We start from the raw sequence: 72089 nt of genomic DNA on the forward strand, positions 1-72089 counted from the left end.
AGGTTCCTGTGGCCAGGATTCTCACTTGGCCCTGGTCAGCTAGCTCACTACACAGTGTAAGGAATATGTTGTTATTGACTCTATATAAAAAGCTCCACCCAGTGCTCTGGGCAACACAGTGGCACAGCTGCAAGGCTGCAGGAGAGCAGAGAGGAGACCAGAGTGGTGGCAGGGCCGAGGACAGAGACTGAGATGGCTGTGCAGGCAGAGGCCCAGGGGCAGAGGCTGCCTTGCTGCACACAGACTCCCTTTGAGTGGACGGGATTCTAGTGATTGACCTGCCACCATGGAAAAAACGTTGGGTATAACCCTTTCACCCCAAGAACATTCTACTGTCATTTCTTTGGTCTTACTGAACTCATAGTGAATTTGTCTGGGGCTGAAACCCATTGGCAAGACAGTAGTGAACCAAACAGAAACAATCTCTGCTTTTATGAACCTGCATTCTTGTCCATTTCCAAGGCTGTCTCCCTCTATCTGAAACACTCCTTGCTATTCATTGGTCATTCATTCAATGTTAGATGAATGTTAATTGAATGATAGATGAAAACACTTAAGTTCTCAACACTAAGTCGCTCCCTTTTCCTAGCAAAAGCTTTGTGCTACCCATTAAAGAATTAATAATTAATAAGCCCAGACAATTTTGAGAAACCTTCAAACTTGCTATTTATAAGATTTTTTTCTTACAAAGACATTGGAATTCCTTCAATAGTCATGTATCATCCCCAGGTTTTTGCCATTTCTAGTAGTGTGATTAGAAGTAAGGTTTCTCCCTTAGAAACCAAACAAAAGACCAAGCCACACTGGACTTGCAAGGCTTTGCCAAAGATGGCAGACCCCAGGGCACTTGGCTCAATTAACCACTGCCACGTCTAAAGGTCAGCCTCTGGGACTGTTTAATTGTGGCCATTAAAGTGTTTGAGCAGCTGCTTCATAGCAGTAATTTGGAGCCCAGGAGAACCAGAGGCAGCATCAACCCACCAGGTCATTTGAAAAAAGGCCGACTGGCCTCCACCTACAGCCTGATAACAGCTGGATTTCCAGAAGTACTTAGTCTGGCTTAGAGGTCGTGGCCTAACTGAAAGTAGGGCCCTCCTCTTCCAAAGTGAAATCGTAAAGCGATGTTTCAACACTGCCCTCCCCTGTCCATCACTTCATGACCTCCTCATTTTCCATCCTGGACCCAGGATTCCAGAAACATTATTACTTAATTCATCAATTAATGAATGAGCACATATTAACTTAACTGTTATAAGCAAAACCGTGACAAAGGTGTTACCTCATTCCCTCCTGCCCCACCCCACACCCGGCCCCCTGAGGGCTGTATCTTGAAGAGGTGGACAGCTCATCATGGGTGTGCTCATGTCCAAGATACAGGCTCAAAATTGTTCTCAGCCCAGCTCTGCAGACATTCCCTACCCACTGCTTGGGCCTAGAACTGAGACAAAAGTCCTTTTGCTCTCCCTGAATTATTGTGCAATCTCCTCCTTGGCTGATTAGTTCTGGTGACTTCTAAAGCCTATAAGCTGATCTGTAGTACTCCTGGAACCCAGGTACCCTGTCTTCTTGTCCAGGGCTTTTTATGGTGCTCAGTGTAAACAAATGTCAAGTCAAAGCTAATTAGATGTGTTAACCCAAACAAAAATATAATCTACATTAGCAAGAAGTGCAAAATAAAGTAATATATAGCATTATATTGTAAAATTAAGAATATAATAGCATACCTTACTTGGGTAATGTACATATATAATCATAGTTACATTTACTTTATAGACCATCTTATTTAATCCTTATAGTATTTCTACATGATAAGTCATATCCTCTCTATTTCACAGATGAGTGAACTGAAATTCAGAAAATTTAAGCAACTTCAGAAACTTGCTATATAGTAATGGTGGTGCTGGATTTGGACCCAGGTAAATTCACCTATTCTCGGTATGCCTTGTTTCCAGTACACACTGCCACCATGTTGGAAGAGAATTCCCCATGGATTTCTCACATTTTTTTCATGTCTGGTGAGTGAGACATTGACTACCTTTTGTTCTAGACTATTTCCAAGCATGTCTGTAAAGTGAACAGCCTCGAAGGGTAGAGCTAGTGTCTTCCTCCAGAAAAGAGAGCATGTGTGTTCACTTTCTAGGACAATAAAGATAATATCTCCCTTTGGGGCCAAGTTTGACAAGTCTGCTTCCAATCTATTCCAGATTAAAATTTCCTAATCTCAGTATTCCTCAGATATGACCCAAACCTGCTGCATGCACATTGTCACCTGGAACCTGGGTGACAAGAGGACCTAGTGCATACAAACCCCACGCTCCCTGCTGCTGCATGAGTGATAAAGCCCTGTGCCTCTCACTCAGGAATCATGTGTCTCTTGATAACTTACAAATAGGACAAAATCTCAGACCATTCACAATTCTTAACAACCATGAGTTCAGTGATATGAAAGATCACGGGAGGTTGGGTTGCTCCTGGCTGCCGACTCCACTGGGACCCTGAATCATCAGTTCATCCTATTTTCATCTAAGGTTAATCACCTAGTGTCCCAAGTCCTCAATGGCTGAATAAATATGCCTGAAGACTAGTCTGAAGTAATAACAATGATTATTATATTTACCTCTCATAGATTAAAAATGGCATTTCCTCAGCGTTATAATCTTATGTATTAGAAATGTAGCTGTTTCAGGTACCAAGGGAAGTCAGAAGTAAAGTTGTTATTAACAAGAGGGGCTTGTCCCTGTGTGAATCCCCAGAGCATGTCTGGGCGGCACTTTCCTTCCCAGGTGGCCAACCCTGCCCATCCCTTCAGGAAGGCCAGGGCTCAGTGTTCTCCACCCAAGCCTCCCAGGCCAGCTGCATTCATCCTTCCTTCCCTTGGAATGAATTCTGGGCTTTGCTTTGACTGTGGAGCACTGTTCATGACTGCTTATTGTCAGAATGAAGATTTGAATATTCCTGTTCTAATTTTTCCTGTCTTGGGTCATGTAAGTGATTAGATCGAATCACATAACAAGGGAGAGAATTTTATTCACTGAACGTGCTCCATGAGAATTACAAGAAAAGCTATTGGTGGAAATTAGAACCATACCTCCTAGGGATTGTATACCTTCCTCCATAAAGCAGGAAACAAAACCTAAGGCGTGTGGCAAGGTATGGCTTAGTTTGGCCAATGGGTAAAGCCACAAATTCCACTGCTTTCCTCTAGTATAGAGACAGTGGTGAGGGGGATGAGCGGGTGAAGGCAGTAATGATTTTGATGGTCAGAAAACCAAACAGCTAAGACGTGGGGGAGATTTTTAGTGGTTATCATGGGTATGAAATTGGAGATGAGAGTCTGATGTCTAGAAAGTATTTCTGAGAAGCTCTGTGCAATCTGTTTGTGTAAAATCCCTGTGTCATCCCCTCTGAGAAAATTAGTAATGATCTATATTAAACTTCAAGTCTCCTAGAGTCCTCTTTGTTTTTTCATTTACTGTGACTCTGCTCAGACCCTGGCCCCATAGGCCTCAGTTTATATCTTACACTGAATTTAGGACTTACAGCAATTTGTCATTCCTACAATTTTTCTCCAACTAGTAAGCAGAACAAGCATCAGAGAATGAGAACTAGATTTTTTTTTTTACTTTAATAAGGAAAAATATGAATACAAGAAAGAGAGGAAATTAACTGGAAGACAAGAAGAGAAATCACCCCACAGTCTGCATAACAACCTTAATAAGGTAGGTATGTTAGCTTTTTTTCAGATGACACGAAAACAGAGTTTTGGAATCTTATTCAAACATGTAAGAAAGGACCTGCTGCTATAACAACCTCAAAATTTCTTCTGTCTAACCCATGAAAATCTCATTTTTTTAATCTCATGTGACTTTCTAATGCAGTTTGACTGTGGATCAGGGTGGAGGTGGTCAATGACCAGAATTCAATCATGTGAACACATCTAGTGCAAGGGAGGCTGGGAAATGCAATCTGGCCATGTGTTCAGAATAAGAGCAGCCTAGCAGGCTCTGCCACCGAGGGAAAATAATTAGTAGCAGGGGCAGCCTTTGGATCAAGATCTAGTTGACTATTAGACCAACACACTCAGCTGAAGGGCTGTATCATTTCTTTTTCTGAAGCTTTACTTACTTTTCAGTTAGGGCAGACTTGGATAAACAACTAATCTGCTTCTCTCCTTAACACTTACTTCCCTGGTGCTTTTTCCACAGACCTCAGTCACCACCCCACCCACACCCACCCCTACCACCTCCCATTTAAAAACTCAACTACAGACCTTTTTATTCATGGAATGACTCTTATCAGAATTTTGCTTCCCATTCACCTTTCTTATAGTAAGATTTGACATTGATTAAAGGGTTAACAGGGTGAAAATAAATATCACACCTTATCTTTCACTGAATTAAGGACTTAGAGCAGTTTTTTACTCCTTCCTAGGAATGGTTTATTCCTATAATAAAGGAATAGAGAGATATTAGATATTCACTGCAATAGACAAATGGTGGCTGAAGGCCTCAGCTAGAATAAACTCTTTCCCTGAAACAGGACCATGGCCAGAGAAGAAAGGAGAAAACCAGGAGGATGGTCTTCAGAAGCTTTTCCAAAAATGTGTGCCCAAAGATCTGCCCAGGAATACTGTATGACTGCTTAAGCATTATACTAAAAAAAATCCAATTTTTACATGCAAATGCTTTTCCTTTTCTACATCTGAAAGCCACATGTGCTTTTCAATCAGCCAGCATGAACAGACTGACAGACAACATCCCTCAGGAAATGCTTGATATACCATCAGGTTTCAACACTCTTCTTCTTGCCCCCTCTGGAGCAAGCATGTAATTTTGCATTTGTGTAAATACATATGTGTGGCATATTTATTCACATGCTGCTAAGTAGAGCAAACGACTCTGCATTCTTTGCTGGTTATGTACTCATGAAGCAACTGCATGTCCCCCGCATGCTGTTCTTGACCAGAATGAGGAATCCACAGGTGCTCACAAAACACAGTCCAAAGCAGTCCGAGGTTAAAGCCTGCCTTGCAAGGACCTTGGACCTTTCCTGGCCACTCAAACCCATCCCAGTGGAGAGTTGGAGTAGGTACTCCTTTCCTCACTCTCCCTTCTCTGTGCTCTCATGGTTCTGGATGCATGGCTTGTCATGTTCATTGCACTGTAAATGCTTGTTTACATCTGTTCTCAGGTCCATGGGCAATCCATCCATTTTAGAACCAAGCACAGAATTACATATAATAATTCTGTAAAATATTGTTGATAAATGAATGTATTAATGAAGAAAAATATCAGAACTCTGAACAGCAGCTTTCCTTAACAATTTAACAATTCAGGGGCCTAAAAATTCAGCATATAATGATCACAAAGTGCCCTGGTTCCACCCAAAATCTTAAACATTTGTTAAATTTATGTAGTTACTGAAATATGTTTTGTCTTTGATCATGGTTAGAGATTTAAATGTAATTCTTTAAACTGTGAGCTGACTTTTCTGCATACATATAATATTCCACATAAGCATTGCTCCTCTCTATTGCATGTATTAGTTTATCTAATCTTGACAACAACCCTATAGAGTAGTTGCTATTAGTATCCCCATTTTACAGATGAGGAAACTGAGCCACAAAGAGGAAAAGTAATTGCCCAGGCACATAAATGTTAAATATCAGAGACAAGACTCTCTCAGGAAGACCGACTCCAAAGCTTGAGTTCTTAACCACTATGCTAAACTCATTCTTTTAGCAACATTATATTAATATCTAACAATATGCTCAATTAAAATAAATTAATTTCAAATAATGTTAGGTGCTCTGAAGAAAATGGTCTGATATGGTGAGAGAGAGGAATATTGGCTAGCAGGGACCAGGGAAGTTCTCTCTGAGAGGTGACTTTTGAATTGAGACTAATTTGATAACAAGTGACTGGCCAGGCAAAGCCAAAAGGGCAGTGCATTCCCAGAAGGAGGTACTAGAAGTGCAAAGACCAGAAACAGAGAGGGCTGGGGGTGTTTAGGAACAGGCTCAAGTGTCTGGGGTATAGTGGATAAGGGTAGGGTAGTACAAGCTGAAGTCAGAGGGACTGGCAGAAGCTAGATCATTAGAGTTGTTATTAGATTCATTATCTGTGCAATGGGAAGCCATTAATGGGTTTTAAATTATTCTGATTCCTTTTTGTAGAATTAACTGAGGTGGGGAGATTACAATGGAAAGACAACAGTAGGGAGGCTGCCTTAGTAGTTCAGCTAAGCTCAGGTAGGAGCTGACGGTGGCTCAGACTAAGGTAGTAGTGGTTGGGTAGGTACAGTGTGTACCCAGATGTGGTAGAGATCATGAGAAGCATTTAGAAGGGTCTTCTGTAACAGTGTGCTAATAGGACTTCTTAGATGGAAGCAACTATCAAGAAAGGGCTATGCCATGGAATCAGATCTGATCTTAGCCTACCTGGAGCAGACATTGGGCACCCAAAATATGGGGATAACCCTTTCTTGATCATCAGGCATCTTCAGTGCTCTGATTTCTGACTTGGAGTTATGCCGTATGGAGTCTCTTCAGTGGGAGATCATCATTCAAAATCTATTAGAATGATGTCCAGGAGCTGTCAGGGCTGTTTACCTCCCCTGCCATCAGGGGATCTGTGTATTCACATAACACTGAAGGGCATTCACTCACGCAGACTGGATGGAAATTTAATAGGTAGAGATATGTTGCTAAGCAGAGGGAACAGGTGGGGCAGAATGTAAGGTCAGGAAAATACAGGGACATTCAGGGCAAGCATATATAGAGAGAAAGTTAGAAAGAGAGTGAACTGGGGTGCATTCATGGAGGGTGTTGAATCTTTGTGTACTTTATTCTTAAGGTAGTAGAGAATCAGCAATGGATTTTGGGAAAGGGAGAGAAAGCCAGGAAAGTGTTAGATCTGAAAGGAACCCAGCAGTGGTGGACTCCACCTGCCTAATATTGCATATCCTCCTATCTCACCTTTAAAGAAATAGTGTCAGCATAGGTATGCAGTGTATCCATGGATAAACCTACAAATTTCATGTATTTCCATACTGCACAGGAGTCTTTTGCTGAGGATAAATCAACAGATAGTTTTGAGTGCTGAAGCTAAGTTCTCTGGAGAAAGCAAAGATCACTGAGACAGTCACCTGGCCTTCATTCATGCCAGTATCTCAAGCTTACCCAGCCTAAAAATAAAAGACCAAATGTAAATGCCTGCCTCACAAGCTGGAGTCCCTATGCCATCTCCTCCACAAGTTTTTATGTTGAAATGTTCCTCTGACCAAATCTTCAGACTTTTCTTTATTGCACAGAATAGCAGAGAGAGACACCATGCCTTAAACTATGTGAAGTGAATGTGTTCAGAAAAGAAACAACCTTAGGAACTAAGAAACTAAAAAGCTATTTGCCCAAGTTTTCTAATTATTGGATGCCTTTTAGCAGGCATATTGGTTTAACTATTTAGCAGAGAACAAAATAACAATGATTTAAACAAAATAAGTTTGTTTCTCTAATTTAAGAATCTAAACTGATAAGCAATCCATGAGATTATTCAGTACCTGGGCTCCTTCTATCCTCTGTGTACCATTCACTAACGTTGCCCTTATCTACATGGTCACACATAGCTCACAACTACCCTGTCCATAGTCCAGCTACTAAGAAAGAGGAAGAGAGAAATGGGAAAAGAAAACCTATCTGTAACTCCAGGGAGAAAAATACCTCTAAAACCGAAATCATTCAAAGGGAGAAATAAAGTTTAAAACCCTTTTATTGCTTACAAACTGTGATCTGGGGCCATTTCTCTCTCCTGCTCTGGCAGAAGCAAGCAAGAATCTCCCACCAACCTCTCAGGTTCAGATAAGCTCTGGGTTGCCCAGGTAACTACCCATTGATATGGAGATGAGCTACGATTCTCCACCCCTGAGGAATGCCTGTTGATATGCAGATGCACTAAAGCCAGGTGAGATATTCTGGAAATATTACAATTTTACCCACAGGCCACCCCTCCAAAATCCACTTACAATCTACTTGTTTCTCCTCTTCCAAAATGGTCCCTGGGTGAGAAAACTGGAGCATTGTGACCAGATTAATGACATATAATAGCAACAGCAATAAATCATGATAATCCTCAAGCTGGAGGATTCCATTAGGTTCAAAGTCCTATGCAGATTAAGTCCAAAGCTCATCCATTCTAGCAGGCAGTAACTAAAGAGGTAGAGAGTTCAGAGCAAACATCACATGGCAGCTGCAGCCACGGGACACATTCAGGCCAAAAGGAATGTAGAAGAAAATAACCTTAAGGGCAATAAGATACATGTTTTAATGACACAAGCATAGGCAAATCTTGTCCATCAGGTAGGATGCATGCAAGAGAGTGGTCCTGTGACAGAATAGTGGCAGGAATGGGATCTCGTTCTGGTCTAGTACACCAGACTTTCACCCCCCTCCCTGTGGGAGTTACAGATGGGTCAATATGTAGGGCTACAGGAGGTACATGTCCTGGCCATAAAGATAAAACAAAACTTCCCATAAGAGGCTCTTACTTCTTGGACGTTTTAGGTACACTACCATAATCTTTAGGGGCCACTCTGCTGTTACTCCAGGAATACACATGAGACCAGCTTCCAGGCTTTTTCCCAAGGTGCCATAAGGGCCAATCATCACTGGTCCAGGTGTCAAAATGTCCAGGGCCACGTCTATTCAACAGTGTCTCCAGGGTTTAGCAGTAGGGGCTGGCAGCAGGATGTTTTTCTGCTGGCCATATTCTGACTTCAATAGTTCTTCTTTGGTTTGCACAAACAGTTGCATAGGAGAGGCACCAAGGTGTGTTAGCATATCCACAGGGTTCAAAGCTCCCTTATGGGGCTTCTCATTCAAATGCTGTAACACTGTCCATAAGTGAACTGACCAACCCCATAGACTATTGGTATCTGACTTCAGGCCAGATTTCAACAAACTGTTGTACTTCTCTATCATGCCTGTCCCAGTCAGGTTATATGGTACATGAAACTTCCCCTTTATTCCTAATTGCTGCACTCATCCTTGTAACACATGTCCAGTAAAGTGGGTGCCTTGATCATTCTCAGTCACCTGCAGCCAGCCATAGGCTGCAAAGAGATGCTCTGGCCCCTCTTGGTGGTTTGCTGATTTGCACAACATGCAGGAAAAGCAACCAATAGTTCAGCAGCCGTGTCCACACAAGTCATGGTGTACCGATATCCTTCTGATATGGGCAGAGGCCCAATATAGTCTATCTGTCACCTGAGAGGGGGTATCACCCCTTTCACTATTGCCCCATGTTGCTGTGGGAGTCATTGTAAGTCCCTCTTAGAGCACACAAGGCACTCCTTCTGGGCTCAGCTGACTTCTTCAAAGGTCAATGGCAAGCCCCATCAACAGGCTGCAACCCACATTGTGTTTTGCCCCACATGCAACATATGCTGATATAGCCATTGGACCACATCAGAGGCAGGCTTTCCTCCTAGCTAATGCACCTGGGCCAATGTGTCTGCTTAATCATTCCCTCGGGATGCCAATGGCAAATGGCCAGTCACATGATATATAGTGACAGTCTTAGTCTGACCAGAGGCTCATAGGTCTTGCCACAACTCTTGCCCTCAGAGGGGCCAGTGACCGGCCATCCAGTTGGCATGGTACCATGTTGGTAGCCACAGGGTCAAGCCCCAATAGACAGCCCAGCTGTCAGTGCAGACAACTATGGGCAAATGCTCCTGGCTGATCACGAGCCATACAGCCTGCAACTCAGCCCACTGGCTGCTCTTCCCCTCTCCATCCTCCATCCATATTGTCTCAGTCTTAGGATGGAAAGCCACAGCCCTCCACTTTGGACGCTGCCCATGACTGGAGCCATCTGTATACCAAGCATCTCCAGATACAGGCTCTTTTCCCTCCTGGTAAGGACTCTCAGCTACCAATGGCTCAAAAGCAAGTTCTTCCTATTTTCCATTGGTATAGGTCACTGGCACCCAATAAATGTTGGAGTTCTCCACTTAAGGAGCTAGTAGAGAGGGTGCTGCACTGCTGTAAACATGCACCCCATTTGTCCAGTGTAGGCATCTGTGCCATCCCACTCTGTGGCTTTTGAGTCCAGTCTCACACCCACCCCACAGTGGGACAGTTGGGTATTACCTTGTTGGAACTGTTCCGGTGATGGGTTCTGTAGCCAGTAAGGCATGGTACACAGCAGCCAGTTGCTTCTCTATCAAGGTGACCCAGACCTCTGCTCCTTTCCATAGTTGTGACCAGAATCCAATAGGTTGTCATGTCCATTCAAGCCACTGCCAAAGACCCTATCCACAACCATCTTCAGTTACATGAACATCTAATCTAGCTCACAGGGCCTTGATGAGTCCATTGCACTCAAGGCTTGTATTACCTTGACTGACCAACTGGCAGCAGTAAAAACAGCTGCACACGTCTCACCCTAGTCTCACCTGATGCCCTTTCATACCAACCAGTATAAGAGCTTCAGAATTTGTGCCAAATGTGGGATAAACACTCTCCAGTAGCCCAAAAGACATAAAAACTCTTTTTTAAAATTAAGGTATCATTAATATGCACTCTTATGAAGGTTTCACATGAAAATCATTGTGGTTACTACATTCACCCATATTATCAAGTTCCCCCCATACCCCATTGAAGTCACTGTCCATTAGTGTAGTAAGATGCCACAGAGTCACTACTTGTCTTCTCTGTGCTGCACTGTCTTCCCCATGACCCCCCCAACACAATGTGTACTAATCATAATACCTCTGAATCTCCTTCTCCCTCCCTCCCCACCTGCTCTCCCACACCCCTCCTCTTTGGTAACTGATGGTCTCTTCTTGGAGTTTGTGAGTCTGCTGCTGTTTTGTTCCTTCAGTTTTGCTTTTGCTTCAGGAATAACTTTAGTTTTACCCAACCAGACAAGCCCCAAGAATTTTACAGACAAACCAGGTCCCTGAACCTTGGTGCTGTTCACAGCCCATCCTTTTTTCTGTAGATGTTGTAGCAGTCTAGGAACTGCCCCTTCTAAATCTGAAAGAGAATCAGATGTGAGCATAATATCATCAATGTAGTGATACAGTTGCACCATTTGCGGTTTCTTCCATGTGGCCAAGTCCTGGGCTACAAGTCCGTGACAGATGGTGGAACTGTGTAGGTATCCCTGAGGAAGGACAGTGAATGTCCACTGCCGGCCTTCACACATGAAGGTAAATGGTTCCTGACTTTCCTGTGCTGTGTCAATAGAGAATAAAGCATTAACAAGGTCTACTACATGATGATACATTTTCACCTCATGGCTGAAGATGTCCAGAATGGCTACTATAGAGGGGACAGCAGCATGCAAAGAGGGTGTGACTTTATTCAGTTCCCTGTAGTCCACAGTCACACACCAGGAGCTGTCCGGCTTTTTCACTGGCCACACTGGGGAATTAAAAGGACTAGGAGTGGGTTTTATGATGCCCACCTTCTCCAACTCCTGTAGAGTTTCTCCAATTTCCTTGTGACCCCAGGCAATTTATACTGCTTAGTATTTGTTACCGGCTGAGATACAGGCAGAGCTGCAGGTGGGTGCTTAGTCCCCTCGGTACTGCCTTTACCACACATACCCTCAGTCTGAAGTCACCTGCAGTGGTCTGTAACCACAGGCCCTGCAGGATTTCTACCCCCAAAATATATTCAGGGATGAGAGAAATGTACACAGTATATTCCTTTGGGGGTAAATGTCCTATCCCTAATGGGATTTGGGCCTTCTTCACTCTAATTGCCTTACCCCCATAGCCATCTGTCACAACAGGGGTCCTGGGAAAACACTCAGGGTTGCCATAAATTGGAGAACCTTCAGCTCCTGTGTCCACCAGTGCCAGGACACACTGTACATTCACAGGGGACCAATGAATTGCTAATTCTACATGTGGCCTCTGGTCCTCAACATGTGCCCCAAGGTGGGGACCTTGAGCCCCACCTCAGTCAAACTGCGATGCCCAATCATCCTACTGTGGGGGTGAGGGCCCAGGTTAATCCTGAGTACTGTCCCCCAGGAAGTTTTGCAGGGACACAGGCCAGGTATGAGGCCTTGACTCGCTTCTGTGTCCTGGACCTCAGCAGCTGGAACTGCTGCTCTGGCTTTAATTGGTGCCACAGTTCTAACAAGATTCTGTTGGGCTGCCCACCAAGCTTTTCTTTCACTACCCTGGCCTTTCTCAAATCAACCCACATCTGGGTCCTCAAGACCTTTATGGGGCCTCTTTTGCACCTCTCCTTTCAGTCGTAGCCTGTAGTTCCTTCTGTGCCCTTATTGTTTCAACCTCCCCCAGATCTGCTAAAGTATGAGTAGCCTCACTTTTGGCTTGCCCTAGGTGGGGAGCAAGAATAGTCACTAGGGACCCAAAGAGAGTTGGGGGAGCTGTATGCAGCACCAGATTTCTCATTCCTACAGTGGACACCTCCTCATCAGGGCCCTGGGGGCCCATATTATAGATTTTGTTTTCATACCCAATTCCCACATTACCTGTTAGAGCTCTACCTACATTTTCCAGCTAGTGTGTAAATATGGTAAATCACCCTGATTAGGCCAAACTACCCTGATGGCAGCTGTCGGCCATTCCAGGAGTGTCTGATTCCCTGAGGTGAGATGGGCATTTTGCAACTGCTGCTGGAGGGAAGATGAGTCATCAGGGAAGCCAGTCTACTCATCTCAATACTGACATAACAATGTTTTCCACCCTCATATCCCAGAGACATAAAAGCCATGTAGGCAGAGATTCTGATGGCTTCTGCCTATACCAGATGCTCATGTCCACCAGCTCATCCTGGGTATAGGAGCATGGAGCGCTCCCCAACCTGGGGAGGTGGTGGCTCCTTCCCCCTGAGGAGCTCACGGTTGTTTCATTTTTATTTTCTTAATTACAGCCAGGTAGACCTTTAAAACAAGAGAGGCTGGTACCTCAGGATATGGCCTCTGCAGCAGATCAGACCATGGCCCCACCACCTCCTCTTCTCCCCCCAGATTCTCCTCCATCTCTGGGGCTGATGACACCATTCTTTCCTCCCCTCACCCACAGCCTCCTGCAACGTGGCTTTTCCTGATTCCTCCCCACTCACTGCTGCTAAGGAATCTTCCAGGAGTGTGACCTGTCTTTTCAATAACTGTCTCTCTTCCTTAATGACATCCCATAGGTTATTGCCCAGCTTCTTCAAGCGATGCTGAAGTGTGTCTCTCTCCTACCTAAGTCCTTCTCTCTCCTTGCTTTTGATAATCCTCTCTTTCTCCTGTATAACCCTCTCTCTCTCTCCTGGATAACATTTTCCACTATCTTGATGAAAAAAGACCCTACAATGTCAGCTGCTACACAGCCACTAAGGGCTTCTAAGCAGTGTTCTAACTCACGGAGGGCTAATTCTGGAGCTTCTGGTGTCTCCACCCTTCCCCAGTTCTGGGGAAGGCCCCACCCCTCTGGGAGGTACTTAACCCTAGACCAATTCCTCACTAGGGGCTCCCAATTTGGAAGCCCCACAGATGGGGCAACAATAACAGGTGAAGCTGCACCCTCTGCAGCTGCATCCACTGGGGACTCCCCACCATTCACAGCAGGGGTTCTGGGCATCTCCCCACCGTCTCGAGGGGGAGCCTTCCTAAAGTCGCTTCCGTTTAGACAGATTTCAGGTTCAGAAGTCCTCCCGACTACATCCAGATGTAACTCCAGGAAAAGGAAATCCAGGGGCAAAATACCTCTAAAACTGAAATCAGTCAAAGGAAGAAATAAAGTTTAAAGCCCTTTTTTTGCTTACAAACTGTGGTCTGGGGCTGTTTCTTTCTCCTGCTCCAGAAGAAGCAAACAAGAACCTCCCCCCAACCTCTCAGGTTTAGATAAGCACTCAGTTGCCCAGGTAATTACCTACTGATATGGAGATGAACTACTGCTCTCCACCCACTAGGAACACCTGTTGATATACAGATGTACTAAAGCCAGGTGAGATATTCTGGAAATATTACAATTTTACCCACACCATCCTTTCAAGGACATGACCCAGAAATTATGTACATCACACTTGTACACATCTCATTGACCAGAAATTAGTCAATGACCACACCTAGCAGCAAGGAGGGCTGGGGAATCATATAGTCAGTTAAAATTTGGGGGCGAAAATACTTACAGGAAGAAGGGAAAATGGATATAGGAGGCCAAAAGCAATGTCTGCACAAGGAGAATTTGTGACATGATTCTACAGTGCTCTAATATCATTACATAGACCATGCTCTGGTAACATATTTAACAACTGTTTTCACTCAAGTTTCGTTCTTAAATTTTAAAATATAAATGGATCATCTTCAGAATTTTTAAAAATGAAGATTATTAAGTTCTGATTCTAGTAAATCCATGAATCTGAATTTTTAAAGGTCACTGGAGGTGATTCTTACATACTTTCCACAATTTGACCACTGTTATGGGCTGCCTTGAATAAAATTTGGGAATAGTTTACAAATTTTGCATAATTAAAGCCTACGATTTGTGGCATATACATTTGAACTTGAGTTGAGGTCACCTTTATAACCAGAAAATGGTCACCTGAACAAAAGGATCTTTAATTTCCTCATCATGGTTGACATTATTAATCAGCCTTTCTCACCCCACACCCAGAATCCCTTGAATGTAAGAGCGATTATTTGCCCCTGGCAAACTTGAGTCATTTGCCTCATGATGCTGTAAAAATTCAATAATAATAAACGATTATTTCATATAGTTTCACAAACACTGTTATGGGCTTCATCTCATTTATTTTCAGTTAGCAACATTTTACAGGTAAGGTGGTTTAGAGATCAGATTGCCTTGGTCACATGCCCCAAACCCAGATCTTCTTCCTCTGAATTGCAGTATTCTTTTCCTTATGCTGCAGTAATCTCTTTGCTTCCCATCCTAAATTGAAATTAAAATAGAAACAGCTCAAAATAGAGCAGAAGCAATGAACAGAGTTGACAAATGCATTATTAAAAGGATGAGGTAACAGCATATGAACCTCAAAAACATTACACTAAGTGAAAGAAGCCAGACACAAAAGACCTCATATTGTATGATTCCATTTGTATGAAATATCCAGAAAAGGCAAACCTATAGAGACAGAAATAAATTACTAGTTGCCTAGGGCTGAGGATAGGAACAGAAATGAACTGTAAACAGGCATGAGGGAAGTGAATATATTCTAAAACTGAATTTATTGATGGTTGCACAATTCAGTCAATTTACTAATAATCACTGAATCGGACACTTAAAATGCACAAATTTTATGGCATGTAAATTATAACACAATAAAGTTGTCTTTTAAAAGCATGAAGTGTTATTAGAAGTAGAGATTTCATTTTTGGCTCTGCCACTTACAGCCTGGATTAAGTTGAGAAAGTACCCAACAGTCCTAAGACCCTGGGTTTTCATCTCCAAAAACGGGGATAAAACTAATGTCTGTCTCATAGAGCATCTAAATTTTTAGCACACTGGGAGAGCCAAAAAATGTTGCATTTCATCAACATTAGGGTTAGAAGCTTAAAAATCACATACACAACAAGTTCTAATTATTCACAATTAATAATTTTGGCTACAAATGAAACTGTCAGTAAAAGAACATTAAATGGCATTTAAAAACACTTATCAAGGACCATATATGAGGGTCCATGATGTGAGGGTAAGACTTACAGTTTAGTCCACCACCTTTCTACCTACATTATATGTACATACATCTACCTGAGTTTGTACACGCCTTATATACACATACAGCTTCAATATTACTTTCCATATTTGTTTCACATACACACACACACACCCACATGCGCACATCCATTTATATTCAATATATATTCCCTCTGTGTGTGCATGTGTATCCCAGAGACCACGATGGTTTGAGTATAACGTGGAAGCATGGCATGTATGGTATCTCATGAGACCTTCTGGATCTTAAATTTTATGAAACAAGAGGAAGTGTGGAGTGCCTTGTCCACCTTGGCTGCCCTCAGATTTGTGAGTACCACCTTGGCTGCCATCAGATTTCAGGTGTGTCCCTTTTTGTTCATACCTGAAATCTGGAGACTGCTGCCCTGTGAAAATACACGTTTGAAGAATGTTTTGCCTTGTTCTGAACAAGGTTTCTGTGCAAAGTAATGGCACACGGTGGATGGTGTGTCTGAAGCACACCTTTGCAGTTCATGTCAGAACATTATAGCAGCAGCAAGAACCAAGATAACAGCTCTGATTACTGCACACTATTTCCATTAGACCAGTCCAAGTATGCCAGGCTTCCTCTTTCCCTGGAATTACTTTCTGACAAAAGATGATTTAAATTATTTTAAGATGTTTACTTTATCATTTTCTTCCTTCCTCGTCTGATTCTTGAGCATTTAGCTTTAACACATTATGTTCCTCTGATATAAGCCTTTTAATGTCAACTTGTCAAAAACTAATTACATTTCATTTTAGGTAGAAAACACTCAATAGCTGATTTTTTTGAAAATTATCATGTAAGTCAACATCACCTTTCTACCTAGCATTCTAGGAAACCTGCCATGTATACACTCAACCTTCTTCAGGCCCAGGATGCACTTTGCAAAAACTGCAGGGCTCTAATGGGGCTGGGCTAAAATCCCCTCCTTTGTTGCAGAGGTTTGCTGTGTGGTTTAATGCGACCTTAGCAGACTGGCACACCAGTTTCCTGGTGTAATTTAATGTTAAATAACAATTTTTAAACTGTGTCAGGAAATAAGTACATGTAAAATGTCATCTTTGGAAAAAAAGGAGAACAATTACAGTTATGACATGCAATTTGCATCAGTCTCTTTCGAGATAATCAAAGAAAGATAACAGAATACACTAGCCAAAATGCGCTAAGCAAGGAAGAGAAAAGGAGAGCTTTTGTATTTCCATGGCTCCATATTTCCTTGACACATCCAAGCCAGTCTTTTTCTGAGTCCAATGAATAAGCATTTGTCATAAGCTTTACTGTACCATGAAGTTATGATTAATATTACAGCTCAAGTACAGCCGGTTGAAAGACCACATTCATTTTCAAAGTCACGTCGCATTGATTAGAATTCACTGCAGGTTATTCAAATAACGATCCTCTCTTTCCCCAGGAGAATCTCTGTCTGATTTTCCTTTATCCTCATTAAAGATCCCAGGTGCAGACAAAGCTTTACGTACTTCTAATTTGCATTATCCTTGGAAAGGAGGTAATTCACATACCTTTAGTATATAGCACTTGTTTTTGTAGTTTGCTCTTTACTATCATCTATTTAAATAAATCAAGAAATTTAGCCTTTATAAATCCTCAGACAATAGAAAATACCAAATTTCATTATCTTTAGTAATGACTCCATGGATCTAAACCCTCCATGATAATTCACATAAAGTGAAGCATTTTTGTTCAGCTCTTGGATGCACTTGGCTTAAAAAACATGGTTTTTTAAAATTATTAATTAGGAAAAAAAATTTATTTTAAGAGTGAAGAGCAGTACACAGCACTTTTTGGCCTTTCTAGAATTGAAAAGTAAAGGTTCATCAAACAATAAATGTAGTGCTCAGATACTCCCCAACAGAACTTGATATGTTATTTAGCTAATTAGATAAATTTCTATGCAATGACTGATCAATTATTGCCTCTGTTGAGATAATTTATTAGCTATTTTTCCCAATTTAGCATTTTCATGGAATCACATATGGATTTCATGGGCATAAGGTGTGGGCCTCAAAATTATGACAAAGAATTCTGCCGTGGACTATTTTTACCTTTAGTTTTTGTGTAATGAGTTTAGCCTGAAGCAGACTGACAGCATTGTTGACATTTCATTGAGTTTCCATTTCTCAAGAGAGGAGAAATTTTAACTAATTAAATAATGTTAGAGTATCTTAGAAGCTACAAAGGCAACATGAAACCATCCGGCAGTCACACCATATTTGTTAAGACCACTTGCATATTTCTGAGATCTTTAGAAAGTGGAACTCTTCTTAACAAAACTCTCAGAGGCACCAAATGATATGGCTGACATAATTGGAAAGCCAAGGGCAGAATAACTGGAAGAGAATTTTCACAAAAATAATTATTTTTCAGTGTGTGGATCAGTAATAAAGATGATTGCTTTTTGGGTGGTACAGCAGCTTAATGGCTCTGTAACATGTGTGTGTGTGTGTGTGTGTGTGTGTGTGTGTGTGTGTGTGTGTTGGTGTGTTTTCAAATTGAAAGTCACCTGTGCTATTTACAGGGTGGCACTGGAATTTCCAAGCCAGTGAATCAGCATTAACCATATATTTAGGTATTAATGAAAACTGATGTCTTGCCTCCTCATTCATTTCTCAGGGACAACATGAGTTTCTGTGATCTTGGAACCTGTTCTTGGTAAGTCTTTGCCTACATAAACAGTATAAAAGAAAATTAAACATTTTATTGGCATTTGCATTCATTTGTTTCTGCTAGAAGGATTTGTAATCAGGCCCAGAATCTCATTGACGCTGAGTAAAATGGAACAGAGTGTGCACTTGGAAAAAACAAACAAACAGAAAAACAAAAAAGGCTCTCTTAGTTCAATGAGGGACTATTTAACATGGGGTAAAATTTTAATGAAAAATAGTTGGAGATTTTACTCAGGTATGTCATTTCAGTTGAGCTTGTCAGAGGAGCCCTATAGATTCAACATAAATATGAGTTAATGATGGAAACTAAAAGTAAGACAGAAATGTTTCCATGTCCACTAGAGAAATATGCTAAATCATGCTGATACAGAAGATTACAATATAGCTGCTGACATTCTGGAGCTATTTTGAAAATGATGGTAAAATGATGTGTGAGCTTCCTCTGGAATAAATAAAATTGGAAAAAGAGCATTTCATAATGAAATAGACACCTACAGTGTGTGTGCATGTGTGTATGGTGTGATGGCAAAGCATAGGCACACATGTGCACACCTATGTGTCTATGTGTGTGTATGTGTCTCCAGGCTTAGTATCTCAGAGATGAAGGCCTGGAACTCACTGAAATTTATTTCCCCTTTAAGCCTCAGGGAACCTTTGAGATTTCATTGACATTAATTAAGCCCACCCCAGGATCATGGACTTAGTCGGTTTGGTGAACTTTTGCTTTAAAAAGCAAGCTTGCTTGCCAGAGGAGTTTTGTTCCCTAGCTCTTGTTTTATTGTGGTTTCCAGCAGGGGATCTTGTTTCAAGGGATATGATCAAAGTAAAGGACATTTCTTCTGGGACATATTTTACACAGATTAAATCTCATTATGCAACTTAGTCTTTAGTCTATATTCTTTTTTATAAGCTTATTATATAAACGAATGTAACAGAAAAGTGTGAATTTATTACATCAGATATACTAAGCTCCAAAATGAAGCTAAGGTCCAGTGGAGTCAAACACTTTTCCTTTTCAACAGTGAATTTCAGCTCACAGAATTTTAGTGTAATCTTAAATGAGGTTGCCATATACATGTGTGTGTGTGTGTGTGTGTGTGTGTGTGTGTATATACATATATACATGACTGTGGACTTAAGATTTCCATAGACTTTGCATAATTTGATTTTCAGATATTAAGTGAATTACTGTAAGAAACACATTGCTATCTTTTGACTTTGCTTCCCTGAGTTTAAACTATTTCCTTGCCTTTTTTATTGTAAAGGTAGGCAAGGTACTTTGGCAATATGAAGAGGTATGCCATAGTACCGGTCATAGGAAGTTATGTTTTCTCACTGAATATTAGTAATTTGAAAAGTTGAAATGCATCCAGCAAATCATACAGGAGAGTAGACATTGAGCATAGGTGTTGGTTAAATCCGTAGAGCTAATTCAAGTTTGCACTAAAATTTACAGTTTCAAAGAGTGATTACCCAATAGCAATCTCTTTCATAACTACACACTGCTCTTAGATTATTATCTCAAACATCTAAGAAACATTGATACTTAGTACAAATCTGCTTTCCCACAGCCTCAAGGTGGAAAAAAAGTCTCAAAACACAAAGTGATTAAGTAGCCTCTGCCTATAACCCTGATATTTAGACCAAATGAAAGTTTAGTCTTCCAGTTACTTTCTGTAAAAACTGTGTTATGTGTGTCTACAGCGAACACATATCTCAGAATATGTTAAAACCACATACTCAGTAAAAGAGTGTAAAAAGATGCTGTATTTTCAATAGTTTTGCTGTTATTTGATTTCCAAAGTAAATTATACATTTCAGATCTAATCTCATGTTTGCTCTTCTGTGATTTCAAAGGCCTTGCAATTAAAATTGCAAGTAAGTGGAGGAATTGATTTTTCTAGCTGAACGAAAGGATATGATGCACAGTCAGTCAAGTTTCAGGTTAAACTCTGCTGCTTGGTCTAGTAATTTTCTTCACCATTTGGTCGCTAAAGGTGTATTTCCTTCAGTGGAGGGAAAGTCCTCTCCCATTTTAGCTCTCAGGCTCTCTACTGTGCATTTAATGAAAAACTAACTTATAACACTGTTTGCAGTTGTTCTATAGCTTCTGAGGAGGTCTTCTTGCCTCCTGACCTTTTGCTGGGTCTTCACTCTGAGGCCTGAGAGAAAACCATTTTAAGAAGCTAAGGTGGTGGTCAGTGAAATGGTTAATCAGAACACAGACTTTTTTTTCTCTCCTGATCAATGAAAGTCAAATTCCCTGTGTAAGTGGTTAACTCATCTTTAGAAGTAGAAACATAATTAAACCAGAAGGAGTCTGTTATGATTAGGGGTGAGAGACTGGGGTTAGTTAAGCCATAACAAAGAAAATGAATTCATACCAATCTTTGCACAAAGTGCAGTTTTCCTTTTCTGATCATATTATGTAAAATGTATTTCCTGTTGCTTTTAAACAATGAAGCTATTTATGTAACTATTCAAAAGGAATTTTTGATGCAATGTGTCTTCACAAATACATATTCTGTTTATTACAGATTTCTGACACTAAGCATTCACTGAGTCTCTTTTCAGAATCTTGCTTCTTGGTGGTTTAATGTCTTTAAAGTGACCTTAATAATCTGTATCCTCATTTAGTTCACTTCTGAATAAATATTTCTCCAGATGACTTCCATATAGCTTAATAATGTATGCATTATCTACTTTAGACAATAAATTTCTAAAATCCTTACTATTTATTGTGTTCTAATTCTTTATGGCTATAATAATTTCTATTGAATTTCCACTATCTAATTAGATTTATAGCTTTTACAATATATTAGTACAGAGCATTAGTGTTTTTTTCTCTTGGTTTAAGTTAATTTTAGCTAACTTTAAATAAAATGAATTTAATTATCAAATTTGTGAAAACGTTTAGAAGAAAATGCATGCTTATATTAAATGCTCCTTGTCTACTTCATTATAAAATGCTTTTTTTATTCCATTTTATTTTCATTTAGGTATTTTTCCATAGTTACGTTGCAGTTATTTCCATATTTACATATTATTATCTGCTTGTGCATTAATTGAGGTAATGGTGCAAGTAAAATAATCAAAGCAAAAATAAAAATAAAATTAATGCCACATGAAAATTTTGGCCAAATGTGAAGAGTGCCACATTCCCTGCTCACTTGTCAGAATCACAGCTGGTGACTCTGTCCTGAACTGTCAATGTAGACTAACAACCTATCTACATACATCAGTGCTCCCTTCTTCAACACTGAGGGTTTCACACCTCAGCACTTGTACATTCAACTCTATATGTTATTTTCAAAATGAATGGGAGTGACATGTTCTGATCAATTGTTCCCTTTATATTGCAGCAGACAATGAGATATTCCATCAGCACTTTCTAGAACTTGGGGACAATACTAGCTGCCAGGGAGCCAGCCCATGCCCTAAGAGCATAGCAGGTTCCATTATCATCCCAGTCATTCCTTTACAAAACACTACTGAAAAGCAGTTACATGTGAGAATCTTGAATTTTTCTATAAAAATGTATTTGTAATCCCCCGATCTAGCAGTATATTGGTTAATAATTAGGAGGAGAAGGGTATACATATATATATGTGTGTGTGTCATATGTGTAAAAATACATAAAGGTAATTTGTAAAATATGGTGCCGCAAGAAATGTGTCTCTTTCAATGCCTCAAGACTAAGGAGTTCAACAGCTTTCTTGGTTTTTTGAGGGATTTTTTGTTTGAATCTAAAGATAGTCTATTCTAAGCCATTAAGTAAACATAAACACAGTAGAGAGTCCAGGCCATGCAGCATGAGAACTAGATTGGACCTGATATCCAGCTGGGCAACACCCAGCAACCCGTTCTACCTCTGATGGAAGAATAAGCGAAGGTGACCATCCCAGATAGCCTGTAAGGTTTCTTTCAGCTGTGAAACAATGCCTTCTTAATATAGACAGCCATGTTTGTGTCTACCAAGTAAAGAATAAAGGGACTTGGAATTTTAGTCAAATATCTTATGGCTTTAATAATCTGAACCATTTTCTTACTTTACCATTTAGTTTGTAGGAACTCCCATTTGCCCTGTCTCACCTCAGACGGGAGCTCTCAAATGTTTTTCCCATCTCCAGTAGGGGTAACAGAGTGAGTAGCAATGTTAGTCAGATCTAGCAATTCAGAGCTTGCTCTCTGCCTTCAATGCTTAAAGTGCCCCCTGCATATGAACTCATTTCGCCTGTGATTACCGAGTGTGATTTGTCCCATTTTGAAGCTGAGCAAACAAGTAGTGAGACCCTAAGTTTCTCTCTCTTGTAAATATGTCAGACTGAGAACCAGCATGAACCTAAGCCAGCTTTTAAAAGCATATTCAACCTTACAGCCAACCTTCCCTGACGGTGACTACACAGTCGTGTGGATACTGAAAGTTCTATTGTAAAAATCCTGTTGCTCACCTCCTTACCCAGTTGCCTAAGAAAGAGTGCTCCGTGTGCGGCCCCCAAGGCCTGTGCTTGGCCCTCCTCACCAGCCAGCGACACAACCACAAGCAGAGGCACTGCCTGAGGGGCTCTGCCCCGCCAGTGCCAAGCCATGTAACCTTAAGCGGGGGCTGAGGGGTGAAGGGAGTTTGGGATCTTTGGCAAAGGATGTAGCTAGTTTTCTGGTTACTGAATGTGATGACCCCAGCTTCTAAGAGCGGCTAGTATCACATTCCTTTTAAAATTTAGCTGCTAAATAATTAGCAAAATATTACATAATCATTTTTTGGTTATTTGTTTTGATTTTGCTGCAATTGAGGTGAATAAGTATTCAGTAAAAATGCAATACTCATATTTTGAACTTCTCATTGGGGTGTGTTGCATGTACTCATTTGCAATAGGAACCTACCTTCGTGCAGGCACAGGGCATGCAGTGGAGAGCAACATGGGCCCTGCACACTCGGAGCTCATGCAAAGGCCACAACAATAAGGATGACGTTTTCCTAATTACTGGGTGCAAAAGTGTTATGAACATTGCTATATTACTTATTGCTCTGGTCTCTTCTGAAAAGGTATATTTCATTTTAACGACAAAAAATCCTTTGGAGCAAAATGTCACACAGTAAAAGTCATATTGGTTTTTAAGTGGGCACAGCTCTGGAAAGTGAATGAAGCAGTGAACTGGAACAGGAGGAAGGGATCAGTGATATTTAAGCCCATTTGCCGCCCTCTCAGATGTCACTAGAACTCAATATTCAGATGCAACTAGGCAGGCATTTTCTTTTCTCATTTGACCATTGCTATTTTGGGTACAGTTAGGGAAACTGATGCTCAGAGAACTTAAGTGAGTTGCCAGGGTCCCCAACCACTAAAGCAGAGAGCTGGGATTCTAATCCAGATTTTTGACAGGCAAATCAGTATTATTTCCTCCAGCATGGTTTATCTTCATTCCATCTTGCCTCCCATAAAAATTACAGGGGTTTTGTTCCACTTGGTTTCTGTGTAGGATAACTAAAAGAAAGTTCTTGATAATATTTCTTAAGTACTAAAAATGGTATCCATGTTATTTGTAGAAAGACTTGAAAATTATAAATTTTAAAAATACAAGATAAAAACAACTTACAGCATAGCTAAAAATAACCTCTACTAACATTTTGGCATGTATCTTCCAAAGCTACATGTAGATGGATATACAGATGTATAGTGGGGTTTTTTGTTTTGTTTAAAGGCATTTTAAATTCCTTCACAATGAACATGAGTTACCTTTTTTATTAAAAAATTACTATAAACAATAATTCTAACTTCTTTGGAATAACTTCAAAATTATTAAAGAAGTTACATAACATAACTTTATAAACACCGAATACATTATACACCATTTGGTCACTTGTAAGTGTGTGTATGTATGTGTGACATATTTTGTTCAATCAACAGTATATTGTAAATATATTTCCACACCATTAACTGTTGTTCTATACTATTTTAAATCACTGGATAATATTCAGTCATACCAATGTAGAACTGAATTAGCTAATTTTTCATAGTAGACATTTAGGATGCATCCAATTCTTTATTCTCATAAATGACTCTGAGTCTCAATGAACAGCTTACATAGTTAAATCTTGGCACATGTTCATAATTATTTCCTGAGGTAAAAATATTTTTTAGACTTTTAAAACTTTTAGTAAAGTTTCAGAGTGAAAGATATGTAAACTCTCTAAATCTAAAAAACACATATGCTCAAACTACCTTTAGAAAAATGATATCATAGTATGACCCATCAGTGGTATAGATAAATGTGCGCTTCATTTTTACTCACCAATATTAAATATGATTCTTCCTTCTCATCTTGGACAATGGTAAGCCAAGAAAAAAAAAAGCTAGTTGTTTGAAATCAGCATCCATAGATTAGTAGGGAGGTTGACATTTTGTTATGTTTATTGATCATTTGTATTCTTTTTTTTGTTAATTTTCTTATGTGTATAGAATGATCTTTTCTTAAACCTCTTTGTAGAATGATTTTCAATATAAAATTTTCCTTGTTACATTTTATGTCAAATCAATAGTCAAACTCAAATTAATCAGCAAACTCAGCTCAATATGAAAACTAATGAGTTGAAAATAGGATTTGTAAGGAAGCTGTTGACAATGGAAGACAAATCCTTCAGGTCCGGCATATCACTTTTGTTGAGATCTGGTTCTCTATTGGTTCTAATGCAGAGAGCAGACAAATTTAAACATGCAAAGTGAAGAGGTCTAGTGACCATCCTCATGGAGACAGTTTGGCACAATAAACTCCAATGAGATAATCCTAGTTAGAAGATATTATTACAGTGGACTGGTGAACCTACTTTTCTCAGGAAAAGTTAAGTTTACATCTCCTGGACTGGGAGTCCAAATCACATGAGGATAACTCATCTAAGATTCCCTTAGACACCAAGATGTATGAAACTGAGATTTGCAACATTCTGGAGTAAAGAAAAGCATTAAAGCATATTTCAACTTACTACTTTAGACTTAAACAGAGTCCAGGTAATCACTAAAAGACACATGTAGACTCAACTGCAAAATGTGTTTAAAAAGTTTCAAATAAAATGTGCACTTCATAAATATATTGAATTGTATTTCTATTACATAAATTGGATAATTGGGTTGAACTATGTGGGTATTTTTAGCTTTCCAAAGAGGAGTGTCATTTATTCCTTGAAATTAAAACACACACACAGTACCTCCCCACACTGACTTTGATGAAGAATCTGGCCTTCTAGTTCATTTAACTTGAAATAACAGATTTGTGTTGATGGTGCTTTTGTTCTTGATAGTGAGAGAACTTGTTATTGCAAAATTAGCTACTCACCCTCAAGCAATTGCTAATATTCCTGTTCCTGAATAGAAAAGGGGAGAAAAGAGCATATGGAAGCAAACAAAAATTGTATTAATAATACATAAAGTACTGCTACAAATGATATTTCAATAGGGGAAAACAATAGGAAAACTGCCGTTTTCATTGGATCTTAATGTATTTATCAGTCTCTAATGCTTCCATCTCCAAGCAGTTCTCTTTTATTGACACGGCAACACAAATTGCAGAAGTAAATTGAATCACAGACTCAGAATGTAAAAATCAATGAGAAATAATTTTGTAGCACTAAAGTGAATAGTGTAATGCTAGGTATTCATTTAATTAACCATGAGCCTTTCCACATAATGCACAATCATTGCCAGCTTTTCAGCTCATAGTTGTTCCAGGAATAATGGGTTTGGGATTCATCTTTAGAAAACCTGCATTAATATTTGAAAGCGTTTAAATCCATTAGTGGGTCATCTGAACACTGCAGGTCACTTTTACATTGCTAATTGAAACAATAGTAATGGGTTATAATCTACTGTCTAATAATGCCTGGAGTGTTTTACCGCTTTTATATCTGCAGATTCCAGGAAATATGTAAATTTGTTGCTGAACTGTTATAAAAATATGGAAATTTAAGCTGCAGACATCAGAGTATTTTTTTTTCTAAAAAAAACACAGCGTTAATAAACTGAGGAGTTACACTCCATTCTGGTGTTAGGATAAATTCCTTACTCTAGACCTTCCGCTGTTCTCTCTCCGCTCTGGGCACAGCATCTGCCACTCACGTTTTCCACGTTGCCATTAGGAGAAAGTGAATATCATTAAACCAGCGAGTAAACAATCGTGTCATTGTTTCCATATGCAAGCTATACATTGACTCAGCCTGCTGGGTCCCGGCTGCTTTTTTATTTGCCCTACATGAATTTATGCAAGCATTTTATTTTTCATGGGGATTTTCAATATATATCCACATTTTCTTTGATGGGGGCAGTCATGTGGCAGCAACTCTAGCATATGAAGTGAGAATATGGTTTCAGTGTGAAAACATACATGTGTGTAAGTACATACATACATATAAAAGGAAATAAGTGAGAAAAAGAGAGTAAGCTTTCTGAATCCTCTTTGTAAAATTAAATGTCATACAAATTGATACTTAACCAGCATTTTCTCCTTTAATTGAACATGGATCTCATGCACTTACCTGTGTCTTCCTATGCTTAATTACTGTTTGATTGTGCAGAAAATCCAGAAAGATGCCTCTTATTATAATAAAAAAATGCTTTGGCATAGGTAGAGATTAGATATGTATGCATACTCATTTTATACAAATGGAATATGTTTTTGGAAGTGCTTTATACCAAGGCTCAAAGGACAATAATGACTTAAATCCATTTACTCTCTACCATCATCAATATCATCTCATTAGTGTATTCAGGAAAGAAGAGACAACTAAAATAAGCATCATGGATGGCACTGAATTTGATGCTATAGCAAGAAAAGCAGTATTGTAGTTTCCGGTTTTCATCATCTTAGCAAGTGTATTTACATCTGAGGAGGGTACGATAAATCAGTATCAAAATCTGATGTCATCCACAGAGCACTGTTAGAGAGCTTCCAAGCAAGGTAATAGAGATTGCATACATAGACTAGGAGAGCCCATGTATTAATTGCATTGTATGTAGAATTCAAATGAAACATTTTAATGACTTTTAATGAGGGTTGTGGATAAGAAAGGGGCCAAACATCCCTTGGTTCCTGAAACAGAAAGACAAAAGGGTTTGAGATGTGCAGAAGGAAGTTGCAGAAAGGAAACTTGACCTTGTAAAGTCCCCTCTTAAATATTCCCACCATGTTTCCTGTCTCTCCATGCACTATTAAGCTCCCTTTCAAGTCAGTTAATATCACTATACTTGAGTCAGCAGTACAGGACATGGAAAAAGATGAAACAATGACCCCAGAAAGCAAGTTGTTTCTTTATCATAGAAGGACAAATACCATTAGCCGACAGTGCAATAAATACCCTTAAAGATATTTTTCACTTTCTATCAGCTAAGGAAATTGACAAAGGGATCATGACTTGATGATCAACAATGAGAACCCTGTTGTGATTAAATGGGATGACAAATTGGGCTTTGTGTACCCAGTTATAGCTCTCATGAGTTTTATTGTGCCTACAACAGAGACAGGTACTTAAGGGTTAAGAGAAAATCCCACAATAATATAACATACCTAGTCAACCAAGAAATCCTATGTGAAGGTCAGAAATCTCTTTCTAACCCCTGGGAGTTTCTACAGCTTTACTCTTCTTGTTTAGCCATGTTGTGATAATACAAAGTATATGGAAGCCCAAGAAACCAAATTCTTGCCTTTATCCTTTAGACAAATCTTGGTAAATTTTTAGCCACAGACATAAGGACTTACATAACTGAACTTACACAAATGAATCCCTTCATTTCTCACTTGCCATTCCCTGTCTTACTGTAACACAGTTTTGTTTAAATTTTTTGGACTTTGGAATTCTGTTTGTTTCTAGAGTTGGTAACCTGGCCACCAGTCATGAGTGAAGATTTGCCCCAAACTTGTCACCAAGAATGTGCTACCTTCTTTTCCTGTAGTGGTTTAGTCATCTTTTATTTCCTTTTTAACTAAACCATTAGTGCCCATTTCAAGAAGTAAAGGGAGCTCTTTAATGTAAGAGCTCTTCCAGTTCTAGGTTGCTGATCACTTCCTTTTAGTGCATTGAAAGAACATTCATTTGGGAAACCCGATTCCTTCCCATAACTTAAGACATCCATTAATGGTGTGCCATTCATTGGTTGACTGGCTATTAGCAAAGGAAAAACCTGACCTTGTTGCCATAAACCAGGAAAACAAATCTCCTCATTTTAGTGTATGCTCTTTGCTTGTCTCCCAGTGACTTAGGTGTGCCCCTTTTTCCTGAGTGAATCTGTTAGACAATATACTTTCCTGCCCAAAAGTTGTTGTGACCCTTGTTCTGGGTGAGATGACAAGGCCAGCACTTTGGCTGAAATGTGACATCCCTCTTTGGTCCATCTCATTGGAGCTCTCTGGCTCATTTATTTGTTTGCAACTCATTTGCTTAATTTGCTGGTTTATTTCTTCATTCATTCAATAATATTTATTGCTTCCTAGTTAAGAAAAAGACTTAAAGCCTATTGTATTCAGGTGCTTATTTATTCTTTATTAAAGTTTTCCAAATTTGAGTCTCAGATTGTATGGGTATGGGTGAAGACATACATATATATACACACATACACATATAGCCCATGAAATTCCAATTTCATTAAAAAAAAAGTGAGCCAATAGCTCACTTTGTATTAGCTATCATTCATTTCTTTACACATGAGCCCTGAGAGTGCTTTGGAGTTTCTAACAAGAAGTGCAGGGCCTCATCTAACTTTGACTCAGGGGCTGCTCCTTCACCCACAAGAGAAGCCGTGTCCTCATTAGATATTTGTGGCTTTGGGAGGTGTGCCTCTTTGCTACCAGCACTTGCCTTGACTCACCCTCAGATAACAGGGAAATGCCAGCTGATATTACCAGATAAAATATTTCTCTTTCCTATGACCCTGTTTGTGGAAGAACACAAATATCTCTCTCCCAGAAGCAGAAAAACGGGAACAACATAAATAACATCTTAGTGATTATTCATAGTGTTAATATTACTTGAATGTTACAAATAATATCAGCTAACATTCAATACACATATGCAAATTGCCAGTGTTTCAGGTGCTCACATGGACCGTATTTTTATTAATTCTAACACAGCATTTTTTTTTTTACAGTTGACATCTTCAAACTGGGATATGCTTGACAACTTCTAGAAAGTCACAGTTTATTTGTTATACTTTATTTGGTTAATGTAATGAGTCATATTCTATGAAACAAAATATTAACTCATTCCAATGTCACAACAATTCTGTGAATTAAGCACTATATTATATCCACTTTATAAATGCAACTGAGACACAAATGCAGTTAAGTAACTTGCTCAAGGTTAACTGTCATTAGGTTGTAGAGATAGGATTCAAAGCCACGTAAAGTGTTCCCAGGGCCTGTGCCCTTAACCTCAACATTTAACTACCTCTCAAAGGATGAAGTTTTCTTGGCTGGGTCTTTTATTTTCCTGCTTGCATGGTGTTATGTGCATTTTGTCACCCAGATTTTTAAAATATGCCCCTATATCTCTCTTGTTCTATTCCAGGTTAGCTGAAAGTTAATGGAAGCTGCAAAATTTCTGATTTCTGTATCTACAGTGGAGAAGAACTATATGCTGTGTTCTTTGTGTGTTGATTTCTTGTCTTTAAGATCTGGTCTTAAACCCTGAAGAAATTTCAACATTACTGTCAATTTGGTATTGTGACACAATCTATTGTTATTATATACTGATTTCACAAATTGGACCCGTGAGTTTGAGTCACAGAATTGAGAGACAATTGAGATGAAGAGAGACACAATTGTGGAAGTACAGAAGTCATAGGATTTATCTCTCTGGAACATTTAGTAACTTATTTAACCTCAAAATAATTTTGTTTTATATTAGGTTTTTTCTTGGATTTAAATCAGAGAAGATACTAGATGTGAGCACTTTATGGGTGGGTAAAGAAAAATGAAAACAAAACGTGCTTCTAAAGGGAATAATAAAAATAATATAAGCATGCTTATTTCAATATTAAGTCACTCTCACCTTTACTGTCAAAAATCAAAATACTCATGTAAAAAAAATTAACAGATGTAATGTTACTAAATCAGCCTCATGAACAATGACATTACCTTATTACACCAAACAACATGACAAGTTTATCATAATTATTTAGAACACTAACATGACAGTCTCCAGCATATAGTCTGGCTTTGTCCAACAATGAATCTAAAGTTAATGAATTGGGGTGAATGTTCTCACTAATTTGACTATTTATGTATTTGAGATGTATACAGTAAGAAGTAATCTCTGTGCACAGAGAGACACAGGCAAAACACTTGTACTCTGTCATATTTGTTAAATATGAAATAAAAGTTGTATCATGTTTACATGTGTCTGTATATAGACTTCAAATGGTATGGATGTAAGTATAAAACTTCAAGACAAAAAATTACCATCTTATTTGAACACCATTGGGAGAAGTAGTGAACAGTTTAGACCCTCCTTTGAACTATTAGATTTCCTATAGAATCGCTAGTATTAATCTTAGAACATGTTCCTTTATTAATAACAATTGCAAATGGAAGAAAGCATGCATAACTTGGAAAACATCATTAATGTCAAATAACTCATTTCTTCAAATTATTTCAAATTCCTACTTTTATTCATGGTACAGAAATACAACTCCAATACAACTCCACTGAGCATCTATATAGCCCTGCACTTACCTCCTTGCCCAGCGTAATCGTTCATAAGTGTTTGCAGAAAGATGGAGAGAGGAGGGAACAAGAAGGATGCAAATCATTCTATATCCTTTAGGTAAATAATTTACTTATTTGGTTTAAATAAACCGCATCAAGGAATATCAATTATTTAAGATTACTTGTGTACAAGTCAGTATGTTAGAACCTTGTGCAGCAAATTCTTGGCCCTGGTGCTTTAGTGGTTTCCTAAAGTTTTATACCCTCTTTAAAGGGGAAAGAAGTTTTTTTCACTTTAGGAGCTAGAATCATAGGTCACTTGGTCTCAACCACAACTTGGCCATTAGTTTAAACCTGGGTTAAGCATTTTGTTATCAGCTGGCAAGAGTTTAATCATTTGCATTTCTTTCATGCATTTTTTTGCAATGCCTTTCCTATTATGTAGTACATTTTCATGATAGATTCAAAATCAAGTTATTTCATTTATTTCTTATGTGCCTAACATTGTGCTGGGGGCTGTGGATGTTAGCAACAAACAGATGGTTCTTACCTTTAAGAATTTAAGATTTCTTACCTTAAATGTTGTTGAGAGGTAAATTGAAAATTCATACAGTTAAAACAGAGTATGACTGATCCAGGCTCTGCACCTGAGGTCTTGACCCCACAAAAAAAACAAAGTTAAAGCCTCCATTAAGGCATGATTTGATTAAGTGTCAGTGAATTATAATAAACAAAATAGAAAGTTTGTAAGCAGGTATAGTTGCAAGAGACTCAAAGAAAGCTCCATGGTGAAGAAGAGCTTTTCTGGGTTTATGGTTAGAACCCACAGATGTGTTTCCAGGCACACCTGGAAGGGGGAAGAGATAAGGATTCTTCACTTAGGGATAGAACAAGCAAAGACATTAGAGGTGAGAATGAGCAAGATGTGACAGGGGAAGAGGAAGGGGCTAGTGTAGCCACAGCTTGTATTAAAGAATGAGACTGGATGAAAACAGATCCTGAAGGGCTTGGAATTTACTCATTCAATAAATATTTACTTGAGGACTACTGTATATGAGACACTATAGGAAATATGGACATAAATGCTTTCAAAAAAGAAAATAGAAGAGATTAAGACACCATCCCCCACTTGACAAAATTTACCTTCTTCTCAGGATGAGATTAACAAAAGAGAAAATTATAATGTTTGGCTTACATGAGGGACTAAAGCTACCTAACTCTTGACTGGTGGGTTAGGGAAGACTTCTTGTTGGAAGTCTAAGATCACAAGAAAGTGAGGGAGTTTGTCAGGCAGAGGTGGTGGGATAGGGGAGGACAAGACTCCAGCTTAAGACCAAGGGTCAAAAACAGTGGGATGAGCTCTGCCCTAGTCACACACTCTGCATTGTTTTCTATATAGTAGAGTAATTGGAGGTGGAGCAATAAGCAGTAGTAAGATCTTAACAGGCCTTGAGGAGCTTGCTAAGGAATTTGAGTTTACTTCCTAAGGGCAGAACACAGTCACTCACATTTTAGGTTAAGTAGTTACGTGATCAGAAACATTTCTCTCCTAATGGAGAATGGATTGAGGGAGGCAAAAGTGGACACAGGAAATGATGGGTACCTGAACCACAGTCAAGTCAGCAAAACATGATGAGCAGTTGGATGTGGGAACTACTGAAGACAAGCGACTGAATGCTGTGCAAAGAAAATGGAACTTTTTCAATAGGTATTGGGGAAGGCACAAAGGCAAATATGGGCTTTTGATGAAGTAAGTAACATAATGGAACCAGTATTATAAGGGAATTACTCTTTGTGTAATTGAAATACGGTTTTGGGTTTAGATGTAAGAAAATCAGGTAGAAGGGACAAATAATAGGTCTGCTTTGGAAGAAGGGCAGAGATAAGAATAAAGATTTTGGAAAAGCCCACATTTAGAAGGCTTACAGATGAAGATAATCTGCTAAATTAAACTGAAGTGCATTTGATGAAAGGTTTATCAGGAGAGTATAGAATCAAGGAGACTGGTGAATAATGGCACATGTCTCAGAGAAGTCAGCATTTCATATTAGTGTTTACTGCATGGCAGCTGATAGGGCTCCTATTGCAAGGGAGAAACAGACAGGTTAAACAATCTCCAACCACAAAAAAGTACACAATCCACGCTATAAATGAAACTATGCACAAGGTAATGCAACTGAAATTTTTTGAGCACTTATTTTATGTCAGGTACTGGAGTGCTAAGGAATTTGTTATCTCATCTCAATTAGTCCTCACAACTCTTCTCAACACCTAGATAAAAAGCAGAAGCTTAGAGAGTGGCAAACCAATATCTGCAACAACTTTGCTAGATTGTTCAAATGTAGGTGTAGCAACAATGAGCATGATCAATTTGGTTTGTTAAAAAATGAACATTTGGTTGACAAAAGGGCAGTGAGTGTCCAGAAATAATACCTGAGAAGACCTGAGAGAAAAGAATGATTACAGGTGAACATACTAAGAAATTTTTAGGAATGCTCATACCCTAGTGTAGGACATGGCTAAAATTGAGATTAGAGTGGTGAGCAAGAATTTATATGCTTTACTGCCTAGGAATTTGAGCTTCAAATTATAGATGGTAGGGCATAAGGGTTAACAGATTTTGGATGTGTGCTTTCAAAAAATTAATTTAGCAGCTCTATAGATGACAGATAGGAAAAAGCAAGCATGAAAGAATGTGGGTAAAATTGCAATATTTCTAGAATCTCTTACCTGATTTTAATGCATCGCCATATCAATAAATGTTTCCAAGGGGTGGAGAGAAGTAGTCCATCTCCATATCAATACGTGATTACAAGGCAGGTGGATAGGAGAGCTAGTGTGCACCTGGACCAGACAGGTTTGGTGGGGTTTTGGCAGCGGGTTGCAAGAGACATGGGTGAGCAGGAGTAGACAACTGCTTGCAAGCAATAAATGGGTTTCTCCCACTTTATTTCTCCCTTTGACTGATTTCAGCTTCAAAAGTTTGTTTGCCCTGGGAGGGGAACATATTTTTCTGCTGGAGTTACAACAAGGAGACCAGTCAGAAGGCTAATGTGATATTCTAAATGAGAGATGGTACAGGCCTGAAGTGAGGCCGGGGCAATGGGGATGGAAAGAAAGGAGCAGGTTCAAGTCAAGCAATGGAGCAGAGTATTCTGAACCTGGATGCCAATGTAATATCAGAGCTGAGGGAGAAGATGAGTTCCACTTTCCTGATTAAGGCCAGGGAGTGCCTGGTCGTACTAATCTCTGAGAGAAGTCTTTATATAATCCTTCCTGTCATAGCCCCACCCTCACCCAAAACCACCTGCTGATCAGAACCACAAGAGAATTAAATCCACTAAGTGCCATAATAGATAAAGAAAATAGATAAGTGCCATAATAGATAAATCTTGGAATGATTCCAGATGAGGAGATTCTATAAAACTGTGGAAAAGAAATTCAAATTTCAGAAGGTTGGTAGGAAAAGTAGGGAATTATAACCACAGAGAACCATGAAAGAACATTTAAAGATTAAGAACCTCAATTCACCTAGACATCAAGAATTTTCCAAACAGGATTATACTTTAATTTCACCAATCAAGGTCTCACTTTAGGAGCCTTATGAGGGTGGGACATAAAGGGGTCATCCTTTGTCATATGACATTTTGGCACCCTCTCCCCGCTGGCCTGTCTGTGACAGGAAGTATCAGATGCTCTTCCAGTCCTTAACGTCATGATGATGCTCTGAGGAGAAGGCCATGACCCTAGGAAAGCACAGTCCATGTACTCAAGAAGTTTCACAATTATCCTCTAAAGTGTATAGCAGTATATCTTCTTCCTTCTTTCTGGAAAGTAAAGGCCTGTCCATTCCCAAGCCCTCATACATCATTGTCTCACATCAGTAGATTCAGAGTGACCAAATGCATGGCATGTGCATCTATATGTGAAGTGATTGACTCTCCATTGCTGGGACAATAACCTTGACAAACTGTGTCTGTCAGACTGTCTGACAAACCGCAGGGACAAGGGTAGAGCCCATATAAGGTTCAGACTTGAGCTGAACCACCCCCCTTTGAGATGCAAAGAAAAGGGGAGCTGAAGCGGTCAGGACCACACTAACTGCCCAGCCCTGTGATCTCTTGGGAAATGCATCCCTTAGGCCATTCGCCATGTCTTTTCGCATCCCCTTTGGTAACAGTTCTGAACAAGGATCAACTTCAGCTGTGCAACATGCAGGCCAAAATTTCAGAAACCCTGGAACCAATTTATTCCATCTGGAAATTAGTTTCAGCTTTTAGTGCTGCAGAACTTAGTCCAAACCAGACCTGATTTCCAAAAGGAGGTCCCTGCTCATTTACTGTCAGAATTTTTTATATTCTAAAACTCACTCACTTAAAAGATTTAAAATGATCATCAACATCAAAGATCTTTGCCTTTTGTACACCAACTACATAGGGTTTCTCCCACATAGTGTTTCTCCCAGGTTACTTCTTTTCAAGGACATGAAGAAATTCTACCATCAGTTACAATAAAAAGAAGAATTTGGAGAATTTAAACTGTTTCCATATAAATGTTTATTTTAACCAGCTCTTCTCTCTTGCCAGGTAGTGACTCAGTTGCTTTTCTAAATCAGCAGCTAGATGGACTATATCAGCCCTTGGGAAAAAAAAAAAAAGATGTATATATTTATTCCACATATATGTGTGGAATAAATATATATATATGGAACAAAATTCTAACAGTAAAGTTTAAATAAAAACACAGTCCCCCAAATCCACTTTTATAAACATATTAAAATTATGCAACAATGAGCATTTCAAATAGTCTTATACACAAGATTTCTTTGTTTCAGTCCATCTGCTACTGATTAAACATTTTATATTTCCATTGTGATTAATTATGCTATTTATATACTTGAAAATGATTTGTTTGGAAAGGTATGGTCTAGGGTAAGTCTTTCATTTCTGAGAATGACAGCCCTTCAAAAAGTAAGGCTACACTGTGCACTCAGGAAATCCACCATCTGCTTTCTTAAGCTCTTATTTTAAATTACAAACCTATAGCAAAACAGAACTGAGACAAAACAGAGTATAAATAATGCTAATGCATTCGTTTGAGATGTTGAAAAATGTATCCATTTTTAATTAAGGCCAAGGTACTCTCTTCGTCACTCAAGAAAAAATACCACTACTTTTTTGCTCTCCACACTCAGCTTTGTAGAGCTAGTTTTGCCAAAGAGCCAGGTATTTTCAACGAGGTCTAGGAGGCACCTTTAATTTATTCTAATCTAGGCTGAGTTTCTCAGGTGTCAAAACAGACCACAATGTTATACATGAGGCCTAAGCATAGGCTTAATCCCATAAAAAGAATCGGATTAGGGTTATAGTCCATATAATCGAGAAAAAAAAATTCTCTGGAAAGAGTGCAACAGAACATTTTCCAGCACAAGTGTCTGCTGGTGCCAACAAACAGTAAGGGCCTAGGGCCAGCAATTTCCCACCATTTGAAACTTAGCTATTGTTTCATTTTTGCATGACCAAACAGGCATCCCAAACCACAGAATAAAACCTTTTTTATCCTGCCTAGCCAAACCGCATTTAGTGAAATTTAGTAAAGCCAAACAAAATTGCTCTCAGACTAAAATAAACTTAAGCCAAATATCAGACTGTGATTTCTTTTTCAAATGACCATTATTCATCCCCAGAAAGGACTGTGTCTCAAACACCCCTTCTAAAGACAGTTAGAAGAGGTAGCCAGGAGCCAGGACTCCCATTCTGAGGCTTGCTTCCCCTTCTTCTAGACGCCCTCCATTAGCACACCCAGGGCCTCTGTGTCTCTGCACGGCGCACGGCTTGCTTGCTCTGTGTGTCTCTGATTCTTTCCTCTCCCTTTTTCTCCATTCCAACTGAAAGCTATTCTGTGACTTCTGGCATCTCTATTAAGTAGTGAGCTGAATGGAAATGATTAACTTTTGAACTGCAAAACTGAAAACACTCTTGTGCGCTCTGTGGAAATGAAACATGTCATGTAGCAAACGGGTTCCCCTGATGGAGTTTGCAGCAAGAAAGCGGAATCACTGGCTGAGATTTTGGTTTTGTTATTGTCATTGTAGATCAAAAGGATGTGATCGTCCTTTCTGATAGCTCCTTCCCCCCCCCCCTGGTAAACAGCCTCTGAGTGATTTCATTAAATATTTAAACAGCCCTGGTATCTATTAATGTTATCAGACACATGAAATATGTCTGATGGATTTATTCTGCTGTTAAGGAGCCATCCCCCAGTGTCCCTCCTGGGACAGTGCTCCAGCTGTTTAAACTATAATTCCATCACTAGGAGGAATGGTGAAAGCACTGACCTCTTTGAGACGGACTCATTGCTACTCAGCCTGTAAATTGCAAATGAAACCTTTCTATAATAATGTTAAAATATGCATGCATAGGAATTAAAGCACTTGGGGTCACCAGCAAAGCCTGGTGTGTTTTCTGTAACCTCTAAACAGCTGGTGGAAAGAACCCAATAAATCAATGCTGGGAGAAGATTACTGACTAGTGGGTGTATGAGTCTTTTTAGGTTCAATAGCCCAACACCAGGTATGGGCGAATCTTAATCAATTCTCTGAAGCTTTTAAGTTTTTTAAATTCCATTACTGTTTATTTGATCCTGTTCCTCAAAGGATATAAATTATGTTGATACTGGAGTCCATTCTTATCCTCAATAAAATCAATCTAATATGAAATTATGCATGAGGTCCTTCAAACTGTGAGCTAATTTGTTATTCTGTTTTTACCTACTTCAAGCTTCTGAGAAATAACAATCCATGACAAATAAGTTAAAGGATGTCTTGCCAAGTCTTCCACATGGAAGAAAGAGGTGTTTTAGTTCACTGCTAGATCATTCATGTCATCACAAGTGCATTTGTTTGTCTTACATTAATTTAACTTATATAAAAAGTGGTTTATAAGAAATAGTGATAAAGTCAGTGTTGACATCTCCTGGAGATTGTAGTTTCAAAAAGCTGGACTAATTATCTTATGAAACTTGTTCTTTCTGAAGTCTTTAAACAGGTGGCAGACCCAGAATGTGGACTATGAGCCAATTCTTTCATATTGCTAAATATTGGTTTGTACAACCTTCATTGCTAATAATAAGCAGATCAAATTAGTAAAAGAAAAACATTCTCTGAAGTACAGTGAATACCTAAAATGACAAAATATACATCCCTGAAGATCTGATGAAAAGACTAGTGCTCTAAATTTAACAAGATGACAGTGGCAATAAGTGCCTAATCCTACACTGGGTTCTTTGGGGAAAGTTATACAGAAATATAGGGTTGGGAAAAGGCAAACCAGGTAAAAGGCAGAAGATGTTTCACAATGAAGTTTTCTTGAATTCATCCCAGCCCTTGCACATCCCTGTGTGTGTAGTGAGGTTAAAGCTAAAATGCACGTGTGAAGTGAAGGTTGGTGGGACTAGGTCTGTTCTTTGGGTCTCTGCTTTGTGCTGGAATGGTTTCAAGTTTATTGTGAGTCAACTCCATAAAGATGGCTTCTAAAGGTCAACCTGTTTTTCCTTGGTCCACATAGAAGCTAGACCCAAGTTAATGATAATCAGGCCTGTATAATGCACCAGTCCCACTATTCCTGGAATATCATCGTCTGTGTAGAGCACTGACCTTTAGGAAGGACAGAGATGAACGAGGGCATCCCAAGGGTAAGCCAGATGGGAAGAGAGTCATATAACCTCAAGTGAGCGATGGCTACCAGCACTCGGTAAGTCTTAGTGCGTGAGTTACACTGAACTGGGAACAGGTACTAGAGATGTAGAAAGGGGTTTCTATCTGAACTGTGTGGTACTGCTAGATATAATTAAGCTAGCTGGTAAGGCTATAATCAACTTTACCTGAACATAAAGAGGAGCTTCCTAATACGTATAGCTCTCTAGAGATTAAAGAGGCTGCATTTGGGATATATTAAGTTTTCTAATATTGAAAATGAAGATTATAACGTGATTTGATTTGGTGGAAGATTCAAACATGGGTCAAGAGGGTGGATGAGAGGCCTTGCAAACCCTCAGATTCAATGAATCAACAGCCTTTTAGAGACCCTAAAGAAGGACTAAGGAAAAGATTATTCCAGAATACAAAGCTGGCAAGTTTCTAAAAGAGAAATTTATTTAAAAGTTAAAGTGGCAATGTCCACTTTTTCCATGATTAAAAAAAAATGTATATAGCAAAGGAATATTCTCAAAAATTCAGTGAGCCCAGTTCAGTGTTCCTATTAGACAGCAACACTCTAAGCAACTAAAATGCCATTTGAATTTCACTAGAACTTTGGAAAAGAGATATATTTAGTAGTTATTAACCCAGTACTTCTCCTTCCACTGCACAAAATGCCTCTTTTCCCTAAGAATCCCCTGCAGAGAATTCCCAGGCTGGGACCGGGCAGCCCGCTTTACTATTGGCGTCCAAACCACAGGGCATAACCAATAATGATTTGCAGTTAAAGTAGCTACAAGAGAAAGATGGTAGTCATTTAAAATCATTTCTGCCACTGGAATTTTTTCCTTTTCACTTTTAATCACTTAAGGGTCATTTCACCAAGAGTTCTGAATTTAACCCTTTTAAATAATTTTTTTCAAATGGACCAAGGGTATAGAATGCATAGGCACAAAGCAATCTGAGTACTCCTTCATGGGACATAAGCTTTAGGGAACTCAAGATAGGTTAATTCCATGCCTGATTCATTCCATGGGCCATTTAACGAGAGCCTCTGGAATTGTTCAGCCAATAATGAACTCACAGGATCTAAAGGTAATCACTGCTGCAATTATTAAAATTTACACCAGAATTCATTACCCTTTCTACAGATAAGTGTCTTGTATTAAGTGGTCTAGAAGGGATGCATGAACTGGTTCAATAACATCAGAAATGTCTCTTATTTGCTCTTTCTTACATCCACTCTCCTCTGCCCCCCATACATGAAACCTTGCTTCTTGTTAATTCTAAGGAAATATTTACTATTTTTATGCAGTAATTTAGAACCTAAATCTACTTTTCTCATGCATAGTAGCTCATTTAATTCATATAATCTAGGCTCTTTTCATTATTAATAATATTAAAAGCTAACCTCTATTGATTTCATAGCTACCTACTAAGCACCATTCTAAGTATTTTTCTGGCATTATTTCATTTGATTCTCACAACAATCCTCATGAGAATAATATTAGTATTATCCCCATTTTACTGATGATAAAAACAAAGCTTGAAAAGGTTAGAACTCTCACTCTAGGGCACACAGCTAGGTAGGTGACAGAGCCAGGATTTGAATGCAGGGAGTTAACCCAGCACCCATGCTCCCAGTCACTGCCTGACATGCCATGTCACCATGTGGCCCACTGGTGTGTGTTCATGGTGCATTTTAGTACATAGTTTGTACAAAGGGAATGAAATATTTTGAAAAGAATTATGGACACGCTTTTCTTTGGGGTAAAGACAATTCTATGGTTCTAAAAAGACACATAATCTAAATATGAAATTCTCCTTTGACTATCACAAATGTATCAATAGCACTTATGATTATTATAAAGATAAACAGTGTGAAGCATTTGGTGGGTCAATGAACTCAGTAGTGTTGCTACACAAAGACAAAAAAATCAATCTCTGTATTCAATATAGACAAGAATCCAGATATCAACTCTGAGCAAGTACCAGATACAATTTCAATAATCTTGTGTGGTCATTTTAGTACTGATTCATAATGAAATAAAAAATATGATTATATCCAGAGCTTCATGCTTAATATGACATACAGCACATCCTAGCATGTGAAAGTACATATATCATCTTGAGTACTTATGCAAATAATCTGACCACTAGATCCTTTAAAAATTTGGTTGGTTGTCAGCCCACAGAACAATTAGGTGCATCTATAACCACTAGCAAAATTTAATTCTTTTTCTATTAATTCCAGGTTGAAAATAAAATTAGTTCAAAGGGAAAATGATTAACTACATGCTATAGATATTTAAAATAATTCTTAGTAATTATAAGAGTACTGGGTAGATAATTTTCATCCCATTGCTCCTACATTGTGGAAAAATCCAGGAGGAGCTGAATCTCCTCTAGTATTTGTTATTCATTTAAAGAAAGAAATGCTATCGCTATAGACTCAGTAAGTGGGTGTACTCAAGATTGGAAGAAGTCAAGCACATTTGATCCCACCGATTGCTTCAAATTATTTTTCAAACATTTTGGATTTGAGGAAACTCAAAACACATTTTCAAATTCTCTTTTCATTTTAAACCCATGTGTTTGGTAAAATAAATTTAATCCATATGTTCCTGATTCAGTTTGAGTTAACTCATCAGATTGTTGATTTTTAGGATCTATTTGATGTCCAAGAGCTTTTTGATGGCTGTGATTTTTCCTCTGAAATAGTATTTTGTTTTTCATGTGTAAACACACATGGGCCTCAAAGATTCATGCTCCATGTAGCAAGAATTTGAGTGGGTGCTAACTCATTCAAACCCATTTTAGTCATCCAGGGGGAATTATGACACATATAATAGCACCGAGTGCTCAAGTCAGTTTTTATTGATCTTTCTTTTCAGACCCAACCTTAGTCATGCTATAGATACATTTTATGAAATCTAAAAATATTCTTTAAATTATATCTGATTTCAGTTAAGAAGATATAAAATCAACAAAGCTTTAGTTGTAACATGGCATGTCGTGTCTGAATTGACAATGAAAGGAGAGAAAAAAACATTTCTACAATACTAATAAAAATTCTATTGCTCATCCAATGGACCCACAAATGAGATAGAACCATAATGTGTTTGGGGGAGATTTAAACAAGGCTTTATAATTCTTGTTATAGAATTTAGAACTAAGTAAACCTGCAGTTGTAGAGACTGGGACACACATAGGGGAAACACCCTAACTTGCTTTGTCTTTTTTGGAATGGAAATGAAAGGAAATGAATGATAAATGTTGGTCTGCCCACACGATTAAAATATGCTGCCCAAGGCAATGTGTCCCATCATCTAACACCGTTGTTTTTAACACCTCCACTGAAAGAAAGACTATCAGGTGAGGCCTCAATGAGTTATTTCCCATGAATAGAGAAGGCGTGGAGAAAAAAGGATTTCACAGATCTTGTGAAATCCTAGACTGCCCTGAAGCCTAAAGCCGTGTGCACATAAAAGCCAGCATCCATCTTCTCATGGTCAGGGAAAAATATGTTCTTTTTCTTGCCATGAAACATCACAGAAAACTGATTTTCATGCACGAATGTCTGCCCAGTATATAAATCTGCAAAACAAACATCCTCAACTAGCCCCACAAATTATCTTAGGTTAATGGGTGGATGTTTGCATTACAGATGTTTTTACTGTGAACAATATACCCTCACGTGGAAGCCCTGAAGGGCTCCTGAAACATGTGGGACTCAGCCTCAAATGAGAGAAGTAGGAACATTATGGGGCTCAGTTAACAATGAAAAATAAAGATGAAGGAAGTGTTTCCTCACGCTTCCAGAGGAGTCAGGAGCTGATACGCCTGGAGAAGCTGGCCTGACAGCCCTGCGCTGTGTGAGGAAACTGTGGGCAAAAGAACGACGAAAACGCTTTTCCCTTGCAAATGAGAAAAACAAAATAGCAGTAGCTGCTTCCCTGCCCTTTCTTTCAAACGGACACCAGCCAGCCGCCATTGGATATTCATTTCTTCTTACTGGATCTTTTGTCATAGCATTTCTGAGTGAACACTTTAGAAACAGAACATTTTAGTCTAAGAAACAGTAGCTTAATGCTAACCCCTTGACCTCAAATTAACTTACTAAAATGATCTTATAAAAACAATGCAGAGAAAACTTGAACGATAATAGCCTTTATAGGAATATGCAAACTGTGCATGCACACACACACACACACACACACACACACTCACACTGTAGGATTTTAACATCGAATAAGAACAGTCAAAATTTTTTGACAAATTGGCACTCACAGTTTTTAAAGTGAAAGCAAAAGTTTATCTAGGTAGCCTGCCTTTCCTTATTTTGTGTCTTGGAATTGAAAGAATTTTTAAAGCTAAAAATGGAAAGCATTAGCACAACTCCGAAGTGAGTATGTGCTGCCGTAATAAAAACTGACGTTTGCCCAGCAGCCTTGCTCACATCTCCATCTAACTGCTGTCTCTGTGGGACGCATCTTTCCCATCGAGGAACAGGTGCAAGAAATCTCTAGTGCAGTGGTTATTAACCCCATTGCATTTTAGAATCATCTAGAGAACATTTAAAAAATTTCAGCGCCCAAGTCCTACTAGACAAAATGTATCAGAATTTCTAGGGTTGGGGCCCAGATACCAGTATTTGAAAAGCTCACCAGTTATTTGTAATATACAGACAGGCTTAAGAATTTTCTCTCTGAAAACTTCCTATCACTTTGGTCCATCAGTTCCAGAGAGTAAAATTCAGAAACTGGTGACAAGACAGACGAAGAGGGGACCACAAATAGCTCCAGCTGCTATGTGTGGACTATGCTACCCAAGCACACACACACCTTCTGTAATAAAAGATGTAAAATGCAATAAATGTGACTTTAAAACTGAGTTTGCAATCTTGGAATCACACTTCAGAGGGAAAAAAATGACTGACCTGCCAGGACCTTTCATTAATCTGTTGAAACAAAATCATATGTATAGTTCCTTTTAATCATAAATCTTATATTTACCACCTTTCTATTTTGGGGTGGTGGTTGTTATATCTGAAATAATAGTTCATTTAGGTCTTTGTACCCTAGGTAAAACTCTCTAAACTTGTAAGTAATTCTTCAAACTTTAATGTCATTCTCTATGTCAATTTGAAGTTAGAAAGAAGCTTCAGTTTTTGGTGTGTAAACATGAAATTAGTGAAGCGAATGCTGTTATCTTTTACTCTCCATCAAAGACCTTTTAAATGCTGATTTTTAAGAGTATAACAAAAATAAATAACATTTCACAAGTCATTTATCACATAATACAGGTTCTTGCACTCCCTAATTAAAAATTCTAGTTATACAATTTTGAAAAAATATTTCCCATAATAACTTAATAAAAATATATGAGGAAACTTATAAAATCACTTTGCCTGTCAGTAAAGGTCATAAGTGTGTTTAAAAAAAAAATGCACCATCTTTTTCCAAAGACTAAGATCTAAAAGACCTAATTATTAAAATCATGTCGGTATGGTATTTACTAAAAGTAAAGAATAACAATTAAGTTGATTCAAGAAATGTTAAAGATCTAAAATTTGTCAGAGGAATATCTGGCATAGAGGTACCTGCTATGTGTCAGACATCTTCCATTGATTCTCAGTGCCTCCAAAGCTATAGGAATATTTTTCTCCTCACTTAAGGTTACCAAGGACTTCTTTTGTTTTAAACCAGTGGACCCCCATTAGTCCATATCTCTTGTTCTGTCTCTGAAGCATTTGTTCTGTTGACCATTCTTGAAACTTCTCCTCATCTACCATGAAACCTGGGGCTCTTCTCACATCTCTAGTGTTATCACCTATGTGAGTTTTTCCACCTCAAACCACCCAGAAATGAAGGAGTTCCCCAAGTTTCTGTCTGTGAGCCTCTTCTCTCTTCATAACTCTGAATTTATGTCACCCCATCCCCACTTGCTGCTTCCATTTTAACCTGTTTTCTAATGTCTCCTAATTCTCTATTTTTAGCCTGCATTTGCTCTGAACCCTCCAGATGTCTAAATGCATACTTCCACTTGGGGGTCTTACAAGTAAGATCTTAAACACCTTGTCTCACCCCGTCCCATCCCCAGCCTGCTGTTCCTCCTCTTTGTTCCAGCCTCTGAACAGTGTCAATGCATTCACCCTCTTGGGTTCAACCTAAGCCTCAAACTTGAGGCTTTCTACATTTTTATGATAGTCTGAGTCCACATCTAGTTTGCTGGATTCAACCTTGTTAAATCTAGAATACATCCCCTTCTCTCCAGGCTCACCCCCACAGCCTTAGTTCCAGTCTTCTCTTGGATGGTCTATAATATCCACCAAACTGGTTGCCTTACTACTCATCTTGCTTGTTTCAATCTTTATTTCACAGAGACGCAACATCATATTTTTTAAAAGCAAACCTAAATTGTTCCCTGCTTAAAATCACCTAAAATCCTTCTCAGTGCATTCTCAAGCCTTCCATGTAAAGTCCAGGGTTCTTGGTGTGGCATGTAAGTCCCTAAATGATGTGTCCTCCACCAAGTTCTCCAGCCTGGTCCTGCCCCTCTGCCCACCTCTCCATACCCCTGCCCAGTGTAACATAGACCTCTGCCAAGTCCTAAGACTTCCTCTCCCAGGAATTTCCTTCTCCTTTGCTCCAACCTTACTTTCCCCACCCTTCCCTCTGGCCAACTTTTATTTTTCCTTCAAAACCATCTTAAGGCTTAGCCTTCCTTAATCCACCAAGACCTTCGTACTCCTCTTACCTTCTCCTCGGCCACAGAACTTTTCCATTCACTAGGACATTACCTTTCTTTACCCCTGAACTCCAGAAAGGTGGAGCCACACTTCACTATTTTTTTTTTTTGTTATTGTTCTTTCTTTAAGAATTTAGCACTCCCAGTGCTAAGGAGACTAATAAATGTTGGTTGACTGAATGCATGAACTGATGAGTAAAAGCACCCCTTCTCAAGGAGTATAGTTACATTTTAATGGAAGTATTCTTAACATGGGCTACTTGGATGAACTTTAAGTGTTCTATATGTGAGCCAACTGAAATATACACATGCATTTCCTAAAAAGAAGGTACACAGCTTTCACCAGACTTCCCTCTCCTCCTCTTTAATTTCTCTTGTTCTGTCTCTGAAGCAGTTAGATGAGGAGAAATTTCAAGAATGGTCAACAGAACAAATGTTTCAGAGACAGAACAAGAGAAATTAAAGAGGAAATGTTTAACTTTAGAGAATTAAAGTTAAATACTTTGTGAAAGAAACCTTAAGGGGTTCACAACCTGCCACCATTTTGGATATGGAAAGCCTGAGCTATCTTCCAAAAGTTCATACCAGTCAGTTAATATATTGGGACAAGTATTAAGTATTAAGAACACATCCTTCTGCTACTAATTAAATCAAGCTGGCACTTATAAAGGAATCAACCACCAAATACATATAAAGTTTATTAACTATATAATTAATTCATTTATACATGTTCAGCCAAGCACATTTACAAAAATTATTTTATTTCTTGCTCTCAGCACATACTGAGGTTATCATCATCTTTAATTTGAAATAGATTCAGACTCAGTACTGGATGAATGATGGCCAAAAATATATTCGGTTTTCAGGAAAGCCTCCCAGCTTACCCAGTTTTTCTCTAAGTGAAAAAATAGATGAAGCAATAAAATATCCATACTCAGATGTTGAAAAATCACAGATTTGAGCACTTGATTTCAATTTAACCAATAACTGCTGAGGACCACTTCATGCTATGCATTGTATTAGGGAATGGCTTCAGAGAGCCACAGCGTTAGTCGGTACTAATACAGTATCTCAGACAGCAAAGACCCAGTAATTATTTCTAAGCAGCTCAATTTCTTTTTTCAGATTTATTTATTTATAGAGAGGTTTTAAGTTCATAACAGAACTGAGCAGAAAATAGAAAGATTTCCCATAAACCTCCTGCCCCTACCTATGCATAGCATCTCCCATCACCATCATTTTCACCAGAGCAGTACATTTGTCAAAATCAGTGGCCCTACACTGACACATCTTTATCACCCAGCATCCATTACATTAGAGTACAATCTATGATTTCAAAGAAGTGTTTAGTGAAATGTATCCACCACTATAATATTATACAGAGTAGCTTCACTGCCCTAAAAGTCCTCTGTGCTCTGTTTATTTCTCTCTCCTTCCCCCGAATCCCTGTCAACCACTGATCTTTTTATTGTCTCCATAGCGTTGCCTTTTCCAGAATGTCTTGTAGTTAGAATCATACAATAGGTAGTCTTTCCAGATTGACTTCTTTCACTTATGAATATGCATGTAAGTTTCTGCCATGTCTTTTTGTAGTTTCATAGCTCATTCCTTTTTATCATTGAGTAACATTCCGTTGTCTGAATTCATCACAGTTTATTTCTTCATTCACCTACTGAAGAACATCTTCTTTTAGCTTCCACATTTTGGCAATTATGAATAAAGCTGTTCTAAACATCCAAATGCAGATTTTTGTGTGGACCTAAGCTTTCAACTCCTCTGCGTAAATGCCAAAGACTGTGCTAGCTGGATTGTGTAGTAAGGGCATGGGTAGTTTTGTAACAAGCCACCAACTGTCTTTCAAAGTAGCTGGACCGTTCTGCACTCCCACCACCCATGAATGAGAGTTCCTGTTCTCCACATCTTTCCCAGCATTTGTTGTTGTCAATATTCAGTTGGCTCAATGATTTTTAACCAGAATAGTGATTACTATACGAATCTCCCATACAAGGTGAGTTCAGGTGAGTTTAAAATTTGAATTTGGAAAATTGCATACTGAAATATATTCTTTAACATAAGATTTTAAATTTCTGTAACACAAAAAATAGCCCTTAAATATAAGGCAATTGAATTTCTTTCATTTTTTCACAGTAAATCTCATGTACCCAATCGTCTAACAATAAGCAGTATTCATCCTCAAATTTCAGTGAGAATCAAAATCACTGGAAATTCCTGGGCCAGCCTTCTCCTTCACTCCCCCCAGGTTATAGTTTAGCAGTGAGTGATTGGCCTATAAATCTTCATTTTTAACTGTGTACATTTCAAATAATGCCAATATAAATGCAGGAATCACACTTTAAGAATCACCCCTGGAACATCAGATCCTAGCCATAAATCCCAGGTACAGCAGTGTGCAATAAAAACCCTTTAAATGGCTTCTCTTATATGAATATATGTCCTGGTATCTAATCAGAGCCCTGATTACCACTCACCTTCATTTATGTCCAGCCCTCTTGATAGAAGGGAGCCAGTGATGCAACTTGGATCCTAGACTACCTCTAACATAGGAAGTCCCAAGACTAATTTCCCTTATCTTACTACTGTTTGTGAAAAGCTAATTAAATTCTGCTTTAAGAAGCTGGTCTTGTCAAGTAATGACTCTAGCATCTTACTATGCTGATGGACAGTGACTGCAATGGGGTTTTGGGGGGACTTGATAACATGGGTGAGTGTAGTAACCACAATGTTGCTCATGCAAAACCTTCATAAGATTGTGTATCAGTGATAGCTTAATTAAAAATAAATAAATAGACAGATAAGTAAGTAAATAAATAAATAATAAACAAATAGAGTTATAAAGTAAAAAAAATAGAGCTGGTCTTGGCTTATGATGAAATATGAATTGATGACTTTGGAATGTTCATACACTTTGAAACATTACATAATACTGCCTACATATTTAATGTTAAATTACTTTGGGTGCATGGCTTCAGCTTGTTTTAAAATATACTTTTTTCTGTTCATAACACCACAGGAAATAACCCCACCTGGTGTCCAAAACCCCCAAGGATAGGAGGGAGATGCATTATGTTGTTATGGTACCATGGCCTTTCCCATGCAGAACAATTACTTATCAGCATTTGTTAACCCGTATTGTTCCCAAACTAAGTAATTGAAGTCAATGCTCCTTCACTTCTCATCCTTCTTTGTGAAATATAAAACTCCTATTCCTTACTGAGATATGGAAAGTAGCCTGACCTACCTCCACTTTGGTCTAGTTACATCAAGGTTGCTCTGAAGATTCTGGTTCAAACGGGTGTGATAGCTTACCAGTTGGGGTTGGAGGTATGGATGTTGTTTTCGATACCCCAGAGTTCACTGGGTCTGATTTGCAAACTTTCTTCTATTCCCTCCCTTTGAGTCCTTCCCTTTGTGCTTTTCAACTCTTGACTTCAAAAAAAGTTCATCACACAAACTTTCTTCTATGTAACTACCATTAAGACAAATGGACTTAGAGCTTAAAGAAGAAGAAAATTTGACTACCTGCTTCATCAGATCACATTTATCTCCAAATGCCATTTTAGTGGATTTTATTTTCTCTCATCTTTAGACCAAAGATTTTAATAGAATTGATGATAACCATGGAATTGTGACATTGATTTCTCAAAAGGATATTTAAAAGCATTCTTCATGTTTACTCTTTGGGGCATTTATTCTTTCAACTGTTCTAACCTGCCATGTGTTGGATCCCATTCTATACTGACGTTCATTCAGTTCCTGGAACACACCACACATGTCCTACCCCAGAGCCCTTGCATATTTAACTTCATTACCTAGAAAACACCTGTTAATCTCTTCATGGTTAACTTCATTGAAACACCTTCTCTTCCCATCCAGTTTAAAACAGCTTCCCCCATTATTTCTTATAGGAGCTTGTTTTGTTTTGTTCCTTCATGATGATTTTAACAGTATCTAACATGTCATATGTTCTTCCTACTTATCAGACCATGTTACAAGTATTTCGCAGATATCAGTTTATTTAATTCTCTAATCATATGATAATTATAATCATATGAGTATAAATAATTTTATTGTGTTAAAAAAGAATAAATTGGGGAATGAATAAGTTTAACTCATCTACAGTCAAACAAGTTTAAGAGCCAAGATTTGAACCGACAAGTTTAATTCTAAAACTCAAGCTCTTCAAATAACACTGTATTGTCTCTAGCAGTTGATAATTACATAGGTATATACTTATTTACTTGTTTATTGTCTGTCTCCCCCTCCCAAGTAGAAGCACCATGAGGTGAGGGACCATATTGATCCTGTCCGTTGGTGTGTATGTATCTAGCACAGTTATTTGGCAGATAATAGGCACTTTATAAAGAAAGGAAGGAAGGGAAAGGGAAAAACAAGGGAGTCAATAATGAATGATCTGATACATGACCAAAGAGGTTATATTTCCAGTGATGCCCAAACTAGCTTCTTTCATCTCTGACCTAGATAAAAAGCCAAAATCCCATTTTCTATGTATAGACTGGAGGATGTGACCCAAACTGTACACCACACTGCCTGAATATAATAACCTTACTTGAAAATAAGCGCTTTTACCTTTGTGTGTATGTGTGTGTGTGTGTGTGTGTGTGGTTTGACAGTTATATATGTTATGACATGCTCACCACAATGAGTGTAGTTACCATCTGTCACCTCTAACTGTAAAGATATTACAATAGTATTTATTATATTCTCTATGCTGTAGTTTTCATCCATGTGATTTATCTATTTTATAATTAGAAGTCCCCATCAACTATTTTGTCCATCCCCCCACCTTCCTGCCCTATGGCAACCACCAGTTTATTCTCTGTATTTATGAGTTTATTTCAGATTTGTTTATTTGTTCATTTACTTGATTTTTTTTTAGATTGCACATATAAGTGAAATCATGGTATTTGTTTTTCTTTGTCTGACTTAATTCACTTAGTATATACCATCTAGTTCCATTCAAGTTGTCACAAATAGCAAGATTTGGTTCTTTTTCATGGCCAAGTGATATTCCATTGTATATATGTACCGCCTCTTCTTTACCCATTCATCCATTGCTTCCATTGTAAATAATGCTGTAATAAACATAGGGGTGCATGTGTCTTTTCAAATCAATGATTTTATTTTCATCGGGTAAAACCCAGAAGTGGAATTACTGGGTAGTATGGCAGTCCTATTTTTAATTTGTTGAGTGATCACCATACTGTTTTCCGCACTGACTGTACAAGTTTGCATTTCCAATCACAGTGCATGAGGGTCCCCTTTTCTCTTTGTCCTTGCCAGCACTGGCACTACACTGCCTGAGTGTAATAACCTTACTTCAAAATAAGCAACTTTACATTTCTTAAGGTACGGTGAAAAGTACTGTAGCTGAAATGCATCTGGGCTATGGGCACACATTTCCACTGTAGCAGCAAGCACAACTCCTGTGCTGTTATTGTGGATAAAGATGAGCAAAATATTCAAGGCAGCAGGGAGACTCTGTTCTAAGTTTGCTGCTGCAAGGAAAACACAGTGAGTTACCTGGAAAAATATGTAATACCAGTTATGTCTCATCAATTGCTGCCATGTGGGGTATTAAGAGTAGGACAATACTGAGAATAGGACACTTAGCCACACCCTTGTCAAGTAAATCAATTGTCAAGTAAGTTGGTTTGATTTCAGGGTGACACGATGACAAATAGAAACCTGGCTCCCAGGAGACTGGGACTTACTGTGGCATGCACAGTCTCTCTTTTTTAATTGAATAGTTTTGGAGAGTTGGATGGGGTAAGAGATGAGTGGCAGATGAGTGAAAGGGGGTCACAGAATGAGAGAAACAGGCTTTGAGTGACTACCCACCTACAGAATGTTCTCTGACCGCTGTTTGGGAAATTGCTTTCAGAGAACACAGATCTTGCTCCTGTTTGCAGAGAAGACATTTGTGGGTGCATGTTGGCAGGAACATGAATTATAGTACTCTGTGTCTGATTTGTAACTACACCTGTACACTCTTAGAAATGCTAATAGACAAATATAAATTTAGGTACAAAGGAAAATCTAATAAGAAGAGCATTTGAATGAGTAAGAAATGTCTAATTTTTTGCAGTCATTAGGACTGGAGGAACATGCTTATAGTAATTAGGTAAGATTGATTTCGAGGCCGAACACCACCCACAATTTGTGTAGTCTGGGGGTCAGGCGGGCAGCTGCAGAAACCGCTCGGCTAATTATGAGAATTCACTGTTCGTTAATAGAATCTCTCTCCACAAACAGCAGCTGTGTGTTTGCTCACGCAAATTATTAATTCTGGCCTCGCCTCAGCTGCAAGTTTCTGCTGTGCGGAAAGGAATCCTCAGATAGAAGTGTCAGTTATCACCCAAGCGATACCAAGGAAGCAAGAAAAATATGAAATGAAAGAAAATATCCTCTAATCACAGGTGTATAAAGATTTTGCATCTACCTCCCTTTTCTGCCTTTCACTCCAAAACAATTGAGTGCCAATTTTGGAACTCATTAATCTGTAGGCAACCTAGCGAGATCTAATTTATACCTGTCAGGAGCAATGGGCAGCAGCTAATAGGAAAGTAATTGCAATATAAGTCTGCTCTCCCACTTGATAGTATGCAAGATTTTAATGACAGCCCTTCTCTATTGGAATATCAGACTGGCCAACAGATACATTCTCTCTTTTGCAGAGTCACACTGTGAACAAAAGAGATGGCTCCTTGGGCTTTATTATATCCTGCAAATAAAGTGATAACGGCACAGTAGATGGAACATGGGCACACACCTATTTATTCTCTGAAAGAAATGAAAGCAATATTCTTGCAACACAAACTGTGAACTAGTAGTCTCACATTTTTATTTTGTTAAAAAAGAAGTCTCTGACTGGAATCTAATACCTACATAAAATATTATTTCCTGTTTCAAATTGAGTTGAGTATCTATACTCGATAATAACATAGTTTGAAATGTCGGGCCCTTAAGGGGACTTAGCATTTCCCATCTTGCACAAAAGTGTGTAGAAACAAAGGGTGGCATCTGCCACCAAAAGGGGAAAAGTATCTATTTATTCCACACTTTTTTCTTCCTCCTGGAACTGTATTAAGTGGAATTTTTCTGTGAACAAATCAGGAACATCAAATTTTGGCTAAGATTACAGAATATGTTTGATAAAACTATTTTTCAAACATGACTTCTTATTTCTTTATCTGTTATCCCAACTGGATGACCTTCAGGCAGCCCCTTGATTCAAGACAGGACCTGAAAAGAGCCTGCCTTCTGGAACATGGAGCCTAAATTCAAATCCCCTGCATTACATGTATTCCCCATATAGCTCTGAGCAAATCCATTAGCCTCTCTAAAACATGCCCCCTTCACATAGAAACCTTCACGTGGTGTGACAGAATCAAATAAAAGTATGTCTGCAAAACCACTTTCAAGACAGGAAGACGTACAAACATTAGTTGTTACTATTTTGTGACAACTGAAAGTGCCTGTGGAGAGAGCATACATTAAAATGCAAATGTCTTGAGGGAAGAAAGAGAGAAAATGGCTTACTGTTGTACAGCACATATCTGAGGCTGTCATCCTCATCTCCAAACCAAATTCAACCAATCAGTCTGAGTATTTGATTTGAGCTTAAAATCATCTGAGATATGGTAGGAAATACAAAATAAATAAGGTGTAATCCCTGCCTTCAAGTGGCTTCTCACAGAAACAAAGCTAGTTGGTTTTGAGAATGTATTTATTTGATACACATTCAAGACCCCATTACTGTGACAGACGCTGTTGTGCACAACTGTTGAGAAGACAGACTGTATATGTACTGTCATGAGGGGAACAGTCAGAAAGTATGGGTCCTGGATCCCACTCTGCATAAACTAGCTGTGACTTTTGACAAGTCACTTCATTTCTCAGAGCCTTAGTTTCTTTATTATAGAAAAGAACATTTTCACATTAAGATTTTCTCAAAGGTCTTTTCTAAGTCTTAATGTTTTATGGTTCTATGATTTTTTTTTAAATTTAAGAAATGATGACTTCAAAGTTATTATCATACTTACTTTGATTAGTGAATAAATATATAGATAACAGAATTAAACAAAAAGTTTCAAAGGAAAGGGTCATTAAAATATAGAACAATGAACTGTTAATAAAGTGTCCTAAAATGCCATATTTGTTATGCTTTCATGGTGGAAATTTTGAAATTACCCAGGATATTTGCTCTAGGTTCATAATTGAAATAGATGACAGGTCAAACATTGATTTGGACAAATCTCACATTGTGAGTCATATTATTCTAAATGACAAAAAAAATACATGAAGTTTAGTCCCTTCCTTGTCCATCTCATAACAGTTTTGCAAAGGTTAAATGAAATCAGTGTGAACCATTTACAGCAATAATACTTTACAAATATAAATAATTTGTTTTAATTAGTATACTCTTGAACTGTCTGGTTTGCCTGATCACTCTAAAAAAAGTCTACAGTTTCCATAAGAACAGCCAATCTCTACTTCACTGTGTTTTGTACAATTGAATATTGCTTAGGATTCAGAGAGGCTGGGGCCAAGCGCCTAATCATTTCATTCGCTTATTAAAATGAGATGTTGAGAGAGTCACGTAGCCTTCCTGCACTACAGTTTCATCACCTGGAAAAAAGGATAATCATATCCATTTGAAAATATTTGGGATGGCTGTCTACAAAGAAGAATCTGGCAGGATACCGGACCTCACAAGGGGAAGATGTGACAGGGCAAAACTTACTGCTGTGAAATGTTTTAGGTTACAGTAAAATCACCTTGTTGTCTATGAAGTCGACATTCCTTTATTTGCCTCTTATTATCCATAGTTCCAGGGTCTTGTAATACATATTCACAAACAAGCTGAAAGAGGAGAAAGTCATATGTGCCCTCTGCTAGAGGGAATAGATAGATGCCTTCATAACAGAAAACGTGATATTTTTACATATCCAGATTTACACAGGGAAAATATTAGAACTAGTTCTGTGATGTGATGTGAACCTACGGAAGGGCCTCTTGTCTTCAAAACATTCTTACTTGTTCTTCGTCATACCCCTACTACCTCGTATTTATGTCAGCTTTAAGGGGAACCCGAACTATGACAACACCTTGGCCTGGATTTGACATCTTTGCTCTTATTCTACAAATATTCTGGGTTAGAGACCTTTCCAGATAGCTTCCACAGATAACAAAACCTAGTGGCTTAAAATAACAGCAGTGTCTTCTGATGTCTTTCTCCAAATGAGAGGAACCAATGTTCACTTCCAACCAGTTTTACCTTATTTAAGTGTAACATCCATTAGAAAACCCTGGAATTAGGCATAATAGAAAAGCAAAATCGAGGAATATCAGACTTAAACCGGCAAGATGACATCTGCTATAAAATGATTTTTTTTTAGCTCATGAGTCTGTTATTTGGGCAGAGATCAGCAGGGAAGGTTCATCTCGGCTCTGTGTACCATCAGCTGGGACAGCTTGCCCAGGGATGGAGAATCCACATACGAGATGGCTCATTTAGGTGGTTGGGGTCTTGCCAATGGGTTTCAGCCCCAGGCAAGTTTGCTGTGGATTCAATGTGACCAAAGAAATTGACAGCAAAACGTTTGTTGGGGTGAAAGGGTTTATTACCCAGCTTGTTCTCCCAGCTGTAGGTGGAGCACTAGCATCTCTGCCTCCGCCCAGAGCCCTGGGCCGAGCTCTCTATATAGCGCAGTAGTAGCTTATTGCCTTAAGGTGTGGAAGAGGTAGCCTAGCAACAGGCCAGTTACATCAGGTGGTTAAGTTCAGTGAGGATCCTGGCCATGGGAACCCCAACTTCCCCACAGTTGGTAAGTCAGTGCTGGCTATTGTCCGGCTTCCTCACAGGCTAGTGTCTGCGTTACAAGAGCTAGTGTCTCAAGTGATGGGCAGTGGAAGCTGCCAATTTCTTAAAACCTAAGGACTTTGTCACTTTTACTGTATGTTATTGGTCAATCACAGAGCCCAAATTCAAGGACAGAGCACATAGATTCCATCTCTCAATGAGAACAGGTCCAAAGAATTTGGGGGCCAAGTTTCAAAACCTCCTCAATGAAGGTCTCAATCATGGTTCAGTGGAGAAAAGAGATCCATTCTAGATATTTTAAGCAGTAAGTATTTAATATAGGCAGATAGATGCTCATGAGTTACAGGAATGACAGAAGAAGCAGGTCCTTCTCAAATGACTTTCAAAACAATACAGATGATCTACTAGGGCAGCTCCTGTCTTGGAGGCTGTTGTGTGCAGCACATTTTCTTTGGGTGACATGAGAGAACAAAAAACACAGACAACACAGACAGACAGACAATGGCTGCAGCCCCGATGTGGTGCAGCACCTTTATTTTTATACTGCATATCTCGGACCTCAGCCAAATGCTATACTCATCTTTCCCTTCTCAGGGGGGGCAGGCTAGAGCACCTTGTTGATTTTCTTAGAAGCTGCCTGGTAAGCAGAGGCGGTGTTTTCACACATCCTCAAGGTCTCCCTATTTTCAGAGTGAGGTGTCTTGGCTCCTCTTCGAGGACAAAATATGTTTTTGTGGACAGATAACTTCCAAAGACTGCACCGGTTGTTCTCAGCCTGGTGCTTTCCCGTGCTGCATTCAGACATGTGAGAAGACAAAGGCCGTCCCCTACAGAGGCTGCCCCTAGGAACCTGCTGAACAAAAGACACCATGCCGAGGATATAATGATTCTCATATCCAGAAAAACTGGAGAAGAGGCACCCATCTTTTCAACTAGGAAATCAGGAAGATCAAGATATATCACTGTTGCCACTGTGTCTCAACACCTGGGAAGCGGGAGGATGGACTGTTGTGCAAGAAATTCTCAAGTGTCTACCATCTTTTAAATCAGCTGCCAAATGTCTAGTAGTGGTTTTCAAAGCTCAGCATGCATCAGAATCATATGGAAAGGTTGTTAAAACACAGATTGCTGGACCCATCCCCACAATTTCTTACTCAGTAGGTTGGGAATGGAAGTACAAGAATTTGTAGCTCTAACAAGTTCCCAAGTCATGGAATTGCTGCAGGTCCAGGGGCCAAAGTTGGAGAAACCCCGGCCTAAAGTGCCACAAGGTGGCCATCCCCTCAAGGCTACCTTCCAGATCTCTTACTGAATATAATGGGTGGAAACTGGTTTGCAACCAGACCTACAGTACAAAGCACAAAGTCATCCTAGTGAACAAGAAACATCACTATTTTCTATGTGTGCGCTTGTGAAAATTAGGTTTGCAAGGAGTTTTTCATGCCCTAGAGTCCAAAAATATCCCAATACTGCAACTCATTTTGTATGTGGAAAGTTTTCATGGGACCTAAAAGGAAAATTTTATGTCACTCTATGTTAAACTACATAACCATTTTCTCAGAGTGAGAGAGAAAAACGATTTTTTTTTTAAATTTGTTGATTCTCTCTCCAAATAATATGATTTGGCACATGGGTATTTCTGTCAGGTTTTTACATCCCTTTCTCTTTAACAGAGAATCTTTGGCCCTTGTGAATATTACCATATTACATGCATTCCATATTTCAAATAGCATATTGGAGATGGGCAAATTTGTATTCAGTGTTGGTTTGAAGCAGGTATAGATGATTTTACACTGCTTGCCAAGTTAGCCTTCGTTTGATTAAATAACCTGTTTGCACTGAAGAGAAGAAGCGGAACAAGGTCTAAGGAGGAAGACAGCCCACCAGTAGGCAATGAGTCGGAATATCTACTACGCTGAGCATCCCATGGGTGGTGGTGGGTTGTGTGATGATTATTTCACAGGTGCAACAGCCTCATTATTCAGGTAGGGCTGAGACAATCTCCAGCAGAGGTAAAAGTGAACACAAACAAGAGTAACTCAGCTGGGCACATTGACTGACGTGGGATGTTGCTGTGCTTAAGGCTGACCAGTGGCTACAAGCTTGTTATAAAAGGCTGCCTTTCCTCTTCATAAGCAGAACATCTTTGCTTTCAATTCTTGTTTTATTAGGCAAAGCTGAAAGAATGTTTCACTTAAGAGTATATGACTTCCATTTAATTAAGCAGATTGCATCCATAGCATAAATTTTCAACTAACTAATCTATAACTCAGTCCTGATTTCAGCTTCTGTATCTCCAATGCCACTAGGCAATAATCAATATTTTTAAATGGCCACATAAATTAGGGTACCCATAAGAGCTTTTCTGGGAAAAAAAAAATATCCCATGGCTATCTCCTGTATAATGATTGCTAAGTCACATTCAGCAAAAATGGCTCATGGTAGCCCTGCTATGGCTAAAAGAAATTTCCTAAACAGGTCTGCTAAATCAATGCAGCATTTCTCACACAAGTTTCTGTGATAAGGAGCATGCATGCCGGTTAACACTAATATAAAATGTTGCAATGAGTCCAAAGCTATGGGAAAATAAAGAGTAAGAAAGGGAGCTTAGGGAATCCTTTTGAAATGTAGGTAAATTAAGATTTGTGATAGCAGAGGTGTCTCCTTCAGGATGAAACAGTTAAGGGTACCCTTTCCTGTGAGTTTCATAGCAGTGATTTATATCCGATTCATTTGGAAATCAATCATTTGATCATGCTGAACTATTCATTGTCAGAATCACTAATCTGGCTCTTAGTAGGCACTGTCTGATGTGTTTTCATTTGTAGTATCCAAACTTGCTAAAAATGAACATGTATTTTTTTTTCCAGGAAGAAAGAGTTATTAAAAATAAAAGTTTACTCTGTGCCTTTACAGTGATTCTCTGTTACTGTATTACAATGAACACAAAACTGTTTTGAATAGTTTATTTTTGAATAGGATCCATTTTTATCCTGGAAAGGTATCAAAGGCTCAGATGGGTGGCATAGAATACAAGGACTGAGAGAATGAGAAACAGAAAATGAGAACATAGGCTGATGGAGGCAGAAACTTCTTCCTGCAGCCTTGATTAACACAGCAAATGAGAAACAGCAGGGTTTTACATACTTTCAGTTTTAATCTTTGTTCTTTAATTTACTTTCATCTAGGTGCAGAAGGAAATGAGGTTTTGGTAGGTTGTTCTAATGGACTAATGCTAAGGTTTCTTTTTAATGTCAAAGCTGTAAATTTTTGAAAGTCAAAGAGTCTTGTTTTAGCAGCAGTACTGAGGTAGAGAAAATCATGATCAAGTGGAATTATAATTTTTAGTCATGGGAAGAACTGTTTGTGCTATTGACAGTTTGGGGTGGTTCTTGATTGCTCTTGGAAGCAATGATGGGTAGTAGATAGAGACTAAACTCCCCAGAGCTGGGCTCCAAAAGACCGACACAGATAAAGTTGCATGGGAATTCAGACAAATGTATCTGAGTGGTTGGGAAGAACGTAACAGATCACTCATTCATTCAATTGTTGATTCATTCAACACATATTTGTTAAATGTCTGTTATGTGCCAAGTTTTTGCTGTTGTGTTGCTAATAGTCAGAGTGGGTCAGGAAGGGAGAGAGGACAAGGAGACTTACAACCATGTAAGAAAATACACAGACAAGTTAATTTCAGAAAGTAATAATCTGTAGAAAACATAACATGGTAATATGATAGGCATGGGAGAATAAATAAAATTTAGAAATTGTTAGTTGAGAGAAAAGTTAGAAGTTCGGAATATATGTAATAAGAGCAAAAGCAGAAAGCCTAGAAAGGGGACCAGGTAGAAGATAATAAGGTTTGAATTAGTGTGAGCCTGGGAAAGGAATGGGGGAAAATTGGATGGGGAAGTGTCAACAGGACTGTCTAGGAATTAGATATGGAAACTGAATGATAGGAACGATGCAATGATAACTTCACAGTTTTAGGCCCTGCTAAAAAAGACAAGAGCATCATTTTGAAATATAAGGAAGAGAGTGTTTTTGCACAGAAAGTTATAAATTTGGCCTTGGATGTTATCTTGTTTGAGGCACCAGCCAGAAGATACCCAACTGACAGATGAAATACAGGACTAGACACCAAAGAAGGTTAAAGCTGGAGACTTGGATGTAAATGGAACCCAAAGGAGGTTATAATTTACAAACCTCAATATTAATTATACCTCATACATGTGTAATTTTATTATTAACTTGCGTGCTTATTTTTGAATCGTTCAAATGAATAAATGTGTGTTTTACCCATCCATATCCCCAGTACCCAATACAGCATCTGGAGCTAGGTACTATTAATAAATAGAGGAATGAATAAATAAACAAATAAAGTTATGTAATTGTCCCCCAGAACCTTGCAAGCAAGGCAGAGCTGATTGTGAGTGACTGGTCAAGCTGTACTGGATTTTTACCAGCTACTGTCCATTCTGATTGGTCCACACACCCATTGTTTGATCAGGATCCATACTATACTAGCTGTGAACAATTTTTAATACCAACCCAGGAGATCGTTGTTATTCCTGGTTTACCAAATAGGAAACTGATGTTTGTAAAGTTGGGGAGTTTTTGCAATATTTAAGACAGTAGGAGCTGGAAATGGGTGCCATTTCCCGCTTTCAGATTGTCTGACTTCTAACTGCCCACCTTTCATCAGCTTTTCCTCATAGTTTTCAACAAGATGGCTAAAAGGCAAGAAGGCTTATCAGAGGCTGTTGTGATACTGTGATTCGTAAGAAGTATTTATTTGGTCTTTTTTCCATTTCTGACACAATTTACTAAGTGACTAAGGTGTCTTAAGTTCATGGAGTGACTTCTGGAAGGCACCTTAGGCTGGGTGTTTGTGGCCAGGCCTGTGGAGGGGACAGGGCTGCAGTCTGAGGTCAACCACCGACGGCAGTGATTTAAGCAGTCTTGCCTGCGGAATGAAGCTTCCATACAAACGCAAACAAGGACAGATGTCAGAGAGCTTCCAGGTTAGGGAACACGTGCGATGCCTGGAGAGTCGTACCTGGAGAGGATATGGGAACCCTGCAACCTTTCGCGTACCTTGTCCTGTGCGTCTCTTCCATCTGGCTGTTTCTGAGTTATTGTGTGTATATATATCTTTTATAATAAAACAGTGATGTAGTAAGGAAAATGTTTTTCTGAGTTCTGTGAGCTGCCTTAGCAAATTAATCAAACCCAAAGAGAAAGTCGTGGGAACCTCTAGTTTACATACAGCCAGGACTTGAGTTTGGCGTCCTAAGTTAGAAGGGTCCCTGGGACCTCCAGTGTGTAGCTGGCTGGTCAGAAGCACAAATAACAGCTTGATCTTGTGGCTGGAGTTTGTACAGGGTAGAAAGTGGGGGGCAGACCTTAAATACTGAACCTTCAACCTGGGGAAACTCACACTCTCTCCAGGTAGTGTCAGAACTGAGCGGGATTCTCAGACACCCCGCTGGTGTCCCAAAGGAGCTGTACACTGTTGAAAATCATATTTCCCATAAAACTGGATCTGTCTTGTTTAACACACATATACACACAAATGCACACACATACCATAATTTATTGAGTCTTTTTTATTTTAATTTTCTAGTAAAATTGGAAATCCCAGGACTGCCTTAAATTTCACATCAGAATATTCTGTAATACTTCATTTCATTAAAATGACTGAACAGGGTAAAACACACTCCTTTAACTAAATTGCTCACACCACACAGTATACAAATTGCAGAATGAGGAAGATGAACTCCCACAGCGAGAATGCTCTGTGCTGAGTTGGAACACCTAATTTTGGTCCTTTTCCACCTTACTTTTGTTGGTAGCCCAGTTAGCCACTCTCTCCTTTCCCTTTATTTCTCAAGCGTGGGCACTTGAAACACTGACCTCTGGGTCGTGCATTAAAGATTATTTTCTTGAGTTCCTTTCTGCTCCTTCTTTGAGTTTCTCAGTTTGGTTCATCTACTAATACTTCCTGTGATTGGACTACTCCAGTATCAAGATGTGATCAAGTATCTGCATTCCCATGGCAATCAGTATGACTTTCTAGATGACCAGTCGCTCACATCATCTTTCGTCTTCATTTCCTGACAAATTTTAGCATTTTGTTTTGTCTTCTGTGTGTACGAGGAACTTCCTCAAACCTTAATTTAAACATTTTCTTTTTGCTTCTATATTTTCATTTTTTCCTCCCAAGATTTGTTTTCTCTTGAGACCGTTTTGCTTCATTTTCTGGCTTTGTTTGTTTGCTTTTGGTTTTCTCCTACTTTTATTTCCATTGTTCTGGAGCATCATTATCAATGCTTTCCAATCAAACTAAAACTCCAAGTATCTGTAAAGTATTTTATTTAGAAAGCTGTTTACATTTATTTCATTGCTTTTTGGCTCCTATTTATTGAAGAGCATTTCTTAACAACAGCATTCTTACATTTTGAACCAAATAATTCCAAGTTGTGGAGAGCTGTGCTGTGCACCATAAAATGTTTAGCAGCATCCTTGGCCTCCATGCACTAGATGCCAACAGTCCCTGCCAACACGTATACAAGTTGTGACAACCAAAAATGCTCTCAGACATTGCTAAATGTTCCCTGGTGGGCAACATTGCCCCCAGGTGACAACCACTGCTACAAAAGCCGACAAAGGTAGCTGATTTGAGCTAACTGGGCAGGCACTGAGGAAGGGCCTCAGAATCGTAGGTTGAGTCATGGCTTTTTAATGTGTTAGCCTATAGCTTTGAACACACAATTGGATTTCTAGGGTCCTTCAGTTTCCTTACCTGGAAAACAAGGTGTTAAAAATTATCCTACCTGGCTCAAAGAGTTATCATGGGAATTTAGTGAAATACTGTGTGTAACATTCTCACTGCACACTGTATAGCATCAAAATAACATTTCTTTCCATTTTTTTTCCTTTTGGAATATGAAAGAGGACAGGGGAAAAAAAGTCTTTAAAATTAGATTGGATCAGACAATAAAGCTTTCTATTTAAAGGGAAAAATTGCCCCATTTGGCAGGTTAACTAGATTGCCCACCCACTCCTTCCTTTTCTAATTTCCTAGACTATGAAGGAAACACTCAGAGAGCTTTGTTTCCATTGGAAAATTTCAAACCCACAAAGTTCTCTTGGGCATTCTAATCCCTCTTGTCCAATGCAATTAATATGTCAAGAACCAGTAAGAGTTATGTTTATGATGGCTCAGAGTTGAAATGTCAACCTTTAGACGCTGATATTATTTTTACATGGAGCAAATGGGTTGACAGTAATTATTATGTGTTACCCACAGTGCTTTAGGTCTAAAAAATTTTGTATATAAACATTTTAATACCCGTGTTTCATCCCATTAATATAAAATGCAAAGAAAAGGGGGAAAAGTGCATAGAATGAAAAAGATATACTTAACTTCTTTCAGAATAATGAGGTTCAAAAGCAACATCCTCTAGAAACTTGGTTCTCTCATGGGATATGCCTGATTACAAAGAGAAAGACAGCTGCCACTTACTAAGAAAAGAAATCCAATTCCTTGCATTTTATTCATTGCTTGCTCAGGTTATATTGCAATTCAGTTGCCACTCTAGCTAGCTAAGTGATCCGCCTTAAATAATCTCATTTACACCTACACACATCTTTTTTAACTTGGTCTGTCCCTGTACCAACATGTGTTGTTTATACATGTTAGTTGCCAAGCTTTTTATACAATAGGGATAATTTCAAGACCATAATGATACCCTCTGAAATAAATTATTTAATATCTTTTTTGAAAAAAGAAGTATAGTACCTCTTCTGGGTAATTGATGTGAGGTAAGCTACAGCATCCGTTGTATATTCATTTTTCCTCCAATGTATGCAATTATCCCCTCAGACTGTACCCATTAATATTATTTTTCTTCCTAAGCTGTAAGTATTTAAAGCCATTAGAAAATAATCCAAAGAATTCTATTTGCTGAATAAATTTTAATTTGCATGGCACCAGGAATTTTTTATTAATGGGAAATAAATTATTGCAATCTTTGGGAAAGAGACAAGTTAATAGCTTTGTGAAAAGCAATGGAGAGAAAATGATCTTGAAAAGGTCAGGTCTCCTGTCACAGTGTCTTTATGCACAATTAAAACAAGTCAAGAAAGTGGCTATATAATCAGGACCATGAATATGCATTATACCCTAATGAGAGTGTGAAGATGTAGCAGGCTTAGTGCTAAAGTCATGGCGGGGTGGTGACATAAAAATGGTAATTTGTGATGTAGTATTTAACTGTGTTTCTCTTTCTTATGGAAAACTTAACTCTTTGGTAGCTAGTCCAGCCTCTCTGGGTGAATTAAGGCTCTATTTCTCCTGGAACAACAAAAATTGTTAATTCTGTGAGTGAGAAAGGAATAATCAAAGGTGACCTGCTGACATATTTGAGTTAATTGATGGTCTAATTTTTTTCATTTTGCCCCCAATGGCTTTCATCTTTCAGATACTTACATATGTCTATGAGTGTCTGAGCATGTGTATGAGTACATTTTAACTCAAAATAAAATCCTTTACCAGTCATACCCTGAGCTATCCAAGTCGCCACGATTTTGCTATCACCCTTGTTCATTTGGTCCCCCTCAGATATTGCATGAATCCTTAAAAAATGACAAAGAAAAAAAGTAGCATCATGCTTTGATGGAATTTTAAAAGTCATGAGCAGTTTTTATCTTGAGCACCCTATTACAGGGAATATTGTTTATAACAGTGCTCTTTCTGTAGGAGAAGCCTTTAGAAATGACATTAGCAGTAATAACTGGCTGCATCAAGAAGTTAACTTAAGTTCTTAAGTGGTCAATTACCTCTGGGTAATGGCTGCTTCCCTGGGTCATATTGCTTCTGCTCTGTATGCTATTGAGTCTGTTCTGGCTATTCTACATTTTAATTGAAAAGCAGTATGAACATTCTGATTCAGCGGTCATTTAATAAAAGATAATGATCAGTGAACAATGATTCTGATTAGCTAATGGCAATTTAAAGGTTTATAGAACCTTTCACAATTGTGCCTTATTCTGGAATATCAACAGAAAGACCTTGAACTAAGATTTCTGCTCTTACCTTTGTAGGAAGAAAAAAAAATGGAGAAAAGCAGGAGTTTCTATTCATGCCTTTTTGACAGCACTGTAAACAGATAAGTGAGTTCCTTGACAATAATAACGTATGCAAGAGGAGCCTTTGTCTCTAGCTCTGCTGGAAGTGAACACCAGTTATCCTACAAGGCTGGTTCCATTTTCTCAAAGAATCATAGTGTTTCTAGCTAGTATATCAGTTTATTCGCTCTGGTCATTTAAATTTGGACCTTACCTCTAGGACTATGTGAAACAAATGCTGAGGGGTCATCCCTTCTCATAAATAGTAGAGAATCCTATCTCCATTATGTGATTTCGGAATAAATCAGCCAGTCCCTAAACATCTTATTTTATTCGATACAGTTCAACAATTAGAGATTCATTCATTTGGCCACTTAAATGTGTGGTCACTAAGAATAATAATATGTGGTACAGAATGCTACAAAGAATTCAGAAAGTGGGAGCTAAAGATATTGAAAGACAAGTTTCGTCCCTTCATAATTTCCCCTTGGGTCATCCCTGAACATATTCTTGATCATATAACACTATGTACTGCATAATTTTCTTTGTGTAAGATTTAAATACATGTAGGATGAAATATTTTCTTCCTTTTCACAAATGCTATTCTTGCTTTGTGTTAATCATTAAGTACACGTTGCTAACTATAGGACTGACAAGCACAGAAATGAGGAGACTGTAAACAAAAGTGTCTACACTGGAACAGGTTTTGAAATTGAATTCATCCTTATCAATACAATGAACAGAGTATAATTTGGGGGGTGAGTAGTTAGGTAAACATACTCTGCAGTGCTCACTGGGTGTAGTCTAAAATAAGCTACATAATACTAAGTATAAAACAAAAACATTATCTGAATTCAGCATCATGGTCACCCCTGATATGGAAAACAAATTCAATAACCTGAAGACTACTCACCCTGAAAGCTCTGGGCTCTGTTTTGTTTGTTTTATTATGTGTGTGTGTGTGAGAGAGAGAGAGAGAGAAAGAGTTTTATTCATAAGAGAGGTCCCTTGGCCCTTGGTCAGGGCCTATTAACATTTAATATTTGCACCTTTCTAAAGGTTGGCTTACTGGGCCATTTTGCAGAATATGCATATCTATGTGGATTTTAAGTCATAGACTTATAATAACTGAGTTTAATTATAGTTCTCTTTCTTAGTAGCTGAGTAACTTAGGCAAGTTGATTAAATTCTGAGTTTAAATGATCTATTGAACAATCAAGAAGTAACAACAGCCACTTCACAGGGCTATGGCAAAAATACATAAACTCCTTAGCAGAGCATCTATTCAGTAGCAGAACATGAATACAGCTTAATGTCTTTAGTTCTCTCTGTCTGGAGCACGCTTGCAGCAGAATACTGCTCCAGTGCCTGTGGCACCTCCTTGTTGACCTAGTGATACCCCCCACCCCAGGATGGGGTTGAGGGTGGAGTCCAGTGCCCAGGAGCACATCCTCCAATGGCTCCCCAGGGAGAGAGGCAAGAATGGACATTGCCTGATAACTTTCTTCCTTCATCATCCTGGTATCCTTCTGGAAGGCAGCAACCCCCAGTCAGCAAGGGAACCAGGCCCAGAAGGAGTTCCGTGGAAGCTCTAAGTGCCTCCCCCTCCACACCATTACTCCTTTTCTTCTCTTCCTTTCCCCAGCCCTGAACACTGAGAATAGGAAGAGGGTGAGAAAATGACTGGACTCCCAACAGACCCATCTGTGGTCCTCATCAGACAGAAGACGTAACGTCAGATCGTCCTCAGCCTTGTGCTTGGAAAATGTGGCAGACAGAAGGCAGAAAGGATAAGAAACAAACCTCCATAGAAAATTAAATGTAAGATAAAAAAGAGGTGTAATAACTGCAAGGTGGTGGATATTTATACTTGACCCTTACTAATAGAGTAAACATGAGATTATAAATTTGATATTAAATCCTAGCAGGGGTGGGTAATTTTTTTAAATGTTACTGTCATGACAAAACAAATTATCAGTGTATTGATAAAGTATATTTTCAAAAACTGTATAGTAATTGGATAATATATAAAAGAATTCTCAAAATATCAGTTTAAAAAGGCTCAGGTGCCATGGAAACATATTTTACAAGAAATAGGTTAACATCACTTCATTCACTCATTAAGTAGATAATTATTAAGTCCTAAATAGGGAGAAAAGATTTACAGATTTTAAACAAGTCACCACTTAATTAAATACTACTGAGTAAAAAAAATTAACAAGTGACTGATTTGTACAGATTTTATTGTAAAATGCATTTGAAGAAAATTTTTCAAATTGTTTTTCTATATCATACCATAGGTAATCTTTACAGCAAACCCTTGAAATAGGAATTTCTACACATATGTTTCCCATTTCAGAGATGAAAACCTTGAGGCAAGGAAATGTAATTCATTTATGAGCTAGAACTTGATGGAATTTCTATGTCCTTAGACAACACTAATTGATTTTAGGAATTGTCTTCAGGTACAGAATAAAAATCTGATGTCTAAATAGCAAATGCCCTACCTGACATTTCTACATTTCAAAATTACTAAATCAAAACACAATTTAATTCAATGTCTGTTTTCTGAGCTGCTATAATGTTTAGCTTTTTTTTTAAGTTCAGGAAATTTAAAATCTAACAAAAATCACTGACCGGAAGGTTTATAAACACCTTCATAATGTTCACTATTTCCATATTCTGCTTAACCAGAAGGTATGTCAAATTTTAAAAACCTGTCAATGTAATACTTTAAAAATTATTACATTTTCAAATTTGTCTGCTTAAGAATTCATGGCCTGGTGGGTTTGTTATGATTCTGATTTAGTAAGGTGACAGGATCTCAACATTCAGTAAACACCTCAAGTGACTTCTGATGCCTGCAGGGAGGGCCCCACTTTCAGAGACGCTGCCTTTAGCTTCTCTCCTCCTCTGCTGCATTAACTGTGATGAAATGCAGGTAGTCAGGGTCTCCACTGCTGGTTAGAGCACCCACACACATGCCAAAGATGCACCAGTGATAGTGTAAAGGAAGGTCTGTCATGTTAGGGAAGATTTTTTTGTTTTAAGATGAGAGACTATAGCGGAAAGATGAAAACAACAGTAGGAAGGAAGCAAGAACACTTCTAAAATAGGAGCAGCAAGTTGTCCTGAGCAAGTAAGGATACAGGACTGGCCTGCATAATGGCTACCCCAGTGGGGATGTATCAGATCCCCTTAGATGTGAGACTGAGATCACTAAGAGGGAAGGCTGTCCGAGATAGTCAGATAATCAGGCCAGCTGAGTATAGAACCCATTCTTTCTTTCTTCCCCAATCTTAGAATAAAAGGAAATAACTGCATGTCAGGGGATGCTGAAGTGTTTGCCAGTGGCCCTAATTTCAAAGACTGTCACTTGTTGCGCTAATGCTGACATAATGAAGGGGCGTCCTTGATAAGGGCTTCAGAATTCAAGTGACACTGGCTTTCTTCTAGAGCAAATTATGGAAGATTGTAAGTGACTTAGGAGGACTATATATGTGCCAAATCTCATGCTGAAATGACAGAGTTCTTATAATTATTGTAATGTGTGAAACGAAAATATCTTTTTGTTGCCCAGAAATTTGTTTTGAGTTCATCTGTGTGTGCTTTTTTCAAATCTATTCATTCAGTCACTCAAACAATGTGTGTTGTGTGCATGAAAGATTGTTCAGGGAAATTCAAAATATTGTTCAAAGAAGTTAAAAATGAAAAGTTATGGTTTCTCCTAAAGGAGTTTAAATCTAGATAATAAAAAAGAGACAGAATTTAAGGTAAATAAGTATAGGATAACAATGTAATAGCTTTATGGGAGACCCAGACAAAATATAGAAGAGAATCACACCTTGATACCTCTCAAAGAACTCAGGGAAGATGGAATCATAATGAGATCAGACTTAAAGAATCCACTGCAATTATCCAGGTGGACAACAAGGAGGAAGGTGTGCAGGCAGCGTGAATATTGTGTGCAGGTCAGGGAGACCTGAGACAACATGATGGGTTTGGAGACTTGGAAAGAGATGAGACTAAACAGATGAGTAGGAAAGCTCGTGGAAGTTCTTGAAAACTGCAAAGGAATTTAAATGTCTTTCATTTGGGAGTGTAGAGACACTGAACAAACTTTAAGCACAGTTTGACATTGTGTTTTGGGGATAGAAAGATCATTCTGGTGAGCTATGAAGAATGAATGGAAAGAGAGTGACTAGCAGAAAAAGACTGATCATGAAAGACTTAGTACATCATTATAAAGCTTCTCATGAGAGCATGGAGAACCTCTGAAAGGGTTTAAGCAGGTGAGGAGACTTATTTGATGTGCATTTTAGAAAGTGATCTTTCTTTTTTTTGGCAACATGAATGATGGGTTGAAGTTGACAAGACCGATAGAGGAATGGGCAAGAAGTCTTGAGATGGAAGCAGCAAGGATGATGGGGACAGACACCTGAAATATTTTGGGATAAAAATCGCAGAACTTGAACTTCATTGGATGTTGGTGAAATTGAGAGATCCAAGCAGAGATGACTCTTAGCACACCTAGATTTCAAAAATCTAGGCAATGCTATATGCCAAATATAGGCTCAGATTTTAAAGGGAAGGACTGTGGATTGTTTTTTTTTAGATCTGTAGCATTCAATGCAACCAGAAAATTAGATTGCTATGGATTAGGTAAACGCAGATCTGCCACAACACTAATAAGACTTAAGCTTCAGAATCCCTTCCTCAGAAGGCCCCTTCCAAGGTCCTAAAAGCTAACCTAGGAGATCTATTATCATGGTCTTATTTTTTTAATATAGAGACCCTAAATATACACTTCAGGCTTGAGAAACCTGGGTCTGCCCCTCCTAAGAGGCAAATGACCCTGTAAATCTTAACCTATGAGGAGAGATCAGTGTATAGAGGAAGGAGCATGCATAGAATGAAAAGAAAGATCAGTGGAAAATGTTATTGTGTTGGTAGTTGCTTGAAATAAAGAAGCTACCAGCTGTGATCATCTTACTATAAAAATACAGATCTTCCTCAGCCTACTATGGGGTATGTCCCAATAAATTCATCTTAATATGAAAATAAGAATCTTATGTCGAAAATGCACGTAATACACCTAACCTAATGAACATCATAGCTTAGTATGGCCAACCTTAAACATGCTCAGAACACTTACATTTAGCCCACAGTGGGGCAAAATTATCAACACAAAGCCTATTTTATAATAAAATATTGAATATCTCCTGTAATTTACTGTACGAAAAGTGAGAAACAGAATGGTTGTACGGCTGCAGAACTGTTGTTTGGGTTAGTCATCCTCATGACCCCGTGGCTGACAGGGAGCTGAGGCTCCTGCCGCTGCCCAGCGTCACTGGAGGCCCATACTGCACACCGCTAGCCCAGGAAAAAAATCTAATCAAAACGTGAAATACAGTTTTTACTGCATGTGTACCAGTTTCACCGAAAGTCAAAACATCTTAACTCAAACCACCATGGGTTGGGGACCACTTGTGTTTATTTTTATGGATGTTTGATAGGCATAAGGCTTAAAGCTTATAGTGATACTGATCACCACATCTTATTTTCAGAAATTCTTTCTGAAATGTTAAAAAAGGATGACTGAATTGACGAGTTGTTGAACTAAAGGGACTTTAAGATTCCTTGAAGCTTAGAAATTCCACGATTAGTATGGTTCATGGTGGTTATGCCCTCTGGCCCAGCCGTTCCAAACACGTGTAGTTCAAGCATGTGTTAGGCTGTCTGTTCCTTTCCTTAGGCCTTTAACTCACCTCTAGTTTAACCTCCTGTTTGTTTCCTCACCAGCCAGCTCCTTTCACCTCCACACCACTACCACCACATGGCTCTCTGAGGGATCCAGGACCGTCACTCAGCCTCACATGTGGGAGGGGACATTTCAATCACTGCCCAGTAAGGCCCTGCAAGGACACTGCAATCTCTGATGTCATGTCTCTAGGGCTTGGACCGCATCCCAGCTTCTGCTTGGTCAAGAGTATCACAGTATGTCTCCCAGAACCAACAGCCCATCAAGCCCCCAAATAATAGAATAAGTAGTATTTTTTGAGCCCTATGTGTAAGGCATTGTTCTAGGAGTTTTATTAGTATTAATTCATTAAATATTCACATCAACAACGTCATATTGTCGCCCCTTACATTGTCCTTTGGCATTGCATTTAGTAGCTGCTCTTTATAGGCTACATACACCAATGTTTCTCTGCCTTGATGTTTTACCCAAGTATTTAAAGTCCCAAATACTTATTACAAAAGCTTAAAAAATTCTTTACCCCCTCACAACTTTTTAGAGAATCAGACACACATTAGCATAATAAAAGTCTTGAGACATTTCATCATTATTTAGTAACCTTATTTAATCTTATTGACCTAGTAGTTCCTAAACTTCTTGCCATGGAACCCTTCTCCTACAACCAGTTAACGGTTCTGTAGAACACATTTTGGAAAAGGTAGCATACATATAAAAACAACACAGTGGGACTGTGATAGCAACTGCTTGTTCTTCCTCAGCGAGAACTGGTGAACATCTTTCGGCTACTATGGTAGAAAGAACAGTTTCGGTTCTGGTTCCATCCGGATCTTTTTCTATTTCTTATTTTTTAATATCCCACACTTTCCTAGGCCTTTGCTGTTCTGTGATAGAAAGTTCACTTTTTCATATGGAGCCCTTAATCTAAGTCATTATGTATAATTTATTAAAAGCTCATTTTAAGGGCTTCAACACAAGGCTTTTTAAAGGTTTACTCTTTTGACTGCCCAGAGGTGGTTGGGCTCTGTTTGTTGGATGTTGCATCTTTTCTTTCTAATTAGAGTGATCTGCTTGTTATCTTCTGTCTGAGTCCTGGGTGATCTGTTTTCTCTTGGTGAGGCAGGGAGGGTGCGTTCCTTAAAACTCATTTTGGCAGGAAGCCTGATTTCCTGATACGGATCTAAACTGGAAAATGAATCTCTCCTTAGGCAAGTCATGGATACCAGAACACTTCCTTTTGAACCCTTGCCTGCAGCAACTCAGAGAGATGGGGTGAGAGATGAGGGATTTATTTCCAATATTCCCGGTGACTTTGTGTTTCTATTTCAGGACAGAATATCCAGAAATCATGCAATATGTATGAAGCTCTCCACTGTCCAGTAGCAATTCCTTACAGCAGCAAGCCAAAGCCAGTGTAAAGACAATGTGCATGATCAAGACTTTTAGGGAAAACAAAACAAAATAAAACAAAATAAGTTTTGTACTGGTTACAGTGTTTGGCCTTTTAATCTTACTCTGTAATTTTGGTGGCAATTTAATGTCATTTTGATCCACTTAGCATCAGGAATGTTCCTGCCTTTATTGTTATAGGTCTGAACCAGCAGACATTTCCTAAAGCAATATGAAATCATAAAGGAATATCACTCTGCAATAATCTACTGGGGGTGCTCTTCCAAGAGCATTCTGGGGCAACACTGTCCAAAAGAGGTTTCTATATTGATGAAAATCTTCTGTAATGTGTACTCTTCAATATAGTAACTAATAGCCACATTTAGCTATTGAGCGTTTGAAATATGGCAAGCATA

General features: G+C 38.7%; 1 long non-coding RNA gene across 1 annotated transcript; it reads left to right on the forward strand.

Annotated features, from left to right (window-relative positions):
* The first annotated feature begins 3492 nt into the window (after positions 1-3492).
* On the forward strand, positions 3493-30544 carry LOC130683155 (uncharacterized). The gene is made up of 3 exons (XR_008996767.1): positions 3493-3719; positions 18341-18379; positions 30284-30544. It is a non-coding gene; the product is annotated as an uncharacterized LOC130683155 (long non-coding RNA).
* The last annotated feature ends 41545 nt before the right edge of the window (positions 30545-72089 follow it).

The sequence above is a fragment of the Manis pentadactyla genome, chromosome 3, assembly GCF_030020395.1.
Source record: "Manis pentadactyla isolate mManPen7 chromosome 3, mManPen7.hap1, whole genome shotgun sequence".
Lineage (NCBI taxonomy): Eukaryota > Metazoa > Chordata > Mammalia > Pholidota > Manidae > Manis > Manis pentadactyla.